This window comes from Prorops nasuta, unplaced genomic scaffold (genome assembly GCF_024137725.1).
Source record: "Prorops nasuta isolate Cenicafe-Biocafe unplaced genomic scaffold, Cenicafe_Pnas_1.2 PNAS00125, whole genome shotgun sequence".
NCBI classification, from domain to species: Eukaryota; Metazoa; Arthropoda; class Insecta; order Hymenoptera; family Bethylidae; genus Prorops; species Prorops nasuta.
In genome coordinates, this window is record NW_027116922.1 from 1 (window position 1) to 71,885 (window position 71,885).

Sequence of the window (71,885 nt, forward strand, 5' to 3'; positions counted from 1 at the left end):
CTCGCGAATGCACGGGATTCTACGCCGCGTTCCTACCGACTGCTGCAGCAATGACGTCCCACCTGCGCGGCCCTTCGCTCAAGGAGGCCTCGAAGGGCACCTCCTTTACCAAGGACCACTTTCACGCAGACTGCTGCGACCTGCATCCGGTTGGATTGAAAAACGGCGTGCACGAGAATCGCTACCACTTTGGCATGATTCAGCCGGAGAACGGCCAGCAACAGAAGCTGGAGAGAGTAAGGAGAGACCTGCAGCAGAGGAATGGCCAACGAGCCGTCCCCCAGGAGGCGGAAGACCCTGATTTCCTCTACAGCAAGAGCAGGCAAGAGTTTGGCTCGTGGGATATAAAGGACGTGGTGCGGGATTCCTCGGAGGACCAGCAGCTGGCCAATCTGGATACGAGGGACGAGGGATACTCGGGCTCGTTGAGCAGGGAGAGAAGAACCAGGTCACGCTCCTCAAGGTCTCTGGAATCTAGGAAGAATCGCGAGCAAACGGCGGAAGAGGAGGATGTCGATGATGCCGACGACCGGAATAACCTGGTTGCGCGCGAGATCGAGACTTGTCGCGTCGACGGCGGGTCGCCGGATCGAAGGATCAAGGCGATGATCGAGAGGTTGAAATCGCGCGAGGAGAAGCAAATCAGATCCAGGAAGAATCTCAGTCCCGCGAGGAAGCAGCAGTGCGATAGACTGAACGATCGAGTCCTCGGTACAGCCCTGCAAATTGACCTGGAGGAGACGAAGAACAGGGAGAGTGATTTTGGTGCATCGGATCGAAAATCGAGGACCGATAAGCGATCGGAGGGCCGTTCCCACGGGAGAAGATCCAGGGAAAGTGAGAAAACTCCCAGGGATGGCTCGTCGAGGAGACACCGGAACCCTGAAGACTCTCCGGAGAACTTTGACGTGCGCATCGAAAGATACGAGAGAGCTCCGCAGACTGGTCCCCGACGCGATCCTCCGGAATTACACGCGAGGTGCACGTCGAGGGATCGAAATAGTCATCAGTTTCCGAAGAAAACCTCTGTGGAACCTTCCAGTGCGTCTAGAAGGGATTCCTTGAAAAATCGTGATATCTCTCCGGAGAAGATTCACCTGAAGAGTCCTGAAGTCGACGTCATTAGAGTTTCTCTGAGGCACGGGGATATGGAGTCCTCCAGGAGTAATAATTACAAGAATCACGCCAAACCTGGGAGTAGAGTGTCCTTCAGAGAGGTGGAAGAGGCTGAGCAGGATTCTGGAGCGGGTCGAAAACATTCGTTTAAGAGTGGAGATGGCGAAGTGACGAGAGTTTCGTTCAAGATCGTTCAGGAAAACGGAGAAGGTCACGGTAGGAGGAGGTCGTCGAAGGATCAAAACGACGAGGTAGAGTTGGGAAGAGTGTCGGAGAAGTATGGAAACGGGAGGCAAGCAGGGCCAAGGGGTAAAGGTCGCGAGGAGTGGAGATCGGACAGACACTCGAGGCCTCTGACACCTCCTTACGAGAACATCAGTAACTACTCGAAGAACAAATCCTGGCACGAGAGCAACAAGGTCTTCGCCAGCAAGTACCTCCAGGAGAACAGTAAAATCACACGAGAGATGTCGCCTATCGGGTACCCGGAAGTTCCTGTCGGCGAGCAGCAGCACGAGGAGGCTGACGGTCGTCGTGTCACCAGCAGGGTCAACGTGGATGATGAAGAGAGCAATTCGAATATTTTAACTAGTGAACGAAACGGCAGTACGATAATAAGGATCCGCGCGAGTCCCGAGGAACGACGGTGTCGTCCTAGCCAGGAGGTTGTTCCGGTACTCGGGCGACGATCGTCCTTACAGGACGAAAATGTTGTTGACGAAGAGGAGGAGGAGGAGCGCGCAGGGAACGACCGGACGAGGAATCCCGGCAGAAGCGCAGGACTCGCACCGTCCAGAAGATTGTGGAATTATCGCGAAGGGGTATGGCACTTTCATGAGTCAATCGCGTTCAATGAGACCGGCATGATCCAGAAACGCGAAGCCTTCTTCGTTAACCGGTGGAGAAGATGATGGCTCGGTGTTCTCCGACGTCAAAGCTATAACTCTAATTTGTATATATATGCATACATATATATATATATATACGTACCTACATAAAGTTGTTTGAAGGATAAGCCAGCTGTCAATCTCTTCGATATGATTAACACGATGATTGATCTCATGCAATTTACTCTTCATAGGAATATGTTTCTTTTATATATCCAATTTATAAAAATTCTTGTTGTAGAACCTTGTATTAAATTACTATTTTCCTCAACGAGAGAAACTGTCTGATTAATTTCTCCAATCCCGAAAATTGTCCCAGCATGTGCGATTTTATTACTGGAAATAAAGTAGAAGCAGCTATATATCTTTCAGACAACTTGTGCATGGCCGTTATAGGAATTAACACATGACTATATGCGCAGGTTTTGTCGTCGTGCTTATGTGCATGTGTACGTGTGCTGTGAATTTCTTCATCCATTGGCTAACGTGTCTGCAAATGTCAGCGAACCGCCCACAAATTCAATGGTCGATCTTTCTCGTATTTTTCCTAGCGAAGGAAAATAATGGAAAAATGGAGAGTTTTTCGCTGGTTCGTCGTGCAGAATCGTAAAAATTATTGCAATCGAGTGGATGATTAGCAGGCTGGCTTTGTCGGTTATTTGGCATCTGGCGTTAATAGGCGGAAAACCGGTAATATTCCCTCTACTCCACGGAGAGAATCGACCACGTCCGGCAAAAGATCTTCGCGCTGAAAGCTGTCCTCGGGAAGGTTCGCAGCATTGTTCTCTCGTGTCCCGTTTGACTTTATCCTTTTGCCGAGTTGCGGATGAATATATCGATCGAGTTGCGGGGACTATACCTCTACATATATACATATTTTAGTTTCTTTTTTGCGAGTGATTTTAGGCGGACGGAAGAAGCCGAGGTCCTTTCACCGCTCGGTGACTCAGGATGGGAGCTATGTTAATTGTTAGACGAGTTTTTCGGACGGCATCATTATTCAACATTACTATATATAGGCAGCTAGAGACACATCGGCGTATTTTCCATGGTACACGCGCGTCTACTCGATATTTGGCGATGCTGTTGGTGCGACCTGTTCGACGTGGGCGTACCGACCATATAAGCGAGCCCAGAAAGGTTCTTGAACGCTTCCAACGCGTAGCTGCTTTCTTTTCCTCCTCTCTGCATTTAGCGCTCCTCGCTCGAATATTTCGTGAGTGTGTGTGTGTGTGTGTGCGCGCATGTGTGAGAGAGGGGGAAAACCGTCAACGATTCGACCGAGAGGAAAAATAATCGTCGGTCATGTACCGTGGTTTATCGTGACGCAAATATAGTTCCTACAATTAGCAACTTTTTCCAGCTGGAGGCAACTCTCGATTTCCGACCTTGTCCCACATCATCTATGAGTCTACGCCACATGACGCGTGGCTTGCTCGCGTTGACGTCTGCACTCTCCTATTTAGCGAAGAAAGAACCGAATTAATTAATTAACGCTCTGCGTTTCCTTTCGAAATCTAGCCTGTAATTAATTATTAGAATTATTATCACGGATCCCATTCTTTTTCCTAGATATGCGCAGTAGTACTCTGCGGTAATAACAGTTAAGGTAGCTTTGGTATAAAGGATGTGGAGTGTCGAAAGTACTATGAATTTTATGAAAGCGCTCGAGTGTAGGAGCGAGCAAGCGAGTCATTGCATTAGAGCTCACCTACTGTATTATTAAACAATCTAATATTTTTGTCTGCTCAGGGTGTCTTAATTACGGACGTGGAGGATGGTCAACCGTGCTTGCAGTGTGGCGAGACGTGTCCTGGATTCTCGGCGCACACCTGGAGGTGAGTAAAGTAAGATATAGTATATATGTATATGCATATATATATATATATATATATATATATATATAATTTGCTTTTCATACCTACACTGTTACACTCAAAATCTTATAATACATGTTACATATATGTAGAGTCTTTTAAACAAGTGCAAACTGGGGTACCATTTTCTACACAGTTTTCATCATCTATTCCTACTTTTCAGAAAGTTTGTAACAGGATCGTAGATGAAAAACGATCGGAAAATGCAAGAAAACAGCAACCCACCTTGTACTTGATTCAATGAGTCTACAATATGAATGAGATGTATTGTACCATTTTGAGTGTTGAAGTGTGCAGGTAAAGAAAAATCAAACCTATATATACAAGAAGAGAAGAACAAAAGAAGCGGAAGGCAAGCTGGTATTTAGCTTCCTGGTAGATCGGCCTTCGCTCAAATATTCTGTTCTCCTTCTCGTCTCTTGTTGACTTTGGTACTCGAATGATCGATGTATCATCTCGCCCGCGGCCCTGGGTCACCCTGTCCCTCGAATATTATCGAAACCGTGCGCGATTACAATAATAATCGCACGACTTTTTCCATTAGCGATCCCAGTTAATTTGGCGAAACGCCTCGTCTGGAAGAAGCATCCCTTTTGGCCCGTTCATCTTGCTTAATTAGCGAGGATTCTTTTAAAAGAGTAAATTAGTAGATCTCGGTAGGAAGCTGCTTATTTATAGGCTGCCAAAAATACACTTTCTTGGAACAAGTAGATGCGCCAGCTCAAGTCCAAAGTTAATTACTCGGTAGCGGGGCCAATCAAGGATTTCAGCAGACGCACCGTGCGGAGATCTAGCAGCGCCTTTTCAGGATAACCGTTAAAATTCGTTTAAGATGGCTGAGCACACGGGAAACACTGGTCGTCCTCTTCGTCTTCGTCGTCGTCGTCGTCGTCGTGCGGAGGAAGGGGATGCTGGCCGTTGCCTGCGCGCAGTCCCCGCGGCAATTAATTCGTTATTACCGCATTGCTGGTCCGTAAGTCACGAAAGGTAATTACCCACCGGTAATTTCACCGCTGCTCAGTTACGCTTCGTGTAATGGATACGCTGCGAGCCTCCGCACTTAACAGTTTCACCATTAGCCTCATCGTCCTCTGCTTCTTCTTCTTCATCTCCCCCCCCCCTTCCATTCTGTAGCTACACGACTTAAATTCAACACAAGACCCTTCCCACAAATATTATCTTTGAGGCATTCGATCAAAATCAAGATGAAATTCTTCTGGAAACTAGTCCCGAGATGCTATACGAATGTAAAAATAAATCACATGGCATAGGGTGAGTCGGCTGTTGCTAGTTTTAGATGATTGATAACTCGCCTCGGCTCGGCCTTATAGTCTTACATAATAAGGTATATTATCTGTGTATAAACAATTTACACTATATCAACTGGGTAGTGGCACACATGTGCCAAGCAATGGGACGAAATAATAATGAAATTGATAATGATATTATACCGTGGCTCGCTAATTTTAGACGTTCCCAGTGTTCCCATCGCGTCCCCGCCACCATCCATTGCCTATAAAACTGCGTGATTTAGTATTTAACGAGGGCGAGCCAACTCGTATACGATTGATTTAATAGAGTCGTACGATTTTCGAAAAGGCGAATATTCCAAAGGCGCAGCTGTCGATGTTCAGTCGATTCTCGACGAGATAATCCTGAAACGCTTATTTTTGGATTAAGAGGCGCGGAGAATTGCGCAAGAAACGCGTTCAATTAGCCTAATTGAGTATTAACAGCGATTTGGATTTATGGTGGCCATTAAAATTCTTCAAGTATTGCTTATTTCCGCGTGCACGCTGGCGTAATTACCTCGGCTGCTTTTATCGGGCTGCATCACGTGGCTCTATAAATCCGGGACAAATATCACGGTATATCACGTAGCTGATGCGAGACTCTACACGCACACTTGGACGTGGCGAAAATCTCTCTCTTTCGCTCGCCAACATCGCGCTCTTTGCTCAAGTTCGCTTGGACAAGCGCACGCAAGGCTCGTACCAGTGCAAATTCTCGCATAGCCGAATAGATCCAGCTACCAAGCGTGAGAAACCATTTGAATAATTTCAACGATGGCCAGAGTGATGTTCCGTTGGCGATCCGGATTTTGCTCTCTATATATATATATTCCTGTCGGCCTCGGTGAGTGAAGGAGGAAGCTCTCGGGTCGAGCCCCTTCGCACTGGTAAACGCATTAAAAGCATTGGTATTAATTAATGTCGAGAAAATCGTTCATCTGCCCCCACGATTCACCACGTACGATTCGCCTCGTCGTCCTTACGAAACGCGCGAATTGCGCAAGTTGTTACGGTGTAACGAGCGAGGTTGGATTCGTTAATGGAGGAAAGCGCGTAGAATTCGACGTGACGAATGTTGCGGGACGAGACCGTTGCAGAAATTGTAGGTATCGCGTGTAAAACTGTAAAGCGAGGGAGCAGGCAGGGGCCCCACAGGCACGCGCGATCTCTTTCTCTCTCTCTCTCTCTCTCTCTCTCTCTCTCTACTGTTATACACACAGAGACACACACACGAGTGGACTATGTCGCACGAGACACGCACACGCGCGCACAACGTATATACAGCAGTGTGTACTATACGCAGCAGCACAACAGTGGGGATCTTGTGAGTCATTCTCGGCCTAGCAAACTCACTGCATCTCGGCTTTTCGCTCGACAAGCGCGCGCACGTGCTCTCGCGTAGAGCCGGTCAACACTATCCGAGCTTAACACACGCTCTCCTAGCTCGATTCTCTAGCAAAAGCCGAAGCAATCCTGCAGTGAAAAACAATAAGGCCAGAGAGCTTCGTCGAGGAAAGGAATTTGCGGTTTCTCTTGGCAGAAAGTATTGTCAGGCTGCGGAGATCAAAGTGGTTGGCGTAAATAATTGGTGTGCGCGCACGTGCTTCGACGCCATCTTTCTTCTCGTGTGTGCATGGCGCGAAAAATATCCTTTTTAATAATAAATTCGACCGAGTGAAAATCTCTTTATCCGGATCTTATCTTGCGGTGGATCGTGACGTCAGGTATTTTCAAAGCCAGCCATAGATAAGAATGCACGCAGCTCGCGTGGCTAACCAGTTAGTCGGATAACACTCGTTGACCCGTGAGCATCATCCGCAAAGTGTCGTTGTATATTATATCGTGCTATCGCAGGTAATAACCTGCGTTTGCTTTGGTATATACTTGCGTGACTCGTCGATACAGTGCTGTTCCAACGGGATATCGTCTCTCGACCGCTGCCAATGCCATGGATGACGGATCACAACGGCCAAACAGTTTTCTCAGTAAATACCAGCCAATCGTGTTAAAAAAAAAGTGTCAGTGAGCCGAGGTAAACCATCGACTCTTTTCTTTCTCGTCACTCGTGTTTACGGTCCATATACTCGCATCGGCTGTGCGGGGTGAGATATTTGAAACCGTCCAACATCTAGAACGTAGAAACATTCCTTTTTCCTCGCAACTTGAAAAAGAAATATCAATTTCTCGCGCAAGATCTCTTCGAGAGCGAATGAGAAGCAGTCTCGAAGAGGTCTCGTGCAAGAAATTTACATCCTTCACGGTCGGAGAGATGAAAATTTTCTTGCATCCATGTCTCAACGTTTCAGGGTGTGTTTCGAATGTCCCACCGAGTATAGCGAGCATTGGTCGAAACAAAATGCTATACGTATACTTGTTTTTGTCCTCCGCGTGCCACACGTGCAATATCACACACGGGGTGTTTACACGGGGTAATTCGTCCGTAGGACGCAATTGGCTCGTGGAGCATCCGTGATTTATCCGAACAAAGATCGGCGTTGCTAGCAAGATATCTCTTAGTGGTGAACGCTCTGACTGGTGTGCTCCTGCTGTCCGCCTGCACCATCATTCTCGCGCGATTTGTACATGGTGCACTGTACGGTACTATGGACGTACGCGTGTTTCGTTCTCCCGTGTCATTGTGCCGTGGATCGTGAGTAACGCTCAAAGACCCATTTTATCTCGGTTCACTCGAGCGCTAACCGTTAACATCCACCGGGTCCGCCCCTCCTCTCTCGCATTTACTAAATCTTCCCTCAGGATTTTCTTATTTCCCCGAGATTTAGCTCCACCCCTCGGGCTGAAATATATCCCCCTCGTCGCGCAAATGGCTGCAGCCTCTCTTCCCAGAAGCCTCTCCCAATTAACTCGATACACGCGCAGCTATTTCCTACTTAAACGCGTAGTATATTACGCACCGCGTACGTACGACTTTAAGCAATATCATAGCAACTATTTTAGCGCGATTTATCCTCCTGACCCATATAGTTGGAGCTTGGCTATTTTCAAGCGGAAATCTACGGAAAGACGCGCGCCATAGGTAAAAGCGTTAATGTCTCGTGCTAAACGGCCGAGAGACACGGAGTCGAAGGAAAAATAACGCGTGATTTGTTTGCGAAAGCTGGCGCGATTACGAGGATGTATACCGTGCGTTGTATGCTCGGGATATTTTAGATCCCGATGGATCAATCGTGCGTTGCGCGCACACGCCAACGATGGCTGCTTTCGACGAGTATAATCGTGGCGCGTTTTGTTTTTACTGGCCCCCAGACGACAACGCGGTGCCGTGGTGATTTCTTCCGATCGCAGGCGCCACTGGAATTAGCACGAGGGGACCTCTTCTCTCGATAGTCTCGATTTGCCGCACAAGCACGAAGCACGCGGACCGTGCAGTTGCCGCTCCCCCCACTACGAGTACAGTGTCGCGCGCGACGCGGAACTGACGAACGAAACTCGACGGGCACGAGACGAGAACAAGAACAACAAAGTCCCGTCGCACTTATACATATATTGGATCTTGTTTTCCTTTCCAACGATTTAACACCACTCTCGCTCTTAATCAAACTACCCATTTGTTGATTTATGCCACGTTACGGAAGGTGATAGAGAATCTCGCGCGTTTCCAACGCGACAAACGACAAATCTTGCATGCGCCATTTCTCGCCGACTGCAATTTCCATTGCCATTTGGATTATTGCGCGCCGAGATGGTTCCGGTCCGGGGCCTTTGACACGCCCACGCGCGTTGCAGCCTCGAATCACCTTTGTACGTTTGACTCTCGCCTTCTCCCGGCGCGAGGTAGTCTCGAAAAATATTCTCTTCTCTCAGGAAGGCGAACTTGGGAGAACCTTTCGCGCGAAATTGCTCACCGGTCTCGATGACTCGGGTAAACTTACCTCTGACGTCATCCCCGTGTTTCTTCCAGCCGCAGAGTCACGCTACAATTATTCTTCCGGATGCGTTTATTAAATTGGCCTTCCTGACTCGGTCTACGCTAAGCTTTAACGAGTTTTAATTGACCTCTGTATATATGGAACAGTCCTCCTAGCTTTTCGTGCTTTTTCCCCAAAGCTCTTCGTCGCTCATCGGTGTAAATCACAGGCGTGGCAGCTCCCATTTTCAGTGCTAAGGACGGAAAAGGGTAGTCGCGCTGACATTTCTCGTAAATATCGTCGCGCTCCTACTATATTACCAGAAGGCTAACTCGTTTAGCACCAAGGTGATAAGGTGCCTGGTAAACCAAACACTGCTGAGGACTTTTTGGAATATTTCAAAATTCTCCGTCCGACGAACGGAACGAGTTAATAAGAGTTACGTAGGAAACAAATGGAGTCGTCTTTCGTTACGGCGATTCCACGAGATAATAGCTGGAGCTTTGTTTTGCAAGCGATACACTTATAGCTCCGGAGCACTTATCGTATCGAGTCAACGAGGCTTTGCCTGATGTTGTCATCGGTAGCAATAAGGGCCATAGGCTTCTCGTGAATTTTCTACTGGCAAAAGTTTCGTGACACAATCTCCGTGCGGATTCAACGATCACGAATTAATTTCCTCATCGACGGGAATAAAGAATGACTAAAGAGAGGCTTATTTATATTTTTTCCGTGAACGAGAGAGTGTGACCGAAAATCTTGGAAACTCTTGGATTCAGAAACGAAGGAATATACAAGGAAAAACAACATTCTGCGTGATTTTAATGATTTTATTGCGATCGCATGCGTCGCACACTGTGACAACAGATATAATTTAGTCACCGAGTCAGGCGGATAAAGGGATTGGCTGGAAGATGCGCGCTACAATCGCAAACATTGGCGTCGTCTGCGAGTCTACGTAGCTTCTTTCGACGGTTTATTTGCATGAGCTCTTAGGTCTCGTAAAACTGAGCTTTAATCTAAAATCAACAGGGGATTTTATACGAATGGGAAGGAAGAAATCTCAAAGAGAATTTCTCGAGAGAGAATTCCGAGGACAATTAAAGGAGAAGTGCGTAGATGCGTTGCAATTTGCAATTGGTAAAATCAATAAAGCGTACATCGCTCAGCCGATATTGACAGAGTAGTCAACGTCATTCCCCACTATTGATGGTTTCTCATTCCCTGGACTGTTTCTATCGTTGGTATGTACAACGGCGTTGGGTTAAATTTAGAGTATGATCGACCGGTTATTCGTGCCATCGAGACAAATAGCCGGGCGATAAAGTCATTCGCGCGACATTCAAGCCGGTTTCGCTCCTCCATACTCCTTCTTTCCCTCAAATTTTTAGACTCTCCAGTCATCTCGTTGTCTCCTGTCCCGATCGTAGTCATTTCCGTACATCTTTCGAAATTTATACGCGAGTAATTTTTCTCTAATCCGTTAAGTCTATTTTAATCGTTAAGGGACTGAAGCAAATGATGCGAGATTGACCGGTATAGTATTCGCGATTACGAGTGAAATTTTAATTGTTGCTATAAAATTAGAGAATGATCGTGCGAGGCACTCGCTATCAAAATGTTAAATAGCTGGAAGATAAAGAGAGCGACGTTGCCTTGGGTGAATTGATAAGAAGAAAGTAACGTTGACAATTATCAGGGTGATTTCACACGATTTCGCTGACAGAATTTTGGGAATCGTCCTGTTACATAGGTGTTGTCTCGCCAAGTTTTTACCTCGCTTTGTTATTTCTACGCGACTATTGCCCGTGAGTGGGAGAATGGTCGACGAGTGGGAAAATTTCAAGTACGATTCGCTTCTTCGCAAAAATGAAAAATCTGTCGAAGAGGATGAGGAGGAGGGTGACAAATGCTGTGACTTTCGGTGAGTGCAAGAGCCTCCTCCCCCACAAGCTTTCATTTTCCCTCTCCACACTGTACATTACAAAGACAATTTGCTCCTCAACGAATGCACTCTCCTGTAAAGTGAGCAAAAGATTTTCATATTTAATTATAGAGACCAGCGTACATATATATATATATACTATTGTACATTTGTTAGTTTAAAATTAATAAATGATTTATGATTCGCTACGAATGGAAACGCTGGAGAGCTATTTAGAGTGGCATTACACACAGCTGCAATCAGCTGTCCGATTGCCTCGGTCCGTCGAGTCTCGAGATAAGAAAGCTATTCATTTCTGATAATCTTTATCGACAGGAATGCTGCTGGCACTGCGTGGCTTTAGTCGCGCCTCTGTTCTCTCGAGCGAGTGTCGTGAGCTCTCTCAAGTGTTCCCCGCACTCTGCACGTGGTCGATCGACGCCATTCGGCCTACTCCAACTTTAATCCAGAGTTAAAGCTACATGGAGTATTTTTTCTGTTTTCTTTTTAATCACGCACCGTTATTCCTCCCATCGAAACCGGCCTAGGAAACAAATTAAACCGTGGCGATTATCCGCTCAAGACAGAAACCGGAGGTAAAGGAATCTCTAAAGAATTTCTCGTGAAATATATGGCGCGAACAAGTGTCGAGCATCGTTCAACTCGTGAAAAAGTGTGAGAAATGCTGAGAATTGCGAATGGTTGGACTGAATTTTCACAGGCGACTTTTCGTATGGTGTGTGAAAGACGATAAGATCTTGGAACGGCTACCGGTCGGTTCCGGATAGAAAAGGTCAAAGTCCAATTAAGTGTCGGGCAACAATCTCATCGTAAATGTTTACGTTCGCTCGAAACGCTGGAAAATTGCCGTGGCAAACGTGAACCTCCATCGTTATCCACGATCGTCAGCAAACGATACATTTCCAGCAATATAATCGAACTCGCATGTGCGTATATAATCGTGCGTTGAATAATTCATGTGGAAGCGGAGAGTGAAATTTGTTGCCCCGTGGTATCCTTGCGTTTCGGGAGGGGGGGGGGGGATAACGACAAACATTTTTGCAAGATTCGAATCGACGTTTCGCGCTAGAGTCGAGTGGGATTGAGAATGATGACGTGAGTTGTTAACGGAGAGTATAGAGGATAGAGCAAAAAGCGTATTATAAACAATGTGGATATAACATTATAAACGATGAAACGTTTCGTGATCGGGCATCGAAATCCCCGCGAAAATTTCGCGAGTCCTTTCGTAAGCCGAGCCACCGCGTAGTCGAGTGTTTTGTTTTGCTTTTTTTTCTTATCGTCGTGGGGGACAATTTATGCGGGCTAGCGTGACGGTAGCGCTGGCACGGATCGTAACAATGGCTGGTAATGCAAAGCAGTGAGCGAAGGTCGCGGTGGATCGTCTTCTGGAAGCGGGACGCGCAACGTCTCGCGTCGCGGGGGCCGTCGAGTCAGTCGAAAGTCGCGCGTCAATCGGCATGGAAGGCGATTACTTTCGCGCCAATGTCACTTGGACGTTGAAGATTCGATGTCGGCCGATAGACGAGGTCGCTACCGAGTCGGAGGAAGAAGGAATGTAAAATCGTATAAAGCCCAAATAAAATATACGCCAACGGAATCGAATATTAGCATTTCGCAAGTGTGTCTATAGCCATTCTCGTCGTTGTGTACAGTATACGCCTGTTTCTAATTATTAATGTAGTGTCTGTGCGCGATCGCAGCGCCATGCTACAGAGACACGCTCTTACCTCGTGACGATGTATCGCGCGCGCGCGCGAGAGAGAGAGAGAGAGAGAGAAAAATTTTGTTCATTAATCCCGTCCGGACCAGACCGTGAATTCCTTCGATCAACGAGACCATTCATTGGCGCGATGATTTATTCTCCGCTAGCTTCGACCGTTTATAACGCCCGGTATTATATAGTCCAGCGCGTGTAGCGTAATTGTATTACGTTAATTCAATTTCTCGGGCCCGTACGCGAGACGTTCAATGTGTGTGCAGGGAGCTACGGCAGCTACTTAATGCTTCTCTACGCCTGCTTTCAGTCTGATCCCGGCATGAAGGACGAGCATCGGGCATTTCTCGCAAATTCTTTCGTAATTCTCAAACGTTTCTCCGAGTTGTTTGCTCTTTCTAGAACGGATGATAGATTTTTGTGCGAGAGAGATTGTAGCTAAAGTATACAGTGAGGTAAAAATGGTTTGGGACGATGGATTGTCGGTGAAGGAGCTGACGGAGATGAAGAAAAAAACCCCAAAGTTTCCTTCGAGGGAACGAAACTTTGCAATGAGGAGAAAAGGTCCCCGAAGGACCTTGTCCTTTCTAGGCGATGCGTCCCCGATAGGAGCCCCTCCGATTCCGGAAGCAGCGCTCTTTCCGCAGGACGTGGAAGCAACGAGTAACGTGACCGTCTCGTAAGAATTTTTTTCATATGTATATATATATATATATTATAAATATTTTTCTTGGAACATTGGCTCGTGCTCGAACCGATAACGAGATATTAGAAGCTGCGCGTAAATAATCGATCGTGTGACACGCGAGAGAAATAAACAAGTATTATAAAGTATAGGTTTAGTAATAGCCATATCCTTCAGGTTTTCATTCATCGCAATAATAAGGTCGTCGAGAAAGCACCTTTTTGCGCTCGCTGAGTCCCCGTGACATCACGCGAGATTTTAACCCGTCAACCGTGTCTACTCTTCAGGGTCCATAATTCAAGGATGCTGGAGGACGAAGAAAAAAACACTTTTCTGGATACTCTTGGCGCGACGCATTCCTTCGATTTAACTTCTTTTCGAGGCTGAGCGTCATAAACAACGTCGCGGGTTTCATTCAGGAAAACGCATTCATATATTTAGTTTTGACGCTTCCCGGTTATTTTTCGCGCAGAGTCGATGTCCTTGCTCAGAAATAAATTTGCAAGAAAGTTTCTCGTAGCCGGCCAAAATCGTAGCGTCCGATGCACGCTAGATAAATCTTAGACGAGAATAATATCCATCGATGTCCATTGCCAAGGTGATTATTCCTGTTTAAATGGAATTCCACAAAAACTTTGCTCAGTTTTCGTTCAACGATCGATTTACGAGGATAATAACGATAATAATAGTCTCTCGACAGGTGTCCTTCCCAATTCCAAGCAAAACTCCTTTTTTTCTCGGCGAAAAATATTTATTCGATCGTTATACTAAACGTATAGACCCAATTTCTGCAAACAACTCTCTCATTGCCATCGGTACGAGGCTCCGAGCCTGCCAAGATTCTGTCAGATTATGTCACGGTCTCGTGGATTACTACGCAGCTCTTTCGGCATTTTTCGAGTATGGCCGATGGTTTCGCGTGCGCTTATTCATCGCGTCTCTCTCTCTCTCTCTCTCTTATGTAAAACCAAAGCTGGCTCGCTTGTGTTATACAGCCAGCTTGCACTTTTCTCTTATATAGCGCGATTCCTGAAAATCCCGATCGAGACTCGATTTACCGAGCATAAGCGAAACGTGTCGTTGACGCGTGTACGTACGACACACGCAGGCATAATTTGATTCTGGGTTAAGGGAAAAAATGTGGGTATTTCAGAAAATAAAGCGGCGAATATATAACAAGTGACGAATGTTCGGTGGGAAATAAAAAAAGAATGTTATTTTTAATGCGACGACGTGCATGAAGAGCGAATCACCTGATGACACGACGGCGGCGCGGCGTCAACAAAGAGAGCGGAGCGTCGCGACGCTCCTAAGCCGCCGGCCGGCGCGCCTGCGCGAGCACGACTGGCGCTACTTCTCGGGCCACCCGGTATTATAACTATAGGTACACACGCACCTACCTATGTCTCCGCGGAATCTCATGGCGCCAGTTTGAAGCACGCTTCTCCTGCGGATGCACTCGCGCGCGCGTCCTCGTCGTCTTCTCCGAAAGAAACTCGCCCTGCTCCCCCCTCTACCCTCCCCCTCCCCTCTCCCCACCACAGTGTGTTTGTAAATATCCTGCCTGCCTACCTCTGTACTCTCCCTTATATCTCCCAATTTATACCCTCGCGCGTCTCCTCGTCCCCACGAAGAATCAACGCGCTCGCGTCCGATTAGTTTGCTCTGACAAGCGGCTGAGACGGAAAAGTGTGTCCCTGTAAACTTCCCGCATGCAGGATTTCCTATATCGATTTTCTCGCGATTGTCTCGCAAGCCCGAGGAAAGAACGCGGTTTTTCTCAGTGTCCGACACTAGTGCACAACCAGTATACCACGCAGCTGTGCTTCCAACACTCGGTATTATCTCGATATACAGCGTTTTTTCAATTAATAACTATTAGTAGCTGCTGATTGGACCTAGACACGTGCAAAGTGAATGAAACTGGTTCCGCGTGTACTCGTGAAACACTTGCCAGAGAAATCCCTCCCGACCATCTAGAGCTTCCTTTTCTAAATTTGATTCTGCAATTTTGTAAAGCTGCAGTGTCCTGTTTTTGTTAAACCGAAGGAGCTTCTGCATATATAACTAATATAGTGTACAGTGTACAGCTGTCTTTAGCGACGCTTTTAGACAAGAATTTTGGCAGAGCGAATCGCTCGATCCGAGAATCCTCTTTGAACGATTCACTTTTAATGGAAGAAGCTATATAGTGGTGTTTAGGCAACGATATTGTTCGAGTCTCCTATTATTACCGCGCTTGCTTATTATACTTTTGATTAAACTATAAAAGTAGGATGCGCGACGGAGACTCGCCATCGTATCCTTTAGACTTTCATAAATAATATCATCAGTGGGCTGTGATTAGAATGTATAATTATATATATATATATATATATATATACAGTAGGAATTTACATGCATCGTCGGTGGATTTTCTCGGAAATATATCCATAATAGCTGTCTTTATTTTTCTCAATGGACATCGATCGAAACGCTATCGCCAATAGCCGAATCCATCGAGATAATTTACCGACAGGACAGCATACGGCACTCTGATTTTATTTGGTTCACTCCCCAGTCACGAGATAAGTGAATATTTTCGAGGGAAGCTATAAGGGAGGGAGGGAGACAACAGTCAGCTTGATATCTTGCTCGCAACGACCTACAATGCTAGTCCGCGATCTGTCGAGGGAAGAGGACGAGTAGAGGTTAATTCGATCCTGGGAAAAGTAATAAGAGTGTGAAACACGACGCGTTTTCGTGCAGGTTGAAAAAATGGGCTTCTGCTGCGAGAGTTGAATGGCCGTTGGGATCAGCCTCAGCGTCGTGGGACTCGAATCGCGAGCTACCTTGGAGAAAAAAGGAGGCAGGATGAGGTAGATCGCGCATCGGATCCAAGCTGAACGGACGTCTGAAGCGGCGTCACACGACGCCGAGTTTACTGGGAGGTCGAAAGATGAGTCCGAAGGGTCCGGCGAATCAGGAGGGCCCGAAGATGGAGGAAGTGCGAGTGTCGTGCATAGCGGAGCCGGGTGGGGAACCGCAAGGTATCCGGGTGAGGATCCCCGAGCCCCAGAAGAGGCCCACCAGTCCTCCGGTGAGCAAGGCCCCGCGGGCCCGGTGCCCCACCGTCTCCGAGAAGGACTTTTACCGGAAGAGCGTCTCCCTCGAGAGACGCGAGAGGTACCCAACCTTATCCGGGGCTGAGATCAAACGAGGCCTTGGTCCAACGTCCGCTCCCAGAAGGAATCCCATGCTAGACCGTAGGAACAGGTACCCTACGATTTCCGGGCCCGAGCTCAGGCCACCCGACAAGTGCCCTCTGGAGGACGGCCTTGACCTCAGTCTGGCGCCATGGCCTGGAATGAAAATGGCCTGTGTCAGGGTCCTGCATCTCTATTGCAAAGTTTTCCGACAGTCCGAACTCTTCGAGCTGATCGTTAGGTAACTACTTCCATATCCCTTCATCATGCACTCTCGTCCGTCTTCTTCGATCTCTCTTCGTGCATCATATACTATATATATATATATATATATATATATATAGACGTTAGTTTTTCTCTTTGGCATGTAAAAGCTTCGCTTACTTCACCGTGGATTAAAACCGTGCGTGCCTGTCTGCCTGCTCGTCCATCTCGTTAATTTTCTATTGTGTGTGGATAATTTTTCTTTTCTTTCCTATTTTTTGTTTCATATATACAAGAACTCTATTCTATTCAGTTGTAAAACTGCACGAGCGTAAATCGCGGATTAGGCTCGTTGGTAACGGTATATAACTGCGCAGGGTAGCCAGATTACGATTCGCTTGTAATTGCGTTAAACCCATTCTCACCCGATTATGATTCTCCCTTTTTCTCCCATTAAAACGTTACGCTGGAATTTCGCCTACGCCAGATTTCCCTTCTCGGTGTGGAACACGCTTCGCCATGGATTTTTATTATTACAGGACTAATGTAGTTAGTATTCCTTTTTCGGTCGTAAATTAGTCATTTGGCTAATAGCACTCGGTTTCCAGGGAGCGCAATTAATATCCATTAATATTTATTCCTCACGCACAGCGAATTATTTGCACGCACACCGCCACGTGCTAGCATCCACGCCTCGATTCCACTGGTGTGTTAGTGGCAAATCGTTCGTAACGCGAATTTAACTGAATTATAGCTGCCGTTCGGGGATTAAGTGTCTTGCTGGCAGAGTTAACGAGGTGCCGAGACTACTTTGTATATCCACCCCGTCGCATATACTCTTGTACACTCTGGGAAATCGAATCGTTCCAAAATGTAAACACAATTTAAAGGTGCATTAGTTAGCTGGTGGACAAGACTTTTCCACATTGTTCAGCCTACCAGGCTTAGCACCGAGTCCCAAGCAATAAAAAGAGAGGCAATAAACCGACCGAGAATGACTAACCCTTATATACCTGTACTCGAATGATCAATCAAAAATTCTAATTTTAATATTATTAATTAAACATTTTTAAAACTGTTATCAATACATTGCTTTTATTTTTAAGATGAGAATGAGTCCAAACACGAAGCTAATCGGACGATTATTTCTGTATTAAATTTATCATGCAGTTATCAAATTATTTAATTTTAATAAAACTTTTCTTTTGAATCATTTAGATAGGAATTTAAAGTATTTACACATATCTTTAATTACATATATATTTAAATGAAATAAATATTTATTCATCATTTAATAATATTTTTATACATAATTTATTTTTCGCCCTTTCTTAAAGGTTGCAAAAATTCCTATTTTCTTAGACATCGTATTAACTCCGATAACTGTTAATCGATCCTTTCTGCTATATTGTTTTATATATATATATATATATTTAAATTTATCAAATTACAGATATACAAAATAAAACATAGTTTCATTAGAATTTAATAAATATGAACTACAGGATACACATAATACAGAAATAATCGTCCGATTAACCTCGTGTTTGAGCTCATTCTCATCTTAAAAATAAAAGCAATGTATTGATAACAGTTTTAAGAATGTTTAATTAATAATATTAAAATTAGAATTTTTGATTGATCATTCGAGTACAGGTATATAAGGGTTAGTCATTCTCGGTCGGTTTATTGCCTCTCTTTTTATTGCTTGGGACTCGGTGCTAAGCCTGGTAGGCTGAACAATGTGGAAAAGTCTTGTCCACCAGCTAACTAATGCACCTTTAAATTGTGTTTACATTTTGGAACGATTCGATTTCCCAGAGTGTACATGTGTATATATATATATATATATATATATACTATACTTTCATTCAGTTCGCTTCACTTACCCACCATTCATTATGGGAAAATAAAATAATTTGTATAATTTTCTCTTTCTCTCTCTCCATAGTGCAGGAGAGAATTAATCGTTCGTTCGAGGAAACTCGTAATTCTTTATTGTTACAACGTCGACAATTTCGGCTGTGCAGAGTCTATTTGGAATATTAGTCTCGGTTCGTCGAGCATTCGGGTAATCGTCCCACTGACATTTTCTACGTGGCATTATAAAAATTACCGTACACACGCGATACATCCTGCATCGATTTATCATTCCGACTAAAAATCATAATTTATTTATATAAAATCATAGAGTGGATGAATGAAAGAGACCGAGAAACAAATAAACACAAATAGGGGGATTTGATTGATTGGCGTAAATTGGTCGTAAAGAAACCTGGCCGTCCAACAAATAATTTTGGCAAGAGGTCGAGGACTGACCGAGCTGGTTGATACGTGTCAAACATCTGATATATTAAAAGCACCGAGAAAGCTCCTCTCCAGATAGGGTGCGCGGCTAATGAGACGTGCTGCCACATCGTGGCGATCATCAAAATGTGACAGAAGACGTTATTGCAACTCGAAAGGGACGTTTTATTGGACGACAAAAATAATTCACAGCCTGACGTCATCAGCCGCACCATCTTCCCATGACGGTCGAATACCATTGGCTGTTGCTGGCGAATACACGATCTAACGTCAATAATATCGCCAGAAATTCAATCAGAGTTGTTCAGACACTCGTCTGCAGATCTCGAATTTATTCCAGCCATCTGCGTTGCATGAGATTCCCTAATCACTAGGAACACATTTCTCCGTGTGCTCCGAGCGAAATATTAACCGGAAGAATCGAATTTATTATTCTCGCGATATTTCTCTATTCCTTTGAACTGTCAAGACTGATGGAAAGAAAACGAGAGGGATGAGGTGTGTATCTGGACGCGAGCGAGTGTGTGTGAGTGTGAGAGAGAGAGAGAAAGAAAAAGCGAGGCATCAGAGAGGGCGTCGACGGCCTTGAATCTGACATCCGGAAGGGTGCGGTAAAAGCCACGATAAATATCGACGCAAATGCATCCCCTGATTATACGATTACCGTTCAATACTGCGTAGGATGATAGTTGACACGGCAGAACTTAATTCCCCCTTCCCTGATTGGCCGCAACAAGCTCTCTTACAATGCACTTAATTAAATGAAATCATAAATAAGAGTATCGCGTTAGGAGAAGACACGCGCCATTAAAACAAACGTCCGCGTGTTTCATTGAACTATATATCTACTAGGCAAAGAGATATAAACTTTTATTAGTCCGCTCGTATATAAAAGCCTTGGCTGGGATCTTAATGGAAAGAAAAGAGGCCAATATTTATCGTATACCCATGCATGCATTCGACTACATATATATATATATATATATATATATAGGATTAAGCGATGCTGCGCAAGCTTCTAACCAACTTCCAATTCTTTCTTCTCTTTCGCAGGAAAAACTGCACGAGCTGCAAGTGTCCGAGGAACGCGCACGACGTGTGCCACGAAGAATGGGTATCGGTCCGGTCCCGTCTGGGACTCAAGGGAGACGAAGCCAATGGTTCCTTGGGGTCCGACCCGAGAGATCGAGGCTTCGCATGGGCTCCGCCTGGCTTGCCTCCTCACAAGGTATACCGCTCGATCAACCAATTCTTAGTCATCGATATATCCAGAGAACGCCCGCGCTCGAATGCCAAAAAAAAAAAAAAAAAGAAGAAAGAAAGAAGCCGACGAAAAATAACGAGTCTGATTCATCCGCGGGAAAATCCTTAAGGCGCTACTCGTACAAATTTTCATGGCTAAAGTAACGAGTTTACAGAGCGCGCGCCGCTGCCAGACGACAGACTCGCGTGCTCACGATCGAGATCTTGGACGTTGGCCAGGCTTCGATAATTCCCAAAGGCGTCGTCGTAACTCAATGCACCGGGGAGCTGCTCTTTATCACTACTGCAGCTTTATTATAAGCTCTCGCGCGTTTTACGACCTCCCCGGTCAATCACTGTTATTTATTATAGTTCCGCAGAGACCCTCGTCGAATTCACGTCGAGATATATAATAAAAGCACCATTGCTTCCAGGTGGACAAGTATTTCTCGCTGCTGCCGGAGACCCTGGTTCCCCGCCTCGGTACGGAGGGCGAGCGTTACAGGGATCGCCAATTGACGTATCAACTTCCCAAGCAGGACTTGGCGAAGAAGTACTGCCGTCACTTGGAGGCCAAACATGCCGCGAGCGCGGATGATTTCATGGCGGCTAGGAACGAGATCGCCCTGGACATTGGAAGCGTACAGGAGACTCCGGACCGGGACCAGGTACTGGAGAAATTTTATATCCGATTTAAAGTGCACAGTTGGTCCTCTGTATATTTGATTAATTGTGTTTTATTCGGCGACTTTTAGAAATGCGGTGCTTGCGTGGAACCCCTGGAAAGCGGAAGTCTCGTGGTTTCCGCCAGCAAGCTGGGCCTGATGTATCACCCTGCTTGCTTCAGATGCACAAAATGCCAGGAAATTTTAGTGGATCTCGCCTATTGCGTTCACGATGACATGCTCTACTGCGAGAGACATTACGCCGAGCAACTCAAGCCTAGATGCGCCGCTTGCGACGAGGTCAGTGACCTTTAATCTCTCATTAGTGTAGTAATAAGAGTCGAGGGAGAAAGCATGGAGACAAATTGCAGACTCGTTAAAACCGAAGCACTCTCTTTCGCTCGTAAAATCTATCTTATCGTCTTCTCTAGGCTGCACTCGATCGTTATAACAGTTTTCCCCTTTCGCGAATTACCAGCAACTTCCGCCTTTATCGACGGCGAACAAAACCACTCTCTTCTCTCTATATAGGATAAGAGAAGTGTAGTAACAGGTGTGTGTCGAGTGGTCGGGTGTGTGCACGATCGCGTAATGCTGATACCCACACACCACAAAAGGCTCGAACGGTACACAATCGGCAATTCGCCAATGAGTATAAATATTTTTCATGGTTAAACGAAGCGCGTTGAGTGCCGCAGGAAGTCCAAACTGGTCGTCTTGTCCATTTAAGGTGGCGCGAGGTCGATTTTTTCTCGAAAGCTCTCTCGGTAGGACGATTTCGTAAGGATGTTTTATTGCGACGATGGCATTGCCAGAGTTGAGAAAACGGCGCAACACGCTGACCCGAATAAAAAGATTTGGTCGGTAAATTATAATAATTGCCGGTAAATCTCTGTGAGATATTATTGAAGCGAAGGAGCAGGTTTGGTAATTAGCGGGTTATACAGAGAAATTTCGCGAAAATCGGTGTAAGGCGAAATTGTTTACCGCCTCGCAAACGAGGCATATATTAATAAGAAAACTTGTGCAATGTTTCGTCGTTGTCTCCTCGAAGGAGTGCGATCCAAGCTGCTTTCGGCTTTATTTAGCTGGTCAAAAATAGAGCTGCTAAGACGAAGTAATGTTGCGCTCCGCGACTCGTAATATTTCTCGCTTATGTAAATTACGCGCGTCCCACTGCAATAATATAAAGAGGCTGATATTCGTGGAAGGACAATGCGGCGAGCTTGCGGTGGAAAAGTTGGATTATCGCTTGCAGGGCTTTCGCCTTCGACAGGCCTGAAGAAAGCACGTACATATACTGTATAGTGTGTCTTGATAAGGAATGTTTGGCCAGTCACGGCATGGGAAGCACCAGCTGTCCCAGTCGTTACAATAAAGTCCGGATCGAAGTTGGTTTCCTTCCAACGAGAAACTTTGCTATTCGCCTGTAATTCCTCTAGCGATGGTGAGCGAGGTGATCTATTTTGATTCCACGTGAAAGCTCATCCCTCCCTAAATGCTGCACCAGTGGAGTCTATGGTCCTCCTGCTCTCCTCCTCCCAGCAGCTTTCCTTAGAGTCATCATCGGTCGGTCAGTCGGTTGGCCAGTCGAAACCGAAGGATATCTCCGCCAATCGCGTTTCTCATCCCTGCGATACATTGCACGAATTTCCGCGACGCGTCCGATAACTGTTCTCGTCCCTCTGGTGACCTTGACCTCTTCCGAAAGAAAGAAATAAATCAAGCAGACTAACTGGAACGCCTGTTCGAGGAGGGTTTCGAATTTCGGTAAGTGGACCGTGCGAGAGTCAACGTAAGACACGTACACACTGTCAGGCGACGATAAAGCAGCAGTGACGGCCTATGTGGGATTGTTTACGAGAGGAGATTGCCAAGAGGTGCGTCTCGTCCCCACGATAGTGAATCCTGACGAAGAATCCCCTATCCTCGCGCTCTCTTACGACCAACCCGAACGGCCCAACGCTGTTCTCGCTCGAATTGCACCAAACTCCAACGACTTTTGTAGTCTTTGCAATAAAATACACAAACAACCATTCGACACGCATTCTTTGCCCTTCCCACTTTCTTATACATGTAATAGCATATATATATATATATATATATATATATATACATTTACACGCAAGAGCACACATTGTATGTACACAAAACCGATACTCAAGGTAAGCTAAATCTGTGCCGGATCGTCCGAAGAAAGACGTTCCAGATTCTAAAATAGAACAGGTTTTTGCTTCTAGCACATAGATGTAAGCGATTCGTACACAGAATGCGTATCGACCCGAGTAAGGTGTAACGAGAGTGTGCGAGAGTGCGATATTTCTTTCTGCCTCCGGTGGCCGTGCAATTCGGTCCTACTTATAGCGATGCTGGACGTGGCGTTTAGGTGGCAAATGTTTTTCCCGGACGTTAATCGTTCCTCCCGGTGATTTTTCAAGTTTTCTCACTCTGGGAAGGTTACGAAGCACGGGCGCGAGACGCTTTAGGCTTTATGGAAGCGCAATGACGCAATTTACTGTTATAACCACTCTGTAAAATTCTGGCGCATTGTCTATTTCTAGCCAGCAGCACTTTGTAAGCCTGTCGTGTCTAGCGTGCATAAATCAGGCCAGAAATTCACAGGCGCATGCTTATATATTCGATTATGCGTTTAAATACGAAAGTGCGGCTTGTATTTTTACAAGAAATACCGGCAGGCTTCTCGAATCGCAGGAAAAATATTGACGCTCTCGTAAAAGAATTTATTGACTCGGGAATGAGAATGGGGGGAGAGGGGGGGGGGGGAGGAGAAGAGTGGTAATTTTCAGAATGAATGATTTCAGAACCAACATAGGTATAAAGCTCGTTATTGAAAGATTACAAAGGCGGGTCGCTGTATAATTGCTCGATCGCCGATTGATTTATCGCCATGGATTAGATATTGCAGTGGAAGTATTAGATCCAACGGATATAATCGCGATTAGGACGCAGTCGTTTCTTGTTATTTGACCTTGGGACGAATGAACGCATCCAGTGACGAGCCACGCAAGTTCCGGTAGGGTCTTCGACACTCTCGCTCCCCCAGTCCCATATTGTTCATTATTACGCTCGAATGAAGATCCACCGATTTCAAGAATCTAATTTCGATTGACCGCCGAATCTTCCAGATTCGACGGCACGCCCCTATTCCCTTTGGCCATGCCACACGCTCGATCATCGCCGGAAATAACATTGGCATATTGTTCCGTTTTACTCGGAAATGGACTTTGAATTTCGAAATCTCCCTATCATACCTGCGGAGGCCTCGCGAAAAATCTCGTACCTTAGAATCCGCGTGCTGAATTCTCCTCGACGTTTGGCATTCCGCGTTAAACAAGCGTTCTCCACTAATTCCTCCGGGTTTCGCGTTAATACACATACACGCTATTTAAATGATGGATTCTCGGAGTTTCGTGTGGCATCAGCAGCCATTTTATTTTCGTTTGCGTACGATGGGTCGTCGGCGGCAAGTTTATTTTCGGCCTCCTTGGAGAAATGGAAACTCGAGGATTGCTCGGAGATTTGGTACTCGATCGACCAGCAACGGAAGCAAAGCTCGCGAAGATGCCAGGTCGAATCTTGAAGACGGTTCATTCATGAAGCCCGCGGTGCTCGCGTTTGCATGGTTATCTTCGAGGAGTCATCGGACTGTAAATAAGGAGATCCACGTCTCTTCAACTCTGTCATACTATATATATATATATATATATATATATATATATTAATTGATAAAGCTGATGCTCTATTTACAATGGGAACTTATTACTTCCACGAAATTCAATTGATTGTTCGAGCAATTAACTCGGCACACTTTAGACTTTCGACCGTAAGTCATGAAGCGTTCGATAAAGTCTGTTGGATGGCTCTCGCTGGAGAGAAGCCAAAGAGTACCGCGCGCAAAGTGGCTCGTATCTCTGACGTCGAACGCTAACCCATGAGATAACCAAAATAAAACTTTGCGGATGACGCGAGAAGCTTGGGATAAACATCGCTATTGTATCATGCGCGCGTGCGATATCGCGTTATAGAGAATGAAATTTGAGAATTTTCAGGAACCCTGCAGTTTCGTTGAAACGATACTGCTGTGCGCGGTGAGTTTTAAGAAGGTGACGAATACATATATATAGGTATATATTATAAAGTGGCCGAATGAGTTTGTCTCGCACAATTATGGTAGGTTGCCAAAATTGCGCGTGTGCTTAATTATCAAAGCCTCATCGATCGCGGTTGCATTAAGGACAGCGATTCGCGTCCAGGGACATCGGGCTAACTTTAGCCTTTAGCTAAAGAGAGACATAAGAGAGTGAGACATAAGAGCGGTCTAGCGACGCCGCTGGGCTGCTGGGTAGCTGGGCAGTTTGCTATCCGGTCGCTTTGCCCGCGGAAAATAAAACAGTTCGCTCTGGCAGTCGCCAGCGTGGCTGATCCGATAATCGACGATCGAATGTGATCGATCGACCAGGCCGATCCACACCCTGCCGCCTCCGAACGAAACGATCCGGACTGAGATTTTCCGAAGCATCTCGTCGCGTACGTATAGCACGCGAGTGATCCCTCTTGCGCAATACCTCGTATTACGTCAGCTGCGAAAGCTCCGATAAGCCGCGGCAGGAGAGACTGGACCGTGGCCCAAGGTCATCGCACGTGTGACGGAGAAGAGAACCTGAGAGGCCACGGGGTGTGCCGAGTCGCGATTACACATACACACGCACACAGACACCGACCAGAGGATAGATCCAGTGAAATGTTTGCCAAACGGTCGAAGCTTCCAGCCGGGGTCCGGTGCAGGGGACAGGGGAATTTTTTGTCCCAGATCTGGAGATGAAGAGTCGATCCTCGAGTGGTAGAGAGACTTGGCAGTGGTGGTCGAGGCTGTGCGCGTCTGGATGACAAGGGGAGATGGGTTTGCTGCTGTCGGTGCTGGTTGGTTGCGTGGGGGTGCTGGAGCTGTTGGAGTGCTTCAGGCAAGTCTCGAACGGCGCGGTGATCAGCCTCGATCCGCCGCCAGCACCCTGCTTGTCCTATCACGACCCGACCAGCGATAATCTCAGCACCCACGACTCTCTCTGCGCCTTCAGCCACTCGGCGGAGCTCGATCTGTCGCGCGACGCCAGGCACAGACTCGAGAACCTCCACGAGTACAGCTTGCGAGTGAGGAGCGAGCTACGCCGGCTGGATAAAAATTTCGATGCCAGCACCCTCTCCGAGTGCAGCACCAATTTCTTGTACGGCTCAAGGCCAGACTCTAGACTGAGCCTCGTCTTCAACGACGACCGAGACCAGCGAGAGAAATCCGTGGACAGCTTCTCCTCGGAGATCATTAGAATCGTCGACTCCAGACCCTCCAACTCCAACCTGGTACCACTGCCAGAGCCCGACAGCTACGTCAGAATCCCCACTCCGATTCCTCTGGGATTGGCCGAGGAAGTATCCAGATCCAACTCGTCCAGCGATTGCGAAGAGTCCTACGACAATGATTCCGGAAACGAGGCTCCGACCAAAACCTCCATCGACGCCCTTCCGGTCTTGGTCCGCCGTTACAGAGACTCGATCGACGCCTCCTCGATCGACGAGTCCGATCACGGAGGCTCGCGCTTCGTCAAGAGGACCTTGAGGAGGTTCCTGCCCAGATCCAGGTCTCCGGCCACGAAGAGCTGCAAGCTTCCGGTCGAGGGGAGTCCTTCTCGAGACGCGAAGGTCACGGAGGACTTGCGCTACGTGGCCCTCCGGTTGGCCTCGGAGAGCGAACCGGAAGTAATCGTTGAGAAGCTACAGGAGACGATAACGACGACGGTCTCGCAGAAGAAGCCGAGGAGCTCCAAGCAGACGAGTTCGATTTTACGAAAACCGACGAGACTCAAGTCGAAGAATGCCGAAGTGAGTAAATCAGCGGAGAATCTGAGCACGCGCGGAAAGTCCAAGAGGCAGAGGGAGCCGGAACGCAGGAAATCGGATATTTCGATACAGGCTGGTGGTAGTTTGTACCGTGACGAGTCGACCAATACCTCACCACCGGACAGCGAGCTTTCTCGATCGGAAAGCAGAGGCAGCGCTGTCTCGGTGCAGGTACAGACGAGCTTCGAGGAGAAGCTCGCGGATGATGAGGAGACCTTTCAGGACTACGAGGCTTCGATACTGGGACTGTCGGAGGGTAGCAAGGACCTCGGTAGCAGGAGCGCCCTGGCCAGAAGGTCCTTCAGATGCAAAAGATTCCGCAGCTGGGTGAAGGAATCCTCCGACGAGGGCGCACCCTCCACTTCGAGGCCCCCGAAGGTCTCGCAGTTCGAGGAAGCCACCCTCGAGGATTACGATAACGCCAGGAAGATCGTGAACCAGCGAGACCAATTCGAGGACGACGACGAGGAATTTGCGAGTGCCGAGGAGGGAAAGGAAGGACCGATCGAGTTTGCCATTCCGGATCCCGATCAGAGTAAAGCTTTCTGGGTAATTTCGTTGAACAATTCTGCTATTATCGGCACCTTTGAAATAAAGCTCCTTCTTTACGATGATTATTTTCCTTTGAAATCACTAATAATGGAGAACGCAACGTTTCTCGACACCTTCCGCTTCCAATTTCCGGCCTCCTGCAACCCCCTCCGCGGTCGCGCGAGCGCCGCGAGAGATGGCTGCGTACATTGACAAAACCGCGGCAGATCTCAATTGTGCTTTGGCGATCATCCAGAACTCTAAATATTTCAGGTATTTTAATCGCCGCGCAATTGTCCCAGCCGATACTTTAATGCGACTACATCCAGCTGTCCGCAAATATTTATAGAGAAGATGTAGCGATTCTTCGTCCGAGGGACTTGGATTTAAAGCTCGCTACTGTGCTTACTTAACAATGCGTTACTCAACGTATATTTACATCAGAGGGCATTTATTTATCGCCGCGTTAAGTCAAGCGGGACAAAATAATAACGGCATAAATCTCGTTTTAAGCCTTATTTACCCGAAAGAGACATTTATTTGGGATCCTTGGGACGACTGTAAACTTGAAGAGGTCAGCTCCGCCTCGCAAGAGAGAGAAGAATTTACATAAGAGGGTATATTTTGCTGATTCGCAGCCGGATTTTCTCTCTCCTCTGTATAGGATATTTCTTTTTGCTCCGGCTGCAGTGCACATCAGGTGCTCGTCTACTCTCGGCCGTCGTTGGAACCTTCGACGAGGCGGGCCGCTCTCCTACGCTGGGAAGGAAACGTGGTGGCGTTTGATATTCCGCGCGACAGAAAATTCTTGAGGTCTCGTGGTGCTTATTGGTGCCGTGTGCCTAGCGTGGGGCCTCCCAAAATATCAATCTCATACCCGTCTGCAAATAATATATGTATAGTATATCGCGTATACAGTACGACATTTACAGGACAGGGAAACTCAGTTCGTATTGCCGGCTTCTTTTTGGCTGACCCGCTTTTTTCCCATCAGTTATTTTTAATCAATCGTTTCCTGCCTCTTTCCCTGCACACTCCAGATCGGATTAAATTTCACATCTTAGGTATTTCCATGTATATGTCTACTCTGCTGTTGTTTTCCCTCATTTTCCTCTCTGCGTATAGATCGGGAGTTAAAATATTATTTGTGTATATATATATTTATACATGAGACTGTAGGGACGAGACTATACGCACTCTTCAGGATCAGAGTGTCCTTTTGAAGACACGCGGTCCGTTCCTTTTGACAGCTTCGACACTGCACATGTTACTGCCAGGCATAAATAAGATGCCGATGTTATTGAAACGTGAATTGGCACTCGATCAATTCTGATTCAGGGAATTACACAGAATAATCTTTCGATAAATTTCAACGCGTGTGGGTCGCAGTGGGATATTGGTGATGTGCGAAACATTCCGACCCAATTACAGTGCCGACAATTCTTTCTCTATTTTCCGTCTGGAGATCTATTTACATCCGAGTCATATCCGAGCAACCACCTGTTTGGCTGGCTATCAAAAACTTGGTTCCGTCCATGATGTTTTTAGGAAATCCGTTATCTCCGGCTTCTGAAACTTTTCTCTGATGCAACAACACACGTTAATAATCGAATTTGCAAGGATCGATCAAAATCGATTTTTCACGTATTAATTACAATTACTCGTTTTCTGAACAATTGCAAGGTACATACCCAAAATTGGAGGGAAATCTGGAGCTGTTTTCGAGACATTCCTCGAGTAGGTAGAACTCGTATATGCAGCGACGGAATCGGATATAAGCGGTCCAAAAATACGCGGCGTGGAGGAAGAAGTCGAATGAGCGAAGGCAATAATCGAGAGATCGTCCGTTTCGCGCGAGGACAGAAATGCCACATGGTACCATAGTTTCCAAGTTGTTTGTTAGAGTGGAAGCTTGATCCCTCTCTGCGGGTCGAATAACCCAACTGCATCGAAAATTACTGGCATCGCCGAAATAACGCTAAAAGGAATAAATCGATAGAGTTTTTTTCTTTCTTAAATAATAGATATATAGCAAGGCTCGAAATTGACTGGGAAAGCTCGCGATGCAGGAGGCACCGATGGGGGAGTAGAAAAATGACGAGTCGATTCCGTTGTGGCAATGGGACGCGTTCGGTCCAAAAATAATAGCGAAAAAAGAGAGGGTGTGTGGGAAGGGAGGGGGGTGGTAAGAAGTTTAGAGCTGAGAATTCAGTGGAGGATGTCCACGAGATGGAGGTAGCGTAGAAGAGTTGCACCCGGCACGCTGCATCGATAGGTGGACGAGGGGGGCTGGCGGGGAATCGCGGGGGGACACGGTGGCCGCGCGCGCGGCGTTTCTGGAGTCGTCGGGACGCCGAAAATAGCGTCCCGATATGATGACGCCCGGAGCGGCCTTTTAGATTTCAGTCAGTTCGGAAGCTCGAAAGCCGTTGGCCACACTCCGCGAGAGCAGGAAACTCTTCTAGTAGCGTCGATAGTCCATCGCGACTCTCAGGTTTCTCTATTTCTCACGAGGATTTCGACCAATTCGCACAATCCTCAGAAATGGCGGACGTAGACGGTGTAGTGTACACGACCACGGAGCGCAAGGTGCGCAAAGTGAAGAAAACGACGAAGCAGCGTCGCGAGAGTCACGACCAGAACGCCGCGGAGGTCACGATCACCGAGGTCGACAGCACGGCGAACAACAACCACCGCGCCATCGACGAGTATGTGCTGGCTGACGATAAAGTCCGGCCCCCCACCACCCTTCCCTTCACTCGGAAAATATACAAACCACCATTTCAACTCTCTCTTTTCTCTCACTTTACTCACTCTCGTGCCCTTTCCCTTCTGCGATCGGAATTATGTCTTTGTATAGTAGTATACACACACACATATATATATATATATGTATATGTATATATGTTCATATATAGCATATCCTCGAGTTCGACCCTTATTCCCATAGAAACGCCGATAGAGAACCCGAGGAATTTTTGATTTTGTGCATGATACTCGCCTCGAACGCAGGAACAACTTCCTGAGAAATTCCTATACGGCCTCGATGGGATAGGGTGGCGCTCCAGGATTTTTTACGGCTAAAACTCTCTTTACACCCGAAACGCGCAAATATCTATCTCGTACAGATATACTCAGCCAGCACATACAACAGCACTCAATCAAGGTACATATATAAGCAACGCATCAAACAGCCATAGTATATTTATAGATCTGTGTACATTGAGTAAAAAGATTGTTTGCTTGGAAAATTTGCCAAAGAGATTTCTCCATTTTATGGGTCGATATATTTATTTCGAGATATAGTTTAAAGGAGATGGATTTTTCTCTTCCTATCTCTATCTCTCTCTCTCTCTCTCTCTCTCTCTCTCTCTCTCTATATATATATATATATATATATATAGATAAAGGTGTAGAAAGAGTGCGTTATTCCAGGAGACGAGGATTTTAACGATTTTCGTGTTACAGTTGATTTTCAGTGGCGAGTACACGAAGGCCATGAACAAGGAATGGCACAGCGGGCATTTCTGTTGCTGGCAGTGCGACGAATCCTTGACAGGACAACGATACGTGCTCAGGGACGAGCATCCCTACTGCATCAAGTGCTACGAGAGCGTGTTCGCCAACGGCTGCGAGGAATGCAACAAAATTATAGGAATCGATTCAAAGGTGAGCGTCCCTTAATAATATATTGTTCGTTAAAAGGCTTCTCGAATAACTCGTAGGCCAACGTCTCTCTATACGTAGACTGGAAAGGTATGGGCGTTGACTTAGTCATTCCTAGAAATAGATGCGATGATGTCGCTCCCTGCTAGTATGTATTTCCGTACTCATCTCTCCTTTCGTAACAGTTTCGCGCTAATTTCTGCCAAGCCAAAAATTCTCCAGTCCAACTATCGTATTATAGTTCTTCCGTAACCCTCGAGAAGATAGCGTGCGGAAAAAAACTCATCAGGGCCAGTCTACGTACCTAAAATAACTCGAGCACGAATTTTCGGCTTTTAAAACCCTCCCCACTCCTTTTTATACTTATGATTAATGTTTTTTCACCGCAACCGAGTGTTGAACAATTGCCAAACTCTCTCTCGCTTTTAAATGGAAAATTTTGTTGGATACGGCATTATATATCGGTTTCTCTCTCTCTCTCTATATATATATATATTCCCGTGTACTAGGTCAGTAACGATGATTTTACCAATGATTTTCAGGATCTGTCCTACAAGGACAAGCATTGGCACGAGGCATGCTTCCTGTGCAACAGGTGCAGGGTCTCCTTGGTGGACAAACAATTCGGAAGCAAGGTGGACAAGATATACTGTGGCAACTGTTACGACGCCCAATTTGCCAGCCGTTGCGATGGATGTGGCGAGATCTTCCGTGCTGGTACGTATAATCCTTCGATACATAGAGAGAACTCAAAAGTGAGAAATCCCCTCGAGAAGCGTCCCAAAAGCCACCTGTTCGAGCCGTCAGGTATGGAGCGAATCGAGTTTAAGCGTTCGTGCATTAAGGTAACCGAGTCAAGGTTGACCAATTTTATTTCAAACTTGTCACGGGATGCGTCACTTTCAATTCGTCATCTCGATAACGACGTTTATTGTGTACGTATGTACTGTTACCAATCTTATTTCTTTATGTTTTTTTTTCGGTCGGTATATCTCGTATACGATTTTCTCCCGGCCATCCTCCTGCCTTTATCGCTCCGTCTGATTTTCCCATGAAACGAAAGTGGGTCGTGGGTGGCCATGGGCCAATCGCAATATCTCTCTCTCTCTCTCACTTACTGTCTCTGGTCGAAGGGCTCTTATCTTTGAATCCACGTTGCTGCGTATACTCCATCGGCACATTTCGCGTGATTCATCCACGTTTACAAACTCGAGGAACGTGTAAAAGGTTTAAGAAGCCTTTTCAAAGATTCCCATTAAGATCTGCCGAGCCTTGGATTTATTTTTATCATTAGGCCGAGTTTGGATAAATTTATTCGTCGATCGAGGATTTATAGAGTCGAGATAGACCAAAGGGCTGGATCAAGGACGTTGTACGGAGTGGGCGTTGGATGATTTTAGCGTTATATGCGAAGGAGCGATTGAAAATAATAAGGCTCATCGTGCGAATTAAATGGTACCAGCGCGTGACCGTGCACGGCGTAGAGCGACCTTTACCCAAACTTCTCATCAATCCGAGAATCTTCGCTAATGATTTTCGATAAGAGCAGCTATATCCTCCGTCACGAAAGGACGATCGCGCGATCACCCAGTGCGATATCTATATTTGTACCACCGAGTATAAATTCTCCTTCCTCGGGGTCCTCTTCCCTGAAATGGTGTGGAAAAATGAGACGCTTTATCGAAAAGCGAGGCGGGGATCGTTGGAGTGGGTCAACGATACAAATATGGTCGAATTGCTGGCGCGGATGCAGCGGCACTCGTGTGTGTGTGTGTGTGTGTGTGTGTGTGTGTGTGTGTGGACGAATGGTCGCGAAAGTCAAGGTCACCGGTGATTCGAGTTATCACGGGACGACGAGCGATCGAGAGGAATTGTCAAGAGCGATGATTAGAAGAGATTTGGAGGGGCGGCGGAAAAAGGGAAAGGGAAAGGGAAAGGAAAAGTTGAATCGAGAGTTTATCAGGTCTGTGGCGCGCGAGGACCAGGCTGCGCGTGCTCGCCGACTCCAGCGAGAGCGAACACCATCAAGAATTGCGTGACTCCTCAGTGGCTCGCAAGACTCCGGGCCAATCGCATCGTGTGCATCAAATTCCGCGACAATCGCTCGCGCCAATCGAGCGACTCGTAACCCAGAGGCTTTTCGCTCTGCTGTCGATTCAATTTGTGTGATAAAAAAAAGGATTGCTGAGACATGGCGACGGAAGCGCTGAGCGAGAGGTTCTCCAGGCAATTGCACTTGCAAACCAAAACGGTCGGAGATGACAGGATAAGGAGGGCTAAGGAGAAAGATGAGGATGTTGCAATTTTCAGCATGATACCTCTGGAGGGTGATTCGAGGTTCAGGTGCTGTCTCGGCAAGGACTGTCGAGAGGGGGATCCGAGAAAAGCAGAACCAGGTGAAGAACACACACTGATTGAACAAATCTTTCATTTATAACAATTCTATATAGTAACTATATATTTCCTTTGAGAAATCATCGAGTGTCGAAGGCGTTTATTTCGCGATCGATCATCATTGCTAACTTATTGTTATGACACCCAGCTGCATAGCTTTATAGGAAATTCATTATGTCAAGACCGCGTGTAACCACCTCGGATCTCCCCTTCTCGGGAACCTTGAATGCGAACGGCTTATGCGAGTTTCTATGGTAATGGGGAACCTGAAACCAGCAATTAAACCTGATGAGACACTCGTAAATATGTCCAGGCTGATTAAAACAATTTGTATTTGCTACCGGTCGCTAATGCACTAGCTGCATTATTTATCTATTCACCCCCTTGCCTCTCCCCCTGCATCTCTCCTTTACCAAGAATTGTTGAAACAATAACTCAGTCGCCGAGTAATTCAATTATCGCGTTTGTTTTCAGAAACGAATCGCTCACCGCGCAATAAATTAAATTTATTGCACGGATTTTTTACGGTAAACTCGTTGACTCATTCTTTCGAGCTTGAGTTCATCCAGCGTCTCGAGCGATCCGCCAAAATATGGCTTATCGATGGTTCACGAATAAACAGAATCACGTCGTTTTACAATGTATCTTTCCTATTCGATTTTCAAACCGATCCTGCACAGTTTTTGCGATAAACATTTCGTTTTTCTGCCACAGTTGCATCTCCGTCATTCGATATACAGTCCAACGTGTACCCACCGCAGCATTACTCATGCTCTTCAGCGCGAAGAAAACCTCTTAATTTTTTCCCGAGACGATATTATTTCGCACACGCGTAATTTATACGTCTTTTGTTGAATTTTGTTATCGCGATAGGATGAGCAATCGAGTGTTTTTTGCTCGATGCAGAATTTTCGAGGATTCGTATGGCGCTAATCCGAGGTATAAACAGGGTTCCGCGTGATTTTCGCGGTCCTCCGAGAGCCGAAGACGGTCCGTGACATCAGCTCAGCAACCGATACCTCCGTATATGTATAAAGTCAGATGGTCCAAGGCCAGCGATGTTGTAATCTCCTCCGCGTCGCCATAAGCGACTCTCCTCGCGCGTTCGGCCACTGTTCAGCCATGCAAAATATAATTATGCACCGTTCTAATCGAACGGTGCACTTGGAACAATCGCTCATTCTCTTCAGCCACCAATATAAAACCTCGCTCGTAATCCGGAGCATTTTCATGCTGGATGCTTATTCGCGTCGAAAATTTGCATTCTGCTCCAGTCCTGAGAGAGAGAGAGAGAGAGAGAGAGAGAGAGATGCGGACGCTGCGTCACGCCTAAATATAATTCGGTCTAAAATTTCCTGACCTACGCGAACTCTGCCGAATTCGGAGAATGAACAATATTGCGAAGAGAGTGAAATTTCTGCTTTCACCATTGGAAAGCAGCAGAATCGAGATTAACGAGTCATTGGATTTTTCCTAACAAACGGCGAAGATATAGTTTATCGATGCTTACGTCAGCTGATAATCGAAATGTCAATAGCATACAGCAATAGTGTCGCATATTATGCGCTCGAGTTCTTCATGGGAAAAACCTTAAAAGCCTTGAATTCGACGATGGTCCGGCTGGACCAAGCGAGCCTTGTCCAGTGTTGACTCACTCGACGCTGCCTCGTTATCAAGCTTAACGCCCTTTAACGAGGCGAATTTTATGTTTCTACGCTTTGGATCACCTTTCGGAATGGTCGTTAATTTATCCGAGCGCCTCAAGGCACTGCCAAGGAGCGTGATAAACACCGAGCGCCCACGCGCTACCCGTACGCAAACCTCAGAAATGGACGGTCGATAAGTTTTAGACGCCATATTTGCTCCACTGATAATTCTCTCTCTCCTCTCTCTATTTTTTCTCTCCTCCTCCTCCTGTCTCTTCCATTCATGAACGCTTTCAAGAGGCTCGATCGCCTCGTGCACAAGAGATTTTATTGGACCTTTATAAACCCAGACGCCCGCTGCGCAAAGTAAATTGGTCTGACGTCTACTACTCGATGACCCTAATGAGTCTGCTCGAATTACCGCACGCAAGGTTGATCGGAAAAGCAACAATGTCGAGAAGTTATATATCGGTGTGTAGGTTTAAATGGCAAGACGATGACGCGCTCGATTATTAGCATGTGCCGTTAATGGACATGCTTTCGTAATCTTTTCGAGCACGAGATCACGCACGATGCTCCATCCGTAGCATATACATATATAAATACGTATATATAGATGTATCGGCATGCAAGGATGGACCGTCGCGTCGTTAAATAATAAACGACGCGTTTAATTGCTTGCTCGAATGTTGTTTGGCAGGTACCAAAAAGATGGAGTACAAGACCAGGCAATGGCACGAGAAATGCTTCTGCTGCGTAGTCTGCAAAAATCCATTTGGGACCAACAGCTTCATCCCGCGTGAGCAGGAGATCTACTGCACTGGTTGCTACGAGGACAAATTTGCCACCCGATGCGTCAAATGTAACCAGGTGAGTCTGGCGAGGAAGAGCTGCTTGGTAGCAGTTTATGGAGAAAATATCGACAGCCCTATACACAGAGTCTATATAGTTATATATTCTTGATTTTTCTGCAGGTTATCACCAGCAATGGCGTGACATATAAGAACGCCCCGTGGCACAAGGACTGTTTCACCTGCGTGCACTGCAACCAATCGTTGGCAGGAAAACGATTCACGTCCCGCGACGAAAAGCCCTACTGCGCTGATTGCTTCGCAGAACTCTTTGCCAAGAGATGCATATCTTGCTCGAAACCAATCACTGGTCAGTCGATATAGTTGTTCTCAGTATATAAATCCGTATAACTCGGCGGTATTGATCGTGAAGAGAAGGAGCAATGCTGCAGGAGCATCTAGATTGATAAACATTGTGAAATTTGCAGGAATCGGCGGAACAAGATTCATCTCGTTCCAAGACAGGCATTGGCACAACGATTGCTTCATCTGCGCTGGATGCAAGACCTCATTGGTGGGCCGTGGCTTCATCACTGACGGAGAAGACATCATCTGTCCAGAGTGCGCCAAGCAGAAGCTGATGTAATGAAACGTGTACGAGCAGCGAGTACGGGGACGTAGGCGGAGAAAGAGAAAGCGAAGAGGGAAAGGGAGAAGAACATCTTCGGAAGATTCGTATGAATCGATGAAAAACTAAGCCATACTATACCCTAAATAATCGGAGCCCTTTTTGCGTTGTCCCTTTCGGGAAAACCTGCGCGAATCGCAGTTTCCTCGCTGGGAGAATGCAGAACGAACACACACACGCTTTTAGTGCGGTTTTTTCTGTCAGGGCTATCTTCTCCTAGCTTCATAGTTGTAGCGACCACATAGTCGTTTGTTATTTAAATTTCGCGAGAAGCCACGCGTAATGGGGAAGAGAGGCAGGCAGGAAACCCCCCCCCCTCCCCCAAGCCTTACGTAAAACTATACTGTAAATCGTTTTTAATTAAGGAAAAAGTCATGGCGTTATTGATGTTATTGTTTTGCTTTATATATGCTAGGGTGAAGTCTGGATAAGAGCGAGAATCATGCGGAAAAATACGAATCCTATATATATATTCTTATGGAACTAAATTTGATATACATATAGTAATTTTATTTTTATTTAACACTACACGCGCATTCACTCACACCAAACATAAATACATACTTACACTACGCATACACTTACTATCTGCCTTTTTCTGTTTATTATAGTGTACAGTACACTCGTGTAACATTCAGGAAGAATATATTACATATTTTCTACGTGTGTATAGAAAAAAAAAGGAACGTGTGCGTTAATTGTGGTATTCGAAGTGGAGAATGCCGATCGCTGCCGAAAGTCACAAAAAGTCCCAATGAAATGGAGCTTACGAACATTTGCATTAACCAATTAGAATTACGTATAAGAACATGCGAGGAGAAACAACACCTGCACGCATAATACACGTACAGACACATATGCATATTACGTAGACACGAAACACACATGCACACACACATAAACACAATGCGTTGGAAAAAACGCATACACGCGATAAAAAATTGTGGCCTTATTCGCACGAGTACCTAGGAGGAACTAACGTCTTATTACATTATATTGTTATTACTTAATAAAATTTATTATACATATTATACGAACAAAATAAATGTAACACCATTCGTCGCGTGAACGTCCCACGTGAAATACGTTTTGTGTAAAAGAAAAGATATGTCATGAACAATAAATTATACGTGCTATATAAGTTCTTATGAACCACTCACATACTAATAATCGCCTTAATTAGTGAATGATACAAGAGATTATTCTGTATTCAGCGTATCGCATACTGTTACACTGTACAATTGATAATTGAATAAATGTAATTATTTACAATATTCTCTCTGTGATCCTTTCGTTCGGTTTACAAAGGGTGAGCAAAATAAATGGAAGTGATCGATGTAGATAAAAATATTCCCCACTCCTCGAGTCTCACAGACAAGTTTCCTGCTTTACCAACAAATGATATTCCAACCGAGTCCCTCCAGTATTCAATAGATGGTGCTACTACATCACATTCTCTCGACACTCTCTTAAAGCTTATTTGCAGTCGAACACTGAATAAAAATAATTTCAGCGAGGTTTTTTGAAAATTTCCACAATTTGACTGATCGAAATGCGAGAAGTACAAGAGGCCAAGATAATCCTTGGAAATCTGGGATATGGGAGATTTGTCAGTTTTCAGTGGGGTCACGACACTCGATTCAAGGCTTTTTTGTCGGAGGTCGACGGATGGGTCATTGTACCTTTTCGCATTGGTTTCCGAAGAGAGTTGTAAATCTTTGAAACAGAAGGATTCTATCAAGCATTCGACTATATAAATTTTCTGTGTAATATATTAAAGCTATTGCGCGAATCCAAGGATTAAAATTTTATAGAAGCGCGCTGTCGGTTTTTGGAAAATAGACAGCAGTTATAGCGAGGTCGTTGGAAAGTGGCATAATCACGTATGTAGATCGTCCAAGGAGAACGGAGAGACGAAGATCCTTTGCTTTACTTACGTAACGAGCGGTCTCGTGTCTTCGACCGCGTCCTCTTCAAAGGGAAGTTACCCCCACCAATTTCACCTGCCCTCTGCCCCACCACTGTCCCTGAAAATCCCACCACGGTCGTCTCGTCTTAGCATATATCTAATCAAAACATCTTTACCAAATTTTCTACATCTTTTATGTAACGCTGCTAATGTAACGATCGTTCCGCTCAGTTATTAGCTTACGGAGGAGGAAAGATTTGCGACCATCCCGTTGATTTTTCGAAGCTACGTAGGAAGTGGAGAAATATTATTCAGTACTAAAAGCTGATACAGGACGGTTTTGGGAGGTGAGAGTGGTTGTCCGTGTTGTCGAAGGTCATTCGTAGGTTCAATGTACGTACCGATCCGCCTTTACTGTTTACAGTTATCACTAAAATCCTTGGCTAGCCCATCTATATACGAATTAGCATCGCGTACGTGATGGTTTGAAAGTGGCGAACGTTGCTCTCGCAATCGAAATAATTATTAGCGAGAGGGACGATCGATCTTTCAGACGAGATTTTAAACTACGAATATAATTTGTCAGGACAAGATTCGGGGAACGTTGCTGAATGATTGTTCAGCTGGAAACTAATCGACGAATAATATGATTGAAATCAAACCGTGTATATTTTAAAAATTGGCTAGGATTTCGCAAAAGCGATAGAAAAAAAATTCTGTAATTTTTTTCATTGGTACAATCAATTGATTTGTCATAACATGCATATCGATGAGATTCCTTCTGTATCTTCGTTCTGACATAACTCAGTGAATTCTTTGAAGGATTTGTCCAGCGAAGCGAGAAAATCCTGGCGATTAGCATCTAGCTTCTGGTTATTTTTGTGGATTTAAGGAGTGACGAATGTCCAACGGATAATGAGTATCTCGATCATGGGATTCGCTGAATCAAGACGAAAACTGCAACGATGACGACGAGGAAGAAAAAGTGGAGGAAGAAGAAAAGTGCAAAGGCAGCCAGGTTTCGGTGTAATCCGGGTCGCCTTACCTCCTTCATAGACTTTCCTGCAAAAGTCGAGAGGGAGTTCGTTGCCAGAGAGGATCCACTGACGTAATCTTCGAACAACGAACCCAACTCCAGGAAAGCGATCCTGTCGAAATCATAGGCAGACTTTTTGTCGTCTCGTCCTTGAAAAGCTTTCGCAATCCAAGTGACTTGGCAAACACGTTCAGGGTCCGCTCTATTATCTTCTCGGTGAATGAACTCTTAGCGAAACCAGACGAACATTTTTTATTGGTTTGAGAGTCTTGATTGTGTATGTGTATATATGTATGAGTCTGGAGGACCAATGGAAACACGGGCGTTAACAAATATCCTGTCGAAAAAATTGTTCTGCTAAACATTAAAAGTATATGTACATTTTAATCGATAGGAAGCTGAGAAGTTATTTCGCGCTGCTTTTATATCCTTTACCGTCAATCGTCTCTAAGTGGAAAGACGAATAAATGAAATACGACAAATCGACGAGATATTTGACGAACGTTTGAAGCAAAGATTGGTTTGATAATAATTGATTTGCCAGTTGGTATACATATATATTCACTGGTATAATCGTGGTAGTGGCATTGCGCGTAGGGTTTGAACCGTGGCGGGGGAAGGGGGGAGGGGAGTGGAGAAACGAGGGAGAGGAAGAGAGTAAGGAGGAGGAGGGAATACCGAAGAAGGAGAAAATGGAATAGGTGGTGGGGGTGGCCGTGGCGGGCTACAGGAAGAAGGACGAAGAAGACGAGGAAGGAGAAGCCGAAGGGAGACGACCGGCAAGTCGAACGAAGACGCAAGTTCATATCCAAGGAGATGTAGGACGATGGCCTCGAGTAACCTCCATCAAGGATGGTCTCCCATCCACCGGGGACTTCACTGTACATTCACACACCTTTCCTCGCCAGCTATGCGCGCTTCGATATCTTCCTGTAGCAAGCGGCCCCGATCAACTTTGTCGCGAAAAACCACAAGAACTCGCCAACAATCTCTACTCCCATCGTAATTTCTTGCATTAATGAACATTCCCTCCTTTTTCCAGATCCCATTCAATCTCCCTCCAGCCACTCGCTTCAGATTGCCCAATATTTCCATCGGAGTGACATTTTTTCAGGATTGTAAATCTCGTGGATCTCGTCGTGGGCGCGAATGAATCGGCTAAAATCTCTCGTGGCGTAATTCGACCTGCCTAAATGAAAGTGCTTTGCTTTGGCGCGTAATGCGTCTCCTCGACTGATTCACCAAGCCATCTCTGACTCAGAAAATCTCGAACCAATTAATATTCCCCGAAACTCGCGCGGTGATAGCCACTATATAATAGCCGGACGTTGGTGAGAAAAGAAGCACCGCGGTGTAGAGCGTTCGTGTGTCATCGACCTCTTGTTTTTACGCTTTACAATGGAAGTCGCGTCGTAAGGGAGTGGGACTAGGATGCTGGGCAACTATTTTCTACCTGTGCCCTAGGAAAAGGGGCGACAGGACAATAATACCAGACGCCCTTGAAATTCACCGCTTTGTATATGGTCGTGCCCTGACCAGACCGGTGCCCAATAATCCTCCATTAGGTTTTGAGGATTATCTGCTTCGAAGCGTGGAAAAAATTTAGCCGTAAAAAATCTCAAGGTCAATGTCTCAGTCGAGAAGCTGCCTTCGAACTACCCAATGTGAAATAGAGCTCGATTTGATTCGGGTGTGAAAAAGCGAAAGGTTTAAAAATCGAAATTAAATTGGAAGTGTATACAATAATAGAGCTGGAAAGTTTTCTCCAACTTGATGGCGAATCGATATTTGACAATGCTACGTACATCTTTGAAAGAAGAGCGAGGTGCACTAGTTACGCGTGACTGCGACTGCCCGCACATACGCATGCAGTGCACTCTACACTATGTAGTTATACATATATATAGCAGAGCTTGCCTTAACCCAGTGGCGATGCATGCCCAATGCCCATGGAGCGCGAATGCTTTTTGGGTCTAGGTCTACCGAGGGCGTTCACCCTACCACACCAATGCCGCCTGCGTTCTTAACACACTTGCCAGATATGCGTTAACTCTGTTGCATCTTATACTACACCCCCCCCCCCCCCCCCCACTCTCTATAAAAAGCATAGCCTGACAAATTTCACTTTTAATCCCCCGGAAAATCTTCCCTATACTTAAGAATACCCCCCTCTCCCTCTTTACCATGCACAGAGCACTCCCTTCGTCGCATTATTCTCTCTGCTCGAGCGAGATTCGTATATAATAGGCGAACATTGAACTTGCGAACAATCGATGTAATCTATATCTATATAGGGTCGGCCAAGTTTAATGTCACTCGTAGCGTTTGCTTTTGTGGATTCAAACATCGGCCCACACTATAGCTACCCACGCTCTCGACGGCTTATGCCTCGTGAAATTAAAATCTTTCGAGGTGGAAAACAAAAATCTAGCGGCGCGACGATGGATTGCTTTCGCGGATGGAAGATGCATTTTTTCAAATCTAGGCTTCTCCGGGTCGTTCACCTGAACGCTGAGCTGAAAACACTGCGGATCAAGTATGATTTCCTTCTTCAACGTACATATATATATATAGTATATCTAAGCGCGCGGGTGAAGCTTGTTGATCGAGACACGATTATACGCTCGCAATTAAACAAAATTGATCGAGTTATTTCGGTACAGGAGACAAAATTCACTCTCTCGTGTCCCTTGCGACTTTACAGTTACCAGTGTAGTACTTTCATTGGCGATGAACGGAAAAGTTCCCTAAACGCAATCGGGACTAAATGACGAAGCGTTACCGTTAGCCCTCGAGACGATCGCCGTTCTTGCGAGACGTCGAGCAAGAGAGATGGAGAGAAAAGGCGAGAGAAAGGGGAAAACGAAAGAGAGAGGCTGCTCCGAGAAGCTATGAGAACGTTCGACATGAATGGACGTAACGCCCAGGACCGTTATCGTTATCGCGTGCAGAGACTACTTTATTGGCCAATAGACATTCGATAAATCAATAAACGAATCTTCGCGTTGCTCGATTACGTGTGCAAATAAATAAATCAGCATTTGCACGTTGCAGAGACAGAGAGAGGAGGAAAAATAAACTAAATGTCATCGGGAAAGTCGATCGGGACACGAGGAACGATGAAGGATAACCGTTAACGTCACCGCAGGACCAAGGATCTAGCGCGAAGCTATATAGCATATATATAGCAATTTTAAAAAATCTCCGACGTCGCAACACGCGTGTTGAGTTTTTCCAATGAAGACGATCGATAGTCTTTTGGAGAGGACGAAGGTGGATTTGATCGAATCCCGTGTCTGCGTTGTTTCTAGGACCAGAAGCGAGCGAGTGGCGCAAAAACGATCGCAGGCGGTGTTGGCCGATCGTCGGTTTTCTCTTGTCGTATGCGTGGCGCGCATACTACACACGCAGCTATTCGCTGCACATGCAACTGCTCTCCCACCAGCAGCGCACCGTCTCTCTTCGCCTCCCTTTCGCGTCACACGTACGGACAGAAGCTCCTCTGTGTGCATCTACTCGTTCAGGAACTGCAATGCGTGACCTAGTGCCGTTGTCGGCGTTCTACCTTCGAACTAGGTCTTCGTCGTTCCCAACTCTGTAAACGGCATAGAACTTCCCCTCGCGCCCTCCTTCTCCATCCACTCGGCTGCAACCGGACTGGGACCCTTTCCTTCGATCACCTATACTTCTTTGTATTATACTCTATGTTATATATATATATATGTATGTGTGTGTTTATGCATATACTAATTGTTCTTCATCGCAAGATATTGCAGTAAATAAATAAATAACGCTGCAGAGGACGATGAATCCAAAAGTGGAGTTACGTAAGGCACTGTCCGAGATTCATGAAACGCCATTCGGATTCCGTTAGAAGCGGTTTGGTTGACGCGTGCGTATGTTTCTATGTGCGTATAGTAAGGTATCAAGCTGGGGTCAATGCCTCGTATGCGGAGCAGTAAACCTCGCCGACTTTCCGTATATGCTCGGGAGCCCCTGCTAAGATTCGAGCAGGTGCGATAAGAATGTGTTACGGGAATTTCCTTTTCTAAACGGATTCGCATCGGGTCCATGTCCTCTCTTCGAAGTATAGCAAGCAAGTATTACGATTGATTCAGGGATAGTTTGATCTAAGAGGGATTATAAGAGTTTCTTCATCAATTTGCTGGGAAATTTAATTTTACACAATTTTCAGGTTCATATGCAATACGAACAACAATTTTTTTTTTATAGTTTGAAAGACGATGAAACGTTCTCCAGACATTGCGATTGTATTTGTTATATATACAGGGTGGTGTCTGATATTTCGCGCGCGTGGCACGTGAGTTCTCGGGATGTTTCGCGAGTAGCAATGCTGAGGAAGCGGAGCGGTCGACGACCCCTGAAAATACTCTTACGCATTGTGTGCCACTTCACTTGGGTTCGGAGCAGTCGGAGCTCCGAGCGAGTGAGAACGAGCCACGAGCCTTCGGTCCGGTATTACATTATGGCCAACCGTAAGATTCCTCGCTATCTCTTCTCCCCTTCCATCCAACACTGATCCGGCTACACCACCTGAATCCCATAGCTATAACAGTACTCCCTTGACTAGCCTGCCAGAGATTGAGAGTGTCAGGGACGTACCGCTCGAATTTCAGGGGCCACCGCCCTCTCTCGATCAACCAGTTGTCCTTCGCGATGGAAAACCTCTGCTGCACGCCCTTCGCCTCTCAAATCTCTATCCCGACTTGCCCTACGATAACCCAGAACCGGACCTCCCGATGTCATCCTGGAAGATTATAGCTTCCAAACTGACAGGAACCTTCTGGTAAAGCTATAAAAGATTTATTCTACCCCCCCCCCCCCCCTATTCTACTCTTAAAAATATCTCCAGGATTCGATAGTGGTGGAGGACCAATATTCTAGAGGAAAATGAGATTATAAAAGCAAATCTCACGTAACGAGTGCAGATATATAGGTATATGCCGATCTAGGTGAAGCGAATTTTCCATAAACGACCTGCCCTTCGCGCAGGGGCGACATCGGCAGCAAGTAGCTAAGTAAACTAGTGCACCGGGAGACCAAGCACGCAATCACGACGCAAGAGAGTATTTTCAGAGGTCAACGAACTCGCGCGGCCATCTCGCCGTGTCTTACTTTGCGCTCATCTGCAGCTCGAGGGAAATCGGTCATTTTTCCATTTCCACGAAACGTCAGTGGAGAGCTTTGCTGTCTCGAAAGCGATCATCGCTTTCGTGCCTTTGCACCAGCCTAATCGTCGTTTTCTACTTACGCCGCGTGCTTCTTAATTAACCGAGCGATCTTGCCATTAGCATACCCAATTCCTTGATCCGCCAGGTCAAGCAAATTCTCCGTCAAACTTTTCTTTTTGAGAAATTTCCACGCTGCTTCCGGCGTTGACAGTGGCATTTCCGGTGTCAGCAGCAGCAATAGCAGCAGCAACAGCAGCAGCGGTAAGCTCAAGGTGAAGGTAAAGGTAAATAATGGCGGAGGTGGGAGCTCGCGAGAAAAGTGGCGATTTAGCGTGAGCGCGCGGCCCGATAACGACGAGTTAGCTAAGTAGTGCAAGCGTAAGAGTGGCCGACGCGAGAGGTCAGTAACCACTGGCGTTCCGTTCCGGTTCCTCGTTCTGCACGCCATCCACTTCATGCTCCATCGCAATTGCACAAAATCATTTCTTTTTCTCTACGAAAAATCGAGAATCTATTTTCTTCGCCCGCCACACACACGTGGCAAATTTTTATTCGAGCTTTTTGATCAACACCTGCATTTTAGTCCAACGCTCGATTCGCTCTCGAGATATTTTTGCAAGACTCTGGATAAATTTCATGCTTACAGGTGCAAGGCAGATGCATTGAAATTATTATGCACCCTGCTCGCATCGTCCTCCTCCTCCTCCTCCTCGTCCTTCTTTTCCACGGTGGGCGAGCACGCGCGCTCCTTTCCCAGCGCGAGCTTCCAAAAACGAAAGTGCGTGGACATGTTTTACTTTCGTTGGAACCGAAATTTCCAGACAGCTTTCGGGTAAGCGAAATGCTCATTGTTCCTAGATGGCTGGATAGATAAAGAGGAACGAGTTTCGTTTTCTCCTTACGAAAATAGAATTGACCTGCTGAAAATACGATAATCGATGTACACCGATTAGAACTCGACGAGGAGTTAATGGGATGTTTGCGCTGCACCGAACACGGGTAACCGGAACGGAACGAGCAAGCATCTCCACTGGTTACTGACCCGACAGGAAGTGCCTGCATGCGTACTTTTTATTTCTATCAGTTTTCATCAATTTCCCTTTTTCCAATCTTCGACGGATCCTTCTTATATATTTATTCCCTGCAATTATATATATATATATATATATATATATATATTACTGTTCGATGATAAGAGACACCGCGTACGATAATTGTTCAGCGCAACATAAGAGATGCTAGAACGCGGCTGTGCTTCTCGTGGTTAGTGACCCGACAGGAAGTAGTGGGTAGTCGCATACTTTTCGTTTCGATCGGCTTCTACTGCGTTCTCCATACCGATCCAGGTCAATCTCCGTGCAGATATGGAGCAGTTTAACTCGAGAGTTCATTGCTCCGTTGCAAACGTCTTATAGCAAATACTTATTCCCAGAGAGAGAGAGAGACCAGTCTCGGACAAAATCCTTGGATTTCGATTAATTTATTCCTTTTGCCATGCAAAATTCAGTTTTTTCCCCTATCTTCGTCGACACTGTCGAATCGCCTCTTTTCGGCGAACACGTGTCTCGTTTAAGGCGTCTCCGGCATCGAAGTCTCTCTATAGCGAATATATATCTAAAGTTTCGCACACGAAGAAAGCAGGAATCAACGATACGCGTGATAATTGTGTTAATTTTTAAAGCCGTACGTGTAAAAAAACTCCGACAAATATAACGGGGAATCGAGTTGCTAAATTTCAAGGAGAATAAAATTCGATACTTCTCGCTCGATTTTAATTGCATAATTTTTTTTTTCATTCCTATATTCGCCTTCGCCGGGAGTAAGTCAAAGTTAAAATCCAAGTGCCGAAATTTGTGCCCGAGGCAAGAAACCAGAGGTCATCGACACTCTCTCTCTCTCTCTCTCTCTCTCCCTTCTCTCGCCTTATCCGCAGAGTCGAAGCAAATGAAGCAATAAGATCTCCCATCGTGCCACGCGAATCAATTAAATTCGAGTCGATAATGGGGGATGACTATAAAAATTTTACACAGGAATTAGCAAATTTTCGAGAGAGTTACGTTTTTATATATATTATGTTTTGAACATTATTACCATCGCACGATCATTATTGATTCTATTAGAACGATAGGCAGAGATTTGTCAATTTGTAGAATAGGGAGGAGTCTTATTCAGGGCCTTAGGTCGAGCGTAGATCATTATCGGTCCGGGACGGAAAATCGAGTCTCCCCGCGACGAACAGATTCTCCGTCGTTACCGGTGCTAAGTATAAGTAAAATCCAGCAGCGATGGTGCCTCGTATTTTCGGAGGTCAGTAACCAGCAGCGGCACGAAGGCAGAAAGAGGAGGAAAGGGGACAGAGGGGAAGATGGAAAGAGACAGTGAGAATAAGAGGAAGGACAAGGGGTAGGGGAAGGGCACGCTGCTGGAGAGGGAGAGAAAGACAGGCGGAAGGAGAAAGACGGAGAGAGAGAGAGGAAGAGAAGAGCCTGGCCCCAGGGGGTGGGGATACAAGTACCGTTGCTCCTGTCGATGGGGAATGTTGAACACAGAACGAAACCAACGTAGCTCTGGAGTTTCAGCGAACCCAACACAGCAGGGAAAACATTCAGAAATTTATATACGAATAATATACAACACACATATATTAATCCCCTAATATATACATATATAAGAAAAACATGAAAGAACAATCTCGACCGGTCGATCATCGAAGGTTGCTGCTCGTCTAATGGATTTTTCAATTCCATTGGTATTTTTGAAAATTATAAGAATTTATTAAAATTTTTAAATGAGATAAGAGCAAAGTTTGAATATTGCAGAGGGAGATAAAGTTTTCGTGCTGTCACGGGCCATTATATACATATATATATATATATATATATATAGTTTGGATCGGGAATCGTTGGGCTGTCGGTCGGAGGAGGACTCAGAGGCGGCGGAAGAGGCTCTTCAGCCCCGACCCCCTCTCCATTCGTGAGGCCCCGCGCACACATCGCGCCGAGCCGAGAGACACCTAGACTCACCTTGCTCGCCGCGACCGTCAGTCCGAAGCACGCGGCCCCGCACGGTACACGATCCTACGTCAAGGACGGTGATACGGGCCCACCAACGTTCCTTTTTCTTTCTCCACACGATCGAGTTCAAAGCAAAGCAACTTAGATCGGACAGTGAGAAAGACGTGGTTCCTCTCCTACGATATTCGATCATTCGTCCATTCGCCACCCGTCGACCAAGCCGAATCAACTGTTCTGCCGAACGATCGGCAACCTGCCTGCCACCTTGGATCTCTACGCAATTTTCCAACCTTCCGACAATCCACTGTCATTCGCTGACGACACTCCACGTTAACTACCTACTCTTCAACGACAACCGGACACTCGGAGTTATTCTCTTTGGACCCGTGCACACACATACACATACATACACAAACATTCATCTCTGCAATTTGACATTTCGCGATTTTTTGCAAACCCTGTTACATGCGACCGCTGGCCACTCTACAGACTCAGTCTCCGTTTGTGCACAGTAGGAAACTAATACTGGAGATGTTAAGTGTCGTTTTATTCAGATACTAGTGTGTGACTGGTGTTCCATTTGTACTCAGGAGAGAGAATTTTTGTCGTTTTATCGCCAGCATTGAATTTTGCGCCTGAAACTCGGTGGTGCGTATCCAGAAAGGCTTTGCGGAGATATGTCAGTGACTCCGGCGAGTGAACTCAGGCAGTGGTCATAAAGGATCTACCGGCTCGAAGAGGAGGCCAAAAGGTATGTTATACGCACATACGCTTATCGCTTTTTTCATTATCTTTATAATTGAATCGCAAATATTCCGTTTTCTTCATTTATTTTATTTGCGATAATACTCGATCTTGTATAACATCAACGAGAAGGATCCGTAGTACTTTCGTAGGTATACGATTAATTAGTTGAGACGCATTAATATATTTTTCATAACTTCGACAGGGGAGAAAATCTATTTAGGCTGAATAAGAAAATTCGGTCAATTATTTATGATTTTCAGTGATAACTGGAATTTTCTAGAGTCTTCCAGCTACGTCATGGCCTGACATAGATTCTGAGCCGAAACAAACAAAACTCGTGCGTCACGTCACAACAAACCTACTACGACCCTGTTTCCCGCGAGATTCGTAAAAAGTGCTCGCTAAATAACCCATGCAATTATCGATAACATTGGCACTTTTCACAAATATCATCTGCGCGACCTCTCATCATTTTACCAGTTGCGCAACTCGTTCCTCGAGTCAAGTTCAAGCTTCGTGCCGTAAGAATAATTGGCGCTTGCTGATTTTATAACTTCCGTAACGAGAAGGAGCTCGCTGCAATAAAAAATTTTTATATATAAGAAGAAAAAAAAATACTTTCCTCTGCAGAATATATATTGAAATAAGATTAAAACAGAGAGAGAGGGGGGGGGGGAGGGAGGTATTGTGGGCTTATCTCGATGTGAAAGGATTTTCATCATCTATCGGTACCTTGAACTTTTTAGTACCCATGTATTACGTCAGGAGAGGGAAGAGCTCTTGAACTACGGAAAGTGTTTCTTCACGCTCGCTTCTCCGAAGTCTTTGGCCCTAACGGTACCAGTACCAAACTTCCAGAGAGTCCAAAGAAAAAAAAAACAACGGTAAAAGCAACAACGTAATTCCCAGAGTGTAGTGGAGAAGGTGTAAAATGCACTACTTGACCTTTGTAGATTCGCAAACTCCCCCGCGACGAGCGTTCGTGGAGGGGGGGGGGGAGGTTAAGGTTCGATACCCCCGTGACACACATAAAGTCATTCTTTGCAGTAGAAACTGAAATGAACGATGAATCAAAAGCTGAGGAGTACACAGCGATGAAGCAAAGGAACGATAGGGCCGAAGAGATTTTGGTGGATGAAATCAAAAGTATTTTCGAGAAGTGAAAGTGAAGCGGGTGCTATAGTTGGGGAATCAAAGATTGGTCCACCTATGCGGAAGACCCGTTTAACGAACGTATTTCCTAATATGACATAACGGTGTGCCCCGTTATCATGCTCGATTCGTGTTCACTCGTATGTGCATATGAAATTCGTGCAGGTAGATCCTTCGGGATAAAGGAGGACGACTGGCAACGGGATTCTTAGGCGATTGAAAAAAAGGAAGGAAACAGGAAATTGTTGGAAGCGTGAAAGGATTACTGGATAAAGAGACTGAAGGCAGGATGCAGGCTCCTTTTGTGCCGGTAATTCCCGGACATTTTTCTTTGCGAGCAAAATGTTTTCTTATATATATATATATATATATATATATATCTATATACAACTGCTAGCTCGATCCTTGGGGTCGGCTGTTTTTGATTTTGAGAACGGTATACGTGAAAGGGTAATGACGCCTACAGGTGCCTACTACTAATGTGACATAACGGTATTCGCAGACCACAGTTCGTATAGTCGCGGTCATTGCGACCTTGCGTATGTTAATGATTTTGGGGTGGGGGATGAGGGATGGGGGGCGGTCGATCAATTGGAACGGTCGTTGCATGTTCCAACGGCTCATAGCTATAGGATTAATACTTTCCTCCTGCGTTTTTTTCAGATTCTCCGCGATTCCATTCGAACCGATCGCGATTCAATTTATCTTTAACATTATTCTAAACTTAAGCACGGAGCAAATCACTCGAGGTTATCACTGGCTATCGATGAGTATATTAAAATACAGTTGATGTTTTTTTTTGTTCATTTTATACGATGAGCTATTTATATAATACAGTGCGGTGCTTCGCGGTATCAAAGCGCTGCTTTCTCTGTCATCGAGCGAGAAACAAAATCAGGGGTGGTCGATGACCGTGTCGTTTCTAGACCTAGCCTAGATTCGTACACCGCGGATAAATGGCGACGCTGAAAGTACCGTATCGCCATTTTCCATGCAAAATTGCACTTGTCCTGCGATTCCGCGATAATACATACGCCGAACCGTAAAGTATTACGCGCTACCGTAATGATGGCCGTTCGCAACGTACCCGGTGTCCCGTTTAGTATACGTGCCACTTTGCCGATACGCCGTGCTTACGCCGGTCGATCGAGAATCAAAAGAATTTTTGCCTCGTCGAAATCCAAAAGAAAACCTATTAGTCGTCTGCGGGAAGGAAAGTTAAAATTCGACTTTTTTTTTATCAGATCGGTATGCTGGGTAATGTCGAAGGGATGAAGGCAAAAAATTGTTGAGAGTATGGGGAGGGGGGATGATGGATTTGGTGCGTGGTAATTGATGTACCGGGTGTCCCGTGGACGGGGTAGGTGCGCGCACGTATGGAGCAAAGTACGAAGAGGAGTCAATGACCGTTCTACATTGACGCGCTGCGCCGGCTGAGTTGAGTAAGTCACGGGCCAGCCGTCAGCCGTGAGATTCCCTCCCTTCGGTTCACTTCGCTTCGCTTTAGCCTTGCTTTTACAGTGACGGCCATGAGCCCTCGCTTGAGCACGATCAACCTTTCATTGCGACCTCTCTCTTAATAATTCTTCAATATTCCACGATTATCTTCTTTACTCTGTCAAATATTTCTGCTAACCAATTACCAGTGTGACCCGAAAAAATATTATGATTATCGCAAACAATCTCGAATCTTATTTTTACTCTACTTTTTCAATTTGATCGATAAATTTCTATTAACTCTTTAAGAGTTTGATTTCAAGGCAAGTATACTATATATATATATATATATATTGTCGATGTATGGTAGAGAGTCGAGTGTGCGATATGTGCGAGGCACAGCGGCGAGTGAACGTTCTCATTCGTTATATAAGGTGAAAGGCGTCTGACATTGACATTGAAGCCGCGGCTACTCAATGCGGAAACGAACAAACTCCGTTATTTAATCTCTTTCACAACGATTACGAGTTTCAGAGCTTATCCAATGGAAGTATTTGAGAATCGAAATCACTTCCTGTATTTGAACAATGAGCCTAGCCTATCTCCGTCGAATTATATATATGCATGTATTCTCTCTCGCCGGAGCTCATCGAATCCAGCATTCTTTAATACCGAGCGATGCTTTTCCTCGAAAGCACTGTACAGTCGGAGTTTAGGCGAACAACTTATATATATATAAATGCAGCGTTCTAGAAGAAAAGAAAGTTTGACCTACCTCACTCCATGGTTACCCGTGCCCGCATACATTCACGTAACCGACAATCTTATCTGGCTTCTGTGATTATTCTCCTATACTATAATAGCATACGTATATACATATATATATATATATATTATATATATATGTGGTATATTCATTTGTACCATCGATGGATCGAGAGAGAAAGAGAAAAGATCAAGAGTGAAGGAGAGATTAACGAGGACGAGTGGAAAATGAAAATCGTTGAGCAAGAGCTAGACGAGGGGTGAGCGAGCACGAGAGAGAAAGAGAGGAGGGGGGGGGGGGGTGAAAATTCGGGTCGTTCCGCACGAATAGGAAAGATTTTTCATAGCGATCGGTACAGCGCGAGTATACGTACTAGTATAGAGTATAAGGATGCCGCGTGCCGGTTCGTAGCGCGAAGTGTGCTATTACAAAATGGGTTATGCAGCGCGCGAGAGAAGTCGAGTCAACAACCGGCAGCGACGGAACGGTGAACCGAGGCGGTAGCGAAAATGATATAGCGGTCGTCCATGACTCTCCTCCTGCGGCGCTTGCAGCCAAGTCGATCCGGGACCGCCAGAGAACGCCACTACCACCACTTTTCATTTTCCTCCGCGCACGCGGATCACGTGGCCCCATTGAAACGCCTCCTCTCCTCTCCCCCCTTCCCCATCATCCTCCACGACCGAGCAACACAGAGCATTCGCTCGACTCTCGTCGTACGAACTCACGCCGAGCATTGCCACTTGCATACTCGCCTCGCTCCTTGACCACTATCACTCTACTTTTCCGTGTCCAACGCATTATCAATCGCACCTTTCCTTCCCAAACAAATCTCGTATACTTGTATACTATAAGTGTAGCAATTTTCGAGTAAGAAATTAATGCTAGGATCGATACGAAGGAAGGTTGAACCTGGTACTCGTCGAATAGAACATTCTGGACCTAGCATAAGCCGCACGATAGTCCACCGAAAACGAATTCGGTTTTACTTTTGGCTCTGCAACGGTTCTCTGTATATATATATATATATACTATATATATACGCCCACACATACATTAACGCGTGCATAGAGTGGCCCACGTGTGTCACGCGTCTTGGCGTATTCGCGCTTTTACGAGGCTTTGGTCGTCGCTTACCTATACGGTACTCCGATACGTATGGGATAGGTACAGTTAGTCGAGTGACGCGGGTTCGGTTTCGATGGTAGAAAGAGAACCAGGCAGAACGACGTATCAGGGGCGGATTAGACCAGACATCCTGACCCCGGATTTTCTCTCTCTTCCACTATGGTGCTTAGATATACATAAGCTGTAGGAACTATAATTTCGCATCGCGAAAACTCATATCGTGTATAATAATAACATTGTTGCATTTGTTATTTTATCGCAGTGGGTCCTCACCGTTAGCACGTTAGAAATAAGGAAAATTCGTAGAAATGGTATTTTGATTTTTAGTTGTATGCAAGGGGGGGAGACTCGTTACTCAGTGCACCGTGCCTATGGCGTGGTCCAAGTCCAAGTCCAAGTCCAAGTCCAAGTCCAAGTATAAACCTCCAAGTGGGACAATGACCGGCAGAGACCTTCTTTCAGATCCGTGGCGAGAGAATGGAAGGTGAACCAGGAGAAGAAGGACGCGAGGGGCACGGGGCAAGCAGGAGAGGGGCAATCGCGAACTCACTTCGCTAATTCACTTGCTCGTCGCTTTCCGGTTTACATTTTACTAACCGCCGAGTACGACGGCCTTTAAAGCACCGTTCCTATCGCGAGAATCACTCGACCGAGTAGAAACCAGATTCAGATCGTGCACCCCATAGAAAAACCTTCTTATAGGAACGTCCAGCAAAATTTCCTCGACTACGACTAAAAAGATTGGAAAATTTACACTCTGTTTTGGTTCATTCAGCCCGGATGACTCTTCTTCTTCAGCGAGGGGAAGGGTAACGAGAGTTTTGGAAAATACGTTTTGCCAAGTTCTCGAGCGGTGTGACACGCCGGTTGTTTAAGAAAGGTCTGCACGTAAGAAGGTCGATGCTTTGCCAACTGTTGGTAGGGGTCGTTGAACCTTTATGCTGCTTTGCTTTGAACCGGGACATATTGCGTTTGAGTTTTTTGTAGAAAGTGCTGTTACCTCTCCGAGCGCCAACAAATGGAAAATCATTTCGTTGACCTTTGAGATTTGTGATAGGCGCACGTATACGTAATTGCTGCAGACGCTCGGCATCTTGCTGGATTATTCGAGATGATGCGCACGCGTGTCCTTGAATTGTTAAACAATTTTCAGTTACTATTTTCTAAGGTAACAGTTATAGTATAGTTACGAGAGCGACACGGGGTAAAGGACCTTACGCCATGAAGTGCTTCGATCCAGATGGCTTCCATGGAAACAGCATTTCCGGTTTACATTTGGTTTTCTATTCGCTCTTACTGTTACGCGTCCGATTAGAAACCTTGCGATTTGCTTTCCAGACTTTTGCCAGGTGGATCCCTTCACTCAACAACGAAGCTCTTTCCCTTTTGCGTCCTTCGCTCCTTCCATTGAACGCAAAATGTATATTTTTTACGTTTTCCAGGTAGGTTATATCATTTAACCTCAAATACTAGTCTAGCGTAAGGTGAGATGAAGTCTATTTTATCATTGGCTGTCCTATCGATTTTTGCACCGAAAAAATGGTCCACCGATCGGGAGAGAGGGAGAGTTTGGCAAGAAGCGTAGATATAGTAGGATTAATATATCTGGTACAGTCGTTCCTTTACGGAAGGAAAAGATCGATGACCCCAGGACGTATCTGGGTTAGTAGTCGTCGCCGATTCACGCGGAAACTTCTTCACTAGGAAGACATGCCATGGAAATCGCCAAGGTTAATCGCACTCGAAAAGTGAAATTCCAGATAAACTCGACTGGCTAAAAATTTCGTCACTATGCCGAAAGTTCGATGAACCCTTGCACGGGTCGATCATCGTTAATCCGAATTTTCCTCGGACAGAAGAGGATAATTCCTCCTAAGAGGGGTTTCCTTTGGTGCGCAACGTACGATATACATATAAAAATACGCGATACACGAGTGTTTGGAAGCTTGCTGGAAAATTGACAGAAATGTAGGATCTGGAATGATTTTGAATGGGCTGGGAAGCTGGGTTGGTCGTTGCTTCTTCGCTTCCAGTAGCATTAAAAGTATCACGCGCCGAGCGAATGACTTGTTTGCGAGCGCGGTGGATTTCGCTCACGTAACCTTGCAAAGATAGGATCAAGACCGGTCTTCGGGATTAGGATCGTGCACGGCGAGGTCGTTGACCCGCTAGGCTAAAGTCGGCTGATGTGCGTACGCAAAAAAACCAGTCATGGATATGACTTTTGGCAAAACGATCGTGACTCAGTCCCTCGTTCCTCTATGTTTTCCCCAAAAGTTCAATGGCCGCCCCGCGATGCTTTTCAACAAATTCCCTTTCGGGGAATTTCATTATCACAGTGGTAGCGCCAGGGTTGAATAAGTTAGCGAAGCTGCTAATAAATCTCTGCGTGCCATCCTCGCAAAGTTGTGCAAAGAATTAAAGTTGGAAACGATCGGCGCATGCATTTTGTTATCGCGCTCGAGGTCGGAGGGAGGGAAAGAGATGGGTGATTCGTGTTGTGGCATGGCCGAAGCACCGAAAGCAACGAGGGAGCAAGGGATGGTTGAAACTAAAAGCGAGGGGAGTTGGTGGAGTGCGCGAGAAAGCAAGAGGAGAAAGTTGGGACGAGGGTGGAACAGTGGGGTTGCGGGTCGAAAAGGGGTAAACGATAGTGAAGGGAGATATGGACGGTGCTGGAGAGTCCACTGCACATTTTGCGATAAAAAGAAAAACTGTACGACAAATTTTCTTTGCCAAAAACTTTCATATATATATACATCTAAGCGTGTATACGAGGAAAGGAAAAAATTCGAGCGATGATCCGAGAGTTTGGGAAAAAGAGTCGGGAGGAAATATTTTCAACGTTTGCTGCTCGAATTGGAAAACGGAGGAGAAAGAACGGAGAGCACGGTGAGAGAGAAAGAGGAAGGGTTGCATGCAGGGGTAAAAAGGAGCGAGCGAGACCGAGAGGGAGTTGCATTGAGCCGAAGGAGAGGGAGGGGGAGAGGCGAGGGTGGAAGGTGGGGGGGGGGTGTCGAGCGAGCGAGAGAGTGCGTGGCGTGGAGAAACCGAGCGTTGTCGGATAATGACAAAGGGGTAGAGGATAGTAGACTGGCTAGGATAGAGGGAGGGAGGCAGAGAGGACGAAGAGAGAGAAGGGGGGAGAGAGGACGAGTAGGACGGTGGAAGTGGAGGGAGTAGGGAGTAAAAGAGCGAGGAGGAGAGGGAATTTGCGGAGGATGAAAAGAGAGGGTAGACTCTCCGGCAACGGGTCGATTGAAAGCGCAGCGCAGAGAATGCACCACCTCTGCTCTAGTCTGGCAGCTTGCTGGCGCACACAGGGAAAGGCTGGCGTGTGTATGCGCTCGCCTCCACCAATACGAAGCCACGGGGAGGACGAGCCAAGCCGAGTCGCGTTGGGCTAGGTCAGGTCTACCCGAGTTCCCCACACACTACGTAAACGCCATCCGCGGAATTCGCGCGGACCACCCTTCCTGGCGAATCTTCGCGTCGAGAATCTCTTCGAATTGACAAATTCAAATTCGCGCACTGACCCAACAAAAATCTCGTGGACCTGCACAGTTTACGATATTCGCGCGCACGAGAAACGCCCTTGCCGAGACGCGCCCGTCCGTGTGCCGCTGCTGGTAAACATCGCAGCCTGTTTCTTCGCTTCTCTCTCTCTCTCTCTCTATCTATCTATCTCTCGTTGTTCCAGTGCTTCCAGAGAAATCCTTCTCTCTCTCTCTCTCTCTCTCCCCTCTCTGGATTTAGTGCAGTGGGAGTTATAGGAAATAGCGAGTTCTTACGGAGACTGGATAAAAAAGGCCAAAGTTTCCAGGAGGGAATATATTATAAAAGCGAGGGGAGAGTGTCGACCCGAGGCAGGAGGTCGAGAATCGGCCAACGACAGTTCAGCATCCGTATTCTCGCTCGATATGTCCTGATGATCGATAAGTGGCAGTGAATAGTGCGTGGGCGTCCTGCACGAAACTGGCAGCGATCGGTTTTACCGACCTTTGCCGATTCATGTTGAGGGAAACCGGCCCGCGAATCCCGGGGCAAGCCGGGATGCCGGTCTCCCTGAGGAATCACAGGATCACGCTAAGGATCTTCCTCACCTTCTCCTATCGATAATCACGCGGGCTGTAGGCCTACGCCAGTCCTGTACGTAATACAACTGATTTTTCTCTATTTCACCCAGAAACATTCTTACTGCGAAGTAAGAATTTTCTCGCTGATATACAACAAATTATAGTTTTAACTTACGAAAGTCTTTGCCTATGTTGCTATTTTAAAGATGATCAATGTGCAAGTTTTTGCCTCGAATCGTAAGAGTACAGTGTTAAAGTGTATAATCTCTGAAAGATAGAAATCTCTGTTAAAAGTGCACGGGCGGCACCAAAACATTGCAGTGTCCTTTCCGTGGAAATCGATTTTGTCACGACTCCAGTATTGCACGCGTTTCGAGTGTGGTAAAATTCTCTCCTTGCGATGATCGTTCCCGAAGCATTGTTACATTGCACCGTTGCGAGAGTAATAGTGACATAGTAAACGCAAGGAAATAATTGAGCAGCGTTCCGAACGAATTAAAGTTAAAAGCTATTGGTTTGAATGCAAAGTGTCAGAGGAGTGTAAAAATTGCGCAATCGGACTGCTCGATAACAATCGTGTCTATTATTATGAAAGATTTGTAAGAAAGATGTATCGGATGTTCGAGTAGCGACATAGTTTTGCACGGAAATCGAAATTATACGGGAAGCGAAAAGCTTGGCAATGGCGTGGGTGGGCTCCCGAGTTTATACCACCCTCTATTCCCTCCACTCTCCACCCCTTATCCTCCTCCCTCCACCGCACAGTCGATCAATGCGTGGACGGGTTTCACTTTCGCGGTGTTAAAGTGTTGCTCCACCGCAAATTGAAGACTGGGGGTGATTTTACCATTCCATCTTCTCCCACGCTTTTCCAATTTTAGCAACAATCAATGACGACTCCCGTGTCAATCAAACGCAATAAATTTTCTTCGTAGGAGTATGCCAAGCAATATATGCATTTTTATCGATAAAAACCAATGCTTCGTTCTTCGTGTGTGAAAATAAGTTTGCAAGATTCTAGCAGAGTCTCGTCGTATAAAAACTGCTTGATATAGGCGATGAGGAGCTTGTTAGGTGACCTGACTATCGAGGGTATGGCTGGATGAACGCTCATCTGGGATCACTCCGTTCTTAATGAACTATATATATATATATATATATATATACATATAGATTCTTCGTTAATTAGCATAAAAAGAAATTTCATCAATGTTGCAATGATTTTTTGTTACAGCAAAGAATGGAGGCTAGCGAGTGGGATCCCGCGACCTTGAGGGAGGAAGAGTTCGAGCAACATGCCGTGTACTTGGTACCGGACGTGGCAGTGTCACCAGGTGACACCAACCGAGCCGAGGCGTCGCTGCCAAGGAATCTGGTCTTGAAACCCTCGCAGGCCGTCAACGATGTACGTTCTTCCGCGAAAGAATCCTATCTCGAGAACCCCTTGGTGAGCGGGTGTCGCGAGCAGCGCGATGAACTAATCAATTATTCCCGTTTTCACTCACCATCACTCTTTTATTTCTTTGCATCAAACCCCTACGCTCACCTTTCTCTCATCGTTAAAGAAATTCTCATTTTATCAATGAATAAAATAGCACACACAACTCCCTTCATCTCTCGTTCAAAGTTTTCTCTTGTCAAAATCGCTAATCAGCTCATTTCTCAATAATCCCTAAAGACCATTGAATTGACTCGAGTTTTAATTTGATTTTCTTCTGCTTTTCTTTCTTCCAAAGGCATTGAGCGTATGGAGCACCAGCTACATTCCGAAGGGAACTCGTTTTGGGCCTCTAGTGGGCCAGGTCTATACGAAGGATTCGGTCCCAACGGATACGAACCGGGAATATTTTTGGAGGGTGAGTTGAATCTCGTTGTAATGGACAGGCCTTAGTCTCGTAGGGTTCACGCTTATCACGAGCTACGCGTTCGGTGATAAAGAGGGATTGAGGGAACACGAAGGAGAGGAGGAGGGGAGTGAAGCCCGCCAAGACCAGAAACTGGTTTCAGAGCTAGCTTTATGGCTAGCGAAGCCATTGATGCCTCGTAACTCATCAAATCATTACGATGGAATTTCGAATTCGCACTTGTGTATAAAACCCGAGGATATTCCATTAGTAAATTATTGGGTGGAATAATATTTCTCTCCTCTTTCTCTCTGATACGTGTATATAATTATTTGAAGAAGGCAAAAACGCGTCGTGCAACGTATATAGACGCGTAATAATTGTTTGGTGATTGCAATTAACAGGTGTACAAGAACAATGAATTGTTCTATTACATCGTCGGGTATGACGTCCAAAAGTCAAACTGGATGCGCTACGTGAAGCCAGCTTACTCATCCGAATCTCAAAACTTGATAGCGTGTCAGTACAAGGTAAGAAAGCTGCAGTTCCCCTCAGCTTGACCAATTAATTTCAAATGCCCGTTAATTAAATTTTATTTCGTTTGCTCGCAGATGAACATTTATTTTTACACGATCAAGCCGATACTTCCTAATCAAGAGCTTCTCGTGTGGTACTGTAGGGAATTCGCTCAAAGACTAAATTACCCATCGACGGGAGAACTAATGCTTCAGAGAATACGTAAGTTTACCGATATGAATGCTTTCTGTAAAAATACACACAGCCACGAACATGCGAGCTTATCCAATAAAAACATTGGAAAATAAGTGGAAATATTTTCTAGTTTACGAAAGGCGTTCGCAAATGACTCCGACGGACGGTTCGGTAAGGTCGGACGAGGGCTACCATTCGAATTACCATGACGAAATTCTGACGCCGCCCGAAGAAAGTAGCGAGTCCGACTCCGAGAACAACTACGTGCTGGACTTCAGTAAGAACTCAAAATCTACCATTTGCAGCAACGAGGTGTTGATGAAGCAGGACAGTGCAGTGACGAAGAACGAGTACAGAAAGGTGAAGATAAAAATTTCAAAGACTTATGGGAATCTGTTGGCAGCGAAGAGCATAGATGGCCAAGCAAAGGACAAAGAGCCTGAGGCATCGTTGAGCAGAGCGGTGACACCGGAAGAACAAAAATCGGTGTCGCCGATAGTTTTGCAGAAGAACACCGTACTGTCTAGCATGACCGAGGACGAGATTCCAGAGAAGGTTCAAAAACCTTTCTACGAATCCGAAGTGAAAGGTGGTCTTCCAGTCTCGGTGAGGCCGGCCTACCTGCCCAACCCGAGCAGCTCCATTTTGGAGAACATCCTCCTACGTAATAGCACCGATAACAACAATAACAATAACAGCAGCAACCACAATCATCACCACAATGGCACTCAGCATCACTTGCAGCATCACCAGATCCATCTGCAGAACCACGTGGACTCTGTTACACCCCCACCGTCCAGTCCTACGGAACTGGCGTATTCCTACAAAAAGTCAAATCATTACAGCAGCATGCTACCATGCAGCCCCGACTCTAGCTCGAATTTACCGATGCAGACAGATGCCTGTGTCAATTCCACCAGTGGAAATGGTCCCATGCCTCTGCACAGTCCCACCAGCAACTTGCACTCAAGGTTAGATTTCGTTGAATCGAACCATCGTCTCTGTATACAGCTCTTTTTCTTCCTAACCAGCCTATTCATTTATCTTCTTTCTAGTACGGGGAATCTGCACTCGAGTACTTGCAACGGTAACAGCAATTTGGGCCAGAGTCATCCCGGTGGTATTCACTCGTCGAACAACGCGAGCAGTTTGCACTCGAGCACGGGCGTCCTGACGTCCAGTGGAATTCTCACATCGACCAATAACTTGCAGCATTCTGGAGCAACGACGACCAGCGATTGCCACACGGCCAAGAGGAAAAGCAAGAGTCCGTCACCGGTGGCGAACCCCTCGATAGCCACTACGTCGACTTCCACGATACTCTACTCCAGCAACAACGGTTGTCAAATCGAGTCGAGCTCCATTTATCCCGGTCCCGTTGTCGCTGGTGCTCAGAGTGTATCTCCCATTTCACCCATACAATCACCGTCCTCGTATTCGTACGGACTCTACCATCAAGGCTCCACCCTGCACCACAACGTTACGCCTCTGTCGATCAATTGCAGCGCGTACTCACCGACGCCGAGCGGCAACTCCGTCTACGAAAGACAGGACGGTCGAAGGTTAGAGGCTGCTACCAGTAGTCATCAGTTACCGACTTCGTCCACCATGCAAATGGACGACAATCAGGCACTGATCGACGGTACCCACAACCTTCACCTCGGTCATCATCCAGGACTGACCATCCATGCGAATCCACCATCCCTCAATAGATACTCGCCAGCCAGTTCATTGTCCCCGGATGATCATGCCTGTTCCCAAAGTGGTTCCCTCAGTCCCAGCTCCCAGGGATCAAGGGGATACCGATCCCTGCCCTATCCGCTCAAGAAGAAGGACGGTAAGATGCACTACGAGTGCAATGTCTGCCGCAAAACCTTCGGACAGCTCTCGAACCTCAAGGTCCACCTCAGGACGCACTCTGGCGAACGACCGTTCAAGTGCAGGGTTTGCACCAAGAGTTTCACCCAATTAGCTCACCTCCAGAAGCATCATCTTGTACACACAGGTCAGTGTTTCCCTCGAAGCACAAAATCTGTTTTCGATCGACCAACGGATCTCTGTAATCGAGATGTTTTATTAAATTTGTTACGCAGGCGAAAAACCACACCAGTGCGAGATCTGTAAGAAGAGGTTTAGCTCGACGTCGAATCTCAAGACTCACCTGAGACTGCACTCGGGGCAAAAGCCTTACGGTTGCGATCTCTGCCCTGCCAGGTTCACCCAGTTCGTTCATCTGAAGCTGCACAAAAGACTGCACACGAATGAGAGGCCCTATACTTGCCAGGGTTGCGACAAGAAGTACATAAGCGCCAGTGGCCTCAGGACTCACTGGAAGGCGACCAGTTGCAGGCCGAACAACATCGAGGATGAGCTCGCGCTTGCAACTGCGGTTGAATCTCCTACCTATTACGAGTATGGTCCCGATATGAATGTTGGTACGTTCCATGAAGATCAGTTAAAATAGTCAATATGCGGGCACGCATGTGTGTGTGTGTGTGTGTGTGAGGGGGAAAGAAAGAAAAAAAGTAAAATTTTGTTTAACACGTAAATGTGTTTGTTTAAAGGCAACATGCCGAAAGACTGCGAGCTGGAGCATATGGAAAATTACGAGAGACACGGAAATTCTCATGGACCCCATTCCACGTCGCTACACAATCTAGACAATTCCGTGGGCAGACCAAGCGTGATAGAGACGTCACAGCCGCACATAATCGAGTGTACCTAAAGGTAGCAAGGGGTCCCGGAAACTCCTCGCTTCTCAGCGCAAAATCCAACCGTGGAAACTTAAGCGAGTTGCACGCGACGAATCTCCGTTCTTCGTCCCAGAGTGGCAGAAGGATCGACAAATACTCATTACTCGTTATACGCGGCTACTCCGATAGATCATTTTCCATCGCGACGACTAGAATCTACGATAGGCGATAAGATGATACGAGCACAAATCGAGACTACTTCATTCGTTGCAATATATACTTCATTCGCTATATATAGTATAATATACTTTCTTGCGCGTCGAGTCCCCGAGGAAACTATCACTTGTTAGATATTGTTGTTTTGTTGATAAGTCTTGTAAGCAAATGTTTTAAATGCTTGTACATATACATATATATGTATATATAATTGACTCTGTTGACTCGTTAATGGGACTTTGTTTTTTAGAGGTACAACCTTTGCTTAAGGCAATATAAGTAAGCATTGGACGAGGCTCGATCGAGCCCCGTTCTACATAGCTTTTGTCCTATTGTTCTATAATTCTAATCTAAAACCATCGAAGGCATTCCAATGCCCTATTCAAGAACGTGCTAGTAGAAATATACGTACGAGTAAAATAACGAAGTCGTCAAACTGCCACTCTGCAAGAAAAAGCAAATAAAGAAAAAACGAATTTTGAGAAGCACCGAGATCGTTTCGCGCTTCTCGAAGGTCGATTCACGGTCCATCCAAAGAGGTCGACGGGAGAAATGCCGGAAAATTGGAGAAAAAAAAATCCTCCATAAAGAAAATCTCTAGTTTGCTATTAGCGATTTCTTTCATCTTCCTTTATTCTTTCGCTGGTGCTCTCGGAGGATCCGGCGTTTCTTCCTAGACCTTTCTTCGACTATTGTCGATAACGAAATGGCGGATTTTGTCGGCACCCGCCAGCATGTTCAGTAGAACGCGAGCAAATCGAAAAGTTACGCGATGAACAACCAGTGACGACATGACTGCAACTATACGAGACCTGTACCTGTAAATACTAACAATACTATTAATTATTCAATAATTTAAAAGATAACTTAAGAAACTCTAATTTATAAATATCTTTATACATACATATATATATATATATATATATATATGTAACGCAATTGAAGGAAGAGGTAGGCTGCGCTCTGCGATAGTTCGGTGCAAAGCTTCCCAGTTAGATAATTTATTACAAATCTTTACTATTTAACTGTCAGAGCTTTCGAATAAACCTCTAAATTCTTAAGCACCTTCCCCCATTCGCGATTAATTAGAATTTAAATTTAAATTAAAAAGAAGGAAAAAATTATATCGACGTTTCCTTGTTGCCACGACGACTCTCGTAGCAATGACGAAAAAGTCTTTTTATATCCGTTCGTGGAGTGGTGCTGTAAAACCTGCAGATTTTGTTCAATTCAACAATCTCGAAATTATCTTCCAGCAGAGTTTTTCATTTCCACTCCTCGTTCGATCCTTTGCTTTTGCATTCTTTGTGCAATTTGAAGCTCAAATCTCTGTGCTCAAATATATATTCGATCGCCCCCATCCCCTTTCTTTCTTCCTTTTATCTCACAGAAGTAGCTCCCTACTCTCGTGACACATTTGCGAGGATCGTGCACAAATACTCGCTCCTAGAATGATCCTGCAAAGAGAAAATCATCAGCGATTTCAGTATTGGAGAAAAAGCTTTTCTCGAAAAATTATTATTATGTCAGCCGAGATTGGGATAATGCGATATCGCAATACAAAAATCACGAATAATGCAATCTGCGTGAGACAAACTTATACACAAATATTATGCTACATGCAGATTTGGTTCACGAATTTCGAGAGTTAAGGTAATCTAGTCAAAGTGTCCAGAGAATGTATCTTAATCTGATCGTACTACATACTTGAATGTGTAAACTTTTATAATACGATTGGCATAAATATTACCTTTCGAAGGGAAAAAGTATTGCAAGTTCCTCACGCAGTTCATTTTGAGTATTTTCGTCCTTTTTTTGCGCAATCCATTTGTTATCCTAATCGACCATTTACTTGCGTATATGTATATTTTATTATATTCTTTCGATAATCATCGACACTCCCTCTCTATACTTCCACTAATTTTTAAGTAATATATAAAATGACTTGATCGATGTCATTCTAAGCGCAGTCTACCACAGAGAATAAGAATTCGATTTAAATCTTTACCGATCGGAGATTTGGGTTTCGAAAAGCGCAGGTGACCAAAATCTTGGCACACCGATCGGTGAAATAATATATATATATATATATATATATATATATATATTTAATAACGTATCGCAGATTGATATGCAATATACATTTTAAATCTCTAATGATTCTTTGACAATTGGAATTGAAATTGCCCGTTACGATACTCGAAGCATCCTCGATTAAAATGTTAGTTCAAGCACAATTTTTTAATTTTATAAATCAACAAACCTGCATCGTTAATCTGTTATCAGACATTTTATATTAATCTGTCGAAACGTTACAGGCAACGTGGATGAATCAGGCATATTATGGGATGCCGATAGGCTAAATAAGAAAAAAATATTAATGTACGCTATAATAGCGATGATTCGTCAATGAGCCAAAGGAACAAAAGTAATTGCAAAGTCTTGAGAATCCAAAAAAACTTAGTATTTAATGAAAGGTATAGGCACAAAATATCAGAGAAAAAAAAGCAAGTTAACACTAGAAAGATTTGTCTTCTTAGGAATCGTTATGTGTATCAATTGATTATTGTTTACTAAGTTTCTTAAAATTTTCGACTATTGCGATTACGATTTTTCTTGTATACGCAAAAATTCTATAGATCACTGGAACGTGTCAGAATTGTGGACCCCCTCGACTGATACATATGCTACATCTTCAATTATGACACTGCAAGAGGTCTAATTCCTGCGTATATAATTTGGATCCCTAAATTGATACTGAAAACAATATATGCTTATCTTACATGCATCACACAATTCTCCTACTGTAGAATATTTTTACTCGTAATAATTATTTTATTGACAGTTGAAGTTTTATTGTTCTATAAAATATATATTCATATATACATATATAAATATACGTACACGCATATATATTTATTTTTCATGAAATCTGCGTTTTCAGTATTGTTTTAGAGTTCAATTTGTCGTTCCGTACATTGCCTCGATACCCTGCATTGCCTGCACTACTATAAATATAAAGAACGCGGAAAAAAGGAAACCTAATGATTAGGTTTAAATTTCAAAGATTAAGGGAAATTGAATGATTATAGCAGTAGGGAGAAAAGTAAAGGAAGAGATTGTGTAAATACAAGTATGGCAAAGTAGAAGCAAAAACTAAGAAAGATAATGTCTAACGCCTCGGCAAACAAAAAAGCAATATTTAGTTCTTACCATTTCTTAATAATTAAATGATAACTTCAACTGTACTGTACACATATGTACACGATCGTACGTATTTAAACGACTATAAATTAAATGTTAATTATCCTTACACTTCGTAAATAGTAAATTGTTACGCATTTATTATCATTACAATTATTGAATAGGTAATGCTCAATTAGCATTTGTTTCTTAAAATAAAGAATAAATATATGGCTGTTGGATATTTATCTGCATATATAATTTCTTCCCTGGAGAAATCATTCTTTCTAAACTTTTTTATCATATATTATCTAACTTATATGTTATTTATTGTCTTATGAGAAAAATATATCAAGTTTCGATAAAAATATGAACTCGAATTTCTATAGAGCCAACAAGGCGTAATTTGTAGCCTATCTACGAGTTCATAAAAAATGCTAGGACCGCAATGATGCTGAGGCTGAATAAACAGAGTATACTCAGCGCCTACAGCATAGCGTATCCGTGTGTGTGATCCATGTGGTATGTACATACATATGTATACCAAATACCAATCCCTTAAATAGTTTCACTTCGAGAGTAATATAAATTATTCAGGTTGATATTACTGGCGCCATCTATGATTGTGCCAAGGTATTGATGGTGAGTACTGAAATGACCGGAATATATGGCATCCCTTGATGCATTTAGGAACCGCATTTATAAAGCCCCACACCATCAGTAACCCAAGACGGAAAAGTGCGTTTCAGCATATATTTTTTATTCAAAAAGACTTTAAATTTTATTATTTAAAGTTTTTCAATCCAAAATATATGTTAACTCGCGCTTTTTCGCTTGAGTTATTGATGATGACTGGTCCTATAATGCGGTTTCTAAATGCATCAAGGGACGCCATAAACATGCCGGTCAGTGTTGCCAGTACTGAAAACCTATATTTTACGTGACATATATTATAGAGTTTTAGTATTTGCAGACCGCAGTTAATAATCGAATGCAACTGTAGAGTATACGTGAGCAGCAATAAATAACTTCCACTCTTTCTTTCAGTCCTGTCTCTAATACAGCACTGTGCGTGCAGTATAATTTAAAATAACAAACTTTGCAACAACAATGGTTGACTCTGACTCAGATGAATACAGCGATTCCGATCAGGAAGTGAGTATATGATTTTTATCCTTTGCAGCAATAAAATAATTTTCCTGAACTTATAATAAAAACTATATACTTCTGGACTTATTCTGCACTTTCTAACCTCAATTATTCATATGTTTAGTTGCAAGTAGCTTTTGAAAAAGGCTTGTTAAAACCAGGATTAAATGCCATTATTGAATCGACCAAAAAAGTACACAAAAATAAAATCGTAAGTAAGTTTCTGATAGAGCAATGTAAATTTTATGTATTTTCACCTAATCGTATACTCTCTTTTTAGTCTGCTATGAATCGAAGATTAACTGAAATAAGACAAAATTTACCTTGGATAGAAAGGCTAGATATTGTAAATCCACCTGCACCTTTGGCACCAGAGTTGGCTATGCAGATACAAGAACAAGAGGTCAGACGTGCTAAGCAGTTGCAGGGTAATAAGAAACTGCCACAATTTGACCCAGCTGAAGATCCGGTATTAAATGAATTTAAGCGAGAAACAATGTTCCATCGTCAAGCACAGGCTGCTGTGTTAGAAGGGGTAGAAAGATTAAAGAACTTAGGTATACCAATTATAAGACCAGAAGATTATTTTGCAGAGATGGCAAAAACAGACAAACACATGCAAAAAGTCAGAGAGAATCTGATGAAAAAGCAGGTTATAGCTCAAAGGTCTGAGAGAGCTCGACAACTGAGAGCTCAACGGAAAGTAGGCAAACAAATGCAAATAGAGGCTACATTGAAGAAACATGCTGAAAAGAGGAAAATGCTGGAAGAAGTTAAGAAATTTAGAAAAGGCAAGAGACAAGATCTCGACTTTTTAGATGATAAAAAATCAAAAGGTAATAATTCTGACAAAAAGAAGATAAATCGAAAAGCTGAAGCTAAAATGAAAGCAAAAAATCAGAAGTTTGGATTTGGGGGTAAGAAGCGTGGCAGTAAAAAGAATACAAGGACCAGTTCGGCGGATATGTCCGAATACAAGCAATCACGTAAGCCTGGAATGTCTAGAAAATCAGGAAATGCAGCAAAAGGCAAGCAGAGATTAGGAAAATCACGCAGGGTGCAAATGAAGGCGAAAAGAAGGTGAAGGAGATAAAAATAAGAAATAATTGTAAAACATGAATGGTTTGACTGGCGATTATTTGAATAAATTGTTTTAATTTTTAAATATAATAGAGTCTTTTTTATTATATCAATCGTTAGAGTAATTTCATTGATGAAGATAAAGGGTAGAGGGGATATTGTCAATATAGGCAGAAGCAAATATAATGGAAGGCTTATACAGGTACATGCATAGGAATACGGTTACAGCGTACATTACAATCGTTCAAGCTTCCTCTTCGGTTCGGTGCTTGTATCCGAGATTCCTGTGTGGCCAGTGCGCATAATACATATGCATCGGATAGCCGAAAACGTGCCTTGGCAAGCGAAGATTGAAAATTTGTTCGCGAGCAGTAATTTAGCGCGTGCACACAGATCGCTAGAGAGATGTACCGTGCATGCACGCATACGTTATCAGGTGGAACGAAACAGGCCAGAGGATCTGGGGTAACAATGACAATGGTGGTGAAGTGTATATGTGTATTTGTTATTGACGGACAATAATACAGCTCTCGCGGATGGAGTTGCATCCATAGGGGTAGTTCCACCCTCTCTTTCTCCCTCCCCTCCTTTCTCCCTACCAGTGTATGTTTTTGCAATAGCCCCGGGATATTGTATTTAAATCCCACGGTACTCTCTCATTGTTCTTCGTTTTCGTTGATATGGACACATGGATGTTATGGGAATCTGCAACCCGGTAACAGCTGTTTCCAAAGACTCGTTCGATTTTCACCTTTTTCTGGTGATTCCATCAATTACTCATGTGTTTTAAGGATGAAAACTCACGATACTCCTCTTGGCCATCTATCGTGTAAAATGAATCCGAAAATATTTGTTTCAATCTGATGTAAAAATAGTCACTGAAAATAATGACGAAAGATGCCCAGCTAACTCGTGCCAAACCGATAATTTGAAGAATAAGATTACTGTACACCAATTATTTTCCTATCTTTATCCAAAACGCTATTATATACAGATAAAAAAATTGCTTATTTTAAAGTTTTCTATTGGCAAACAAATATCTTTAACGGCGTCTGACCAATATAAAGTTTCGAGTCGAAGAATTTTTAATTCTTAATAGCTTTTTAATTATGAACTAGATATACCAATAAAAAAATAACAACAGTTTTATCTTTAAAATCGCGTGCAAGCTCTCTTTCTCTTTCTCCCTATATATATATATATATATATATATATATATAATATATTGTATGAAATTTTGAGGTTGGCATAAGTTAACCGTACACCTCGTATAGCAGAATCAAGTGTAAATCCCAATGATGGAAGCGGGTAAACAGTGTAGTAAAAGTCTTACTCAGGATGCTGCTTATCGGATAATTATTATTTTAGTCAAATTAATCCGAGTCTCTGGGCGCCGTAAGCGCGCTAAGTAGCTTTAGCGTGAACAATAATAAGGACCGAACCGAATTACCTTGGGCAAATAATTGTTTTATAATAAAGTTGTCTCAGTTCGGTCATTGGTTTTTTCCGTTTTCACGAGGGTGAACAAATCAATATTCGACTGCAGAACAGGCTTTTACATATTGACGAGAACCGACCGGCAACAACGCGACAGCCATCCTCCGTCGCCAGCTAATGGCCGAAATTTGTATCGCTATCTACTGCAGGCGATTTCACCAATACCAATTCGCCGATGGTCTCTCTCTCTCTCTTTCGCAGTGCCCTTTCGACCAACAACGAATATCCACGCGTTGCACCCGAAGTGAAACGCGTCGTTGATCGAGTATCAATCTCAATTACGCATTACTATCGACGTAGCTCCAATAACACGATACATCATATTCCTGCTCTGTACCATGCTACTAAGTCGTCGATTACTTGATTTTCCCTGACATTTTGCAAGCATCCTCTCTCGTCGTAACATATAATATTTAGCCGTCAGACGTACCGCATTCCTCTCCATCGTCCAATATAGGGATGAGAAAAAAGGCCCGGATGATCCTGAAGGAAGGCTGCATATTTTCCAATCGATGCATCGGCAGCACAGCGGGCGTATATTTGGACGTTCGGGGATTATTTCCCGTAGTTTCTCGTTGGTGGGATTTTTTCGGTGGGGGAAAAGGTATAGAAGCGGCACAGGTGTATCGTAGTATATGTATCTATACTGTACATAATGGCTTGTCGAAGAAGCGTGTACGTGAGCTTCGGTAAGGTTACAGGAAATAATACAGTCGGTGTAGAAGGCATGGCATACTTTAGCCGTCGGGTAGGTACTCGTGCGAGCTTGCAGGCGTTCCATAAAGCTCGCAGTAAATCGACTGTGAGCTGCTCCGCTGCTCGGGCTCTCGTGTTGCACGTACGAGGAAGGGGAAACTATTATTGAAATGCAGTAAATGGCCGTGAGTTTCAATTGCCCGCGGCTGCTTCTACCCCGCCGCCAGAAAGAGGGAGCTCTACCCCCCCCCCCCCTCCGTTCCTACCCCTCCTCTCACTTTACCGTCGACCCATCGCCTCCCCCTCCCTCTCCTACTCTACGCTCCTTCGCCAACCTTTATACACTGTACCCAGAGAATTACGAGAATTCGCAATGATTTGCTCTCTCTCCTAGATTCAAGATTGGTCTTGCACGTACAATCTGGGGCCCCTCTGTGCTTTCGCGTTCAATTTTATTCCCTTCCTTCTTTTTATCCCTGCTTTCTTCCCGTAAGCAACGCGGCTATCGGATCACGAAACATGTAAAACATTGGCAAGATTACGGTGGTACGGTGTATGTGTGGAGGGTAGTATTAATATATGAGCCATGAGGGGCCGACGCGCGTTAGGGGATGATGATGGTAGCGGTTGCCTCGGCTGTTTATTTGGCAGTCGCTCAGTCACGTCCTGGACAGGAGAACAAGAGCCACCGAAACGCGATCGTTTAAAGTTTAGGCAGAGCCAGAGGGGGAGAGACAAATGTGATATCGCGCGTCTCGGATCCACATCCACGACTGAATTTCAATGGAACGAATGATATTCAGCGATTGCCGGATCTCGCTAACGGAATTGGACTCGTGCGCGCGTCACTGCTATACCGATGGCTATGATACTGTGCAGTAGTCTCATCGCCAAACCCCTGCCATCAGTTTCTTCTTTTACTCTTCGACAATCCCCTCCCCCCTCCCCCTCCCCCTTCCCCTACCCACTCCTCATCCCTACTGATTAAAAGTACACTCGGCTCGGCTATTTTACTTCTCGCAATTATGAAAAATGAGTACCTCGACTGGAATTGGATTAATTAGTCGGATTAGCGTGCCGCGTCAGACTGTAGGGAGACTTCGATTGAAATCTGAGAGAGAGAAAGAGAGAGAGAGAGAGAGAGAGAGAGAGAGAGAGAGAGAGAGAGAGAGAGATCTCGAGTGTGCGATTAATGCTTACTGCACGTGCGTCAGTATCTACTGTGAAATCCGAGAAAATTTTCCTTGTTCGAGTGTACGTGTTTATTATAACGAATTGTTAATGCATTTTGTTTCGTCGTACACGGTATATATATGTATAGAAGCGTATATTACGAATATCAGAATGAGTTGTTGAGAGCTGTGGAATTATATATCGAGAGCCGGAGTTTTGTCCTGGCACGACGCATACGTCGTATTAATTTACTTGGAGAGTCTTCTCGAGTTTAGGCTTTTTTTAGAAATACATAAAACATATTATCATGCTAAACAGGTAATACGGATTCGCTTATCCAATCTCGAGCGTCCAGACGAATCTCATTAAGATTCGTTTCATCCCGTTCCCCTCGCTCCACTGTGCATCGAATTAACGGACGTAATATCGGTCCGCGTGACTCCTGCCAAGTAATCAAGCGGCAAAGCAGCTACTGCATCAAAGAATGCGCAATAAAAGAAAGGCAAATATCAATAGGGAATTTTCCGAAGAAGCAGCAGCAGCTACAGATGAAGCGGTAAGAGGCC

The 71,885-nt window shown here is 45.0% G+C and overlaps 4 protein-coding genes across 5 annotated transcripts; all 4 read left to right on the forward strand.

Moving 5' to 3' along the window:
* The first annotated feature begins 179 nt into the window (after positions 1-179).
* On the forward strand, positions 180-37,894 carry LOC136784998 (uncharacterized). Its single transcript, XM_066745970.1, has 10 exons — positions 180-1,937; positions 3,756-3,841; positions 20,138-20,312; positions 20,761-20,994; positions 21,082-21,291; positions 30,904-31,104; positions 31,644-31,818; positions 35,842-36,011; positions 36,116-36,302; positions 36,421-37,894. The coding sequence occupies exons 1-10, from the start codon at positions 195-197 to the stop codon at positions 36,576-36,578; spliced, it is 3,339 nt and encodes a 1,112-aa protein (XP_066602067.1). The 5' UTR covers positions 180-194; the 3' UTR covers positions 36,579-37,894.
* Positions 12,532-16,386, forward strand: LOC136784999 (uncharacterized). The gene is made up of 2 exons (XM_066745971.1): positions 12,532-13,382; positions 16,137-16,386. Exons 1-2 carry the CDS (start codon positions 13,111-13,113, stop codon positions 16,243-16,245), a joined length of 381 nt encoding a protein of 126 aa, XP_066602068.1. The 5' UTR covers positions 12,532-13,110; the 3' UTR covers positions 16,246-16,386.
* Positions 37,895-54,976: 17,082 nt separating the features above from the next.
* LOC136784997 (PR domain zinc finger protein 1-like) lies at positions 54,977-65,949 on the forward strand. The gene is given in 10 exon segments (XM_066745968.1): positions 54,977-55,008; positions 56,702-57,150; positions 58,312-58,482; positions 58,814-58,933; positions 59,326-59,451; positions 59,533-59,729; positions 59,731-60,603; positions 60,688-61,637; positions 61,726-62,067; positions 62,197-65,949. Coding segments are annotated over 8 exon segments (2,934 nt in total). The 5' UTR covers positions 54,977-55,008; positions 56,702-57,150; positions 58,312-58,317; the 3' UTR covers positions 62,358-65,949.
* A 790-nt stretch (positions 65,950-66,739) lies between these two features.
* LOC136784996 (probable rRNA-processing protein EBP2 homolog) lies at positions 66,740-68,037 on the forward strand. Of its 2 annotated transcripts, none has more exons than XM_066745966.1 (3): positions 66,740-66,879; positions 66,998-67,084; positions 67,154-68,037. In XM_066745966.1, the coding sequence occupies exons 1-3, from the start codon at positions 66,835-66,837 to the stop codon at positions 67,955-67,957; spliced, it is 936 nt and encodes a 311-aa protein (XP_066602063.1). In that variant the 5' UTR covers positions 66,740-66,834; the 3' UTR covers positions 67,958-68,037. The 2 variants fall into 2 exon arrangements, with proteins under 2 accessions (XP_066602063.1, XP_066602064.1); XM_066745967.1 differs by having other exon boundaries at positions 66,838-66,879; positions 66,998-67,088.
* Positions 68,038-71,885: the final 3,848 nt, after the last annotated feature.

Excerpts from the sequence above, each read along its gene's own strand:
- LOC136784998 (XM_066745970.1), top strand. The coding sequence starts at position 195 with ATGATTCAGCCGGAGAACGGCCAGCAACAGAAGCTGGAGAGAGTAAGG. Across the intron at positions 31,819-35,841 it reads TGGCGAGATCTTCCGTGCTG|GTACCAAAAAGATGGAGTAC; the intron begins GTACGTATAATC and ends GTTGTTTGGCAG. Across the intron at positions 36,012-36,115 it reads GATGCGTCAAATGTAACCAG|GTTATCACCAGCAATGGCGT; the intron begins GTGAGTCTGGCG and ends ATTTTTCTGCAG.
- LOC136784999 (XM_066745971.1), top strand. The coding sequence starts at position 13,111 with ATGATAGATTTTTGTGCGAGAGAGATTGTAGCTAAAGTATACAGTGAG. Across the intron at positions 13,383-16,136 it reads ACGAGTAACGTGACCGTCTC|GTTGAAAAAATGGGCTTCTG; the intron begins GTAAGAATTTTT and ends GTTTTCGTGCAG.
- LOC136784996 (XM_066745966.1), top strand. The coding sequence starts at position 66,835 with ATGGTTGACTCTGACTCAGATGAATACAGCGATTCCGATCAGGAA. Across the intron at positions 66,880-66,997 it reads ACAGCGATTCCGATCAGGAA|TTGCAAGTAGCTTTTGAAAA; the intron begins GTGAGTATATGA and ends TCATATGTTTAG. Across the intron at positions 67,085-67,153 it reads AAGTACACAAAAATAAAATC|TCTGCTATGAATCGAAGATT; the intron begins GTAAGTAAGTTT and ends CTCTCTTTTTAG.